The 72089-nt window shown below is 47.0% G+C and overlaps 2 protein-coding genes across 2 annotated transcripts; one reads left to right on the top strand and one right to left on the bottom strand.

Annotated features, from left to right (window-relative positions):
- Nucleotides 1-14535: 14535 nt before the first annotated feature.
- On the bottom strand, nt 14536-55296 carry POLI (DNA polymerase iota). Its single transcript, XM_083155202.1, has 10 exons — nt 54970-55296; nt 51079-51204; nt 49080-49244; nt 47962-48114; nt 45353-45589; nt 43480-43658; nt 40928-41019; nt 21436-21569; nt 16512-16726; nt 14536-15400 (listed from the first exon to the last, which is right to left on the bottom strand). The coding sequence occupies exons 1-10, from the start codon at nt 55079-55081 to the stop codon at nt 14708-14710; spliced, it is 2106 nt and encodes a 701-aa protein (XP_083011328.1). The 5' UTR covers nt 55082-55296; the 3' UTR covers nt 14536-14707.
- Nucleotides 55297-55355: 59 nt separating this feature from the next.
- On the top strand, nt 55356-71524 carry CACTIN (cactin, spliceosome C complex subunit). The gene is made up of 10 exons (XM_083155201.1): nt 55356-56423; nt 58434-58875; nt 60680-60775; nt 64180-64325; nt 64886-65048; nt 65134-65248; nt 66792-66984; nt 67073-67195; nt 67912-68195; nt 70784-71524. The coding sequence occupies exons 1-10, from the start codon at nt 55585-55587 to the stop codon at nt 71272-71274; spliced, it is 2892 nt and encodes a 963-aa protein (XP_083011327.1). The 5' UTR covers nt 55356-55584; the 3' UTR covers nt 71275-71524.
- Nucleotides 71525-72089: the final 565 nt, after the last annotated feature.

The raw sequence follows: 72089 nt of genomic DNA, 5'->3' as shown, positions 1-72089 counted from the left end.
TGTGGAACCGGCCACCACAGGGGGTGATCAGCCCATAATGTAATCAGCCGATTATTGTTCCTGCTGTTTACATGAGGGGGATAGCTGAAGGACAATCACCACAGGGGGTGATCAAATTCCCCTACTATCAACAGGAGGGTTGTCCACAGGGGGTGACCACCACATAATGTAATCAGACTGTGTTTTATATCTTGGGTTGACTCTGCTATGCATATCTTGGCCACTTCCAGACTTTCTGGAACCGACCCCAGCAGGGGGCAGAAGCAGATGGGCAGCAGCAGTACCTGGGAGGGGGGATAAACCTGACTTGAATCCACCAATAGGGATTGAGTGCAAGCCCACTGATGGTATGGAGAAGCGTGGGAATTGGAAGTTTTTAAAATGACTCGCACACAAGCCAGGAGGAGAATTGATGGACTGTCCTGGACTAAGAGGTTATGCTCTGTCTAGGTATCGTGTGGACTTATATGCTATCACAGCTGTGCGGCTAAGTGATAGTTTGCCCTGTGGAACTGATCTGGGACTGTGACTATACAAGGACTGTCTGTTTGGGCCTGCTACCTGAATATCTTTCTACTCTGCAATTTACCTTTGCCACTGTTTATTGTCTATTTGTGCGTGCTGTGGAAAATAAACCGTGCTTCTGGTTTCATCTGCTCGGTGTCTGAGTGATTGAGGAACTCGTACCCTCACATTTGGCGGCAGCGACAGTGGGATCATTCAGACACCAACCTTCGAGCACAGAAAGCACAGAGAACAGAGGATCAGACCATATGTAAGGAAACGGAAAATGCAATAAGGTGATGTTCAGCAAGTGAGCAGGTGTCATTCCTGTGGAAAGGGAAAATGTTTCTGATGGAAAATCGATCATGTGCCGATGTATCGATTTCCTTATATATGCATTACCTTATTTGACCTCAGTGTGAAGACCCCTTAGAGCTCCGTGAGAGTGTAACCTTATATGATATGAGCAGTAACGAGGACCACAGATACAAGGTTTAACTCTAATTTAATAATGACAAAAGCAACATTTTTATACATAACATACGGCGCTGGTTCAATTACATGATTGGTCAATATTTGGTGCAGAGGTAGGGAAATAACAGCATCTAGGTGGGGTGGCTTATACGTCGCCTTATAGGGGAGTGTGTAGCATTCGTTAGTTATGAGAAATCACAGAATGTCCAGTTTCTGAGGGAAGTTACAAAGTACGTGATAGCAAGCGAGTACTGGAAACAAGCCAGAACATAACTTCTTGAGATAAGCAGGAACAGAAACTATAAGACAGAGAAACAAGATGGCTGATTAACCCTTCAATCCCCTCTTAGAATCAATGTCCTTTTTAGACAATTTGATTCTTGTAGATGGCATCTTGTTTGGTACGGTGAACTTTGACATATTCACCATAATCTTCTGGTGAGGGAGGGCTTTTGGCGAGATCAGTGTACATAGCAGGTGTTACATTATCCAGGTACTTGGAACCAATCTTCTTGCATATGGGAAAGACACAATATCCTACTATCATAAGTACAATAATTACAATGAGGATAAATATGCCTATTTGTGTTAGTGCGTGTTTCCAATCGTTTAACCATCCAAACCAGCTACTCCAGGGGTCCGTGACACCTGAGTTCTTCTTGAGTTCGATGGATAAATCTTCTAGATGTTTAATAGCTAGGGTAGTTTTCCCATTAGGACCTGTGTTGTCTGGGATATAAGTACAGCATCCATCAACCTTACCTATGTACACACAGGTTCCTCCTTTCTCGGCAAGCATCATATCTAAAGCCATACGATTCTGAAAAGTCATTTGAGAAGTGGCTTCTAACTGTTCAGCAATACCTTTCAAAGCATCTCTAGTATCATTAACAAAGCGCTGCTGATTATAATATATATAATTTATCCAGTTCACGTTCTTATTGATTGTCACTTGGGGAATTAGAGATTCAAAGCCAGCAGCGACTTCATCTCGAGCCTTAAATTCATCTGGAACTCCCCGAGGGACACCAATAGTATCAATATATATGTGTGGATCGAAACTTTCCTTGGGGGCATCTCTCTTAGCTCTAGAGTGTGTGTTTGTGTTGCCTGTGGGAGGAGGTTGAGGAAGGTTGGCTGGGAGGATGTGAATGGGCATGATAATCTTTGCCAGGGCACATTCTCCTTTCCAAGGGCTATTTAATTTTGTCCTCAATTTCATATCTCCACAGATAAAATAGATATCGCCTAATGATTTCTTCATGGTGGGTATGCTGATATTTCTTCGTTCAGCACAATACCCGTCAGGAAATAATTTCAATTGTACAACATTTTGATCAGTACTATTAGAGAAATAACAAGTGTAATTACCGGGGTAAATAGTTATGGTACTACCAGGGTTGGTATTCTTTGTTATAATGGGGTATTCCTTTTTCCATTGTTCACATTTGGCCTCTTCCACTATGGTATCAGTGTATAAACTAAAAAAGCACTTATCCTGATCGGGAGGTATGCGTATGGGTACAGTACCTAAATGGGGTCTGGACTTTCCACATACATAGCAATCAGTTTGATTAACCTTGCGGGCATTATACTTCATCCATTCTAACCAATAGTTTACGTCAGATGATCCAGTCTCTATGGATATAGTGTCTTCGTAAGTGGGGTTGTTAATGGCTAACATTTCATTAAAAGTAGTGACATGTGGTTTAAAGAATGATGGTGGTGTTTTAGGTTTTACAGTGGCTTTGAGGGCGGTGTATTCTGGGTTATCATACATGTCTTTTAAATGGAATCTTCCCCTTGGGCCCCCGCTTTCTCCTGATTGATATTTACCCATGACATATAGTCCGGCATCGCCGGGGGCTGGGTTTTCTAGGTTAATGATAAATTGGCTATTGCAAGTGCCCTTTTTTCGTAGGGACATACGGGTTAGTAAGGATCGACCATGGGACCATTTCTGGAGGCCAACATCGGGGCGATACCCCCAGTCTTGGCTGCTCTCAAAGACAGTGGTATCTGCTCTAGTGTTCCACCCAACAGCCCCCCATGAGTCGCAGGAATCTCCCCAGTGAGTGCTGGTGACACAGATATACACGTGACTTACTGCGTGTGGTGCGTGGTGGACATTACACAGCCATGGCAGCGGTGGTTTTCCCCGATTCCTGCCTTGATTGTTTGAGCAAGGTACAATATCACAATAAGAAAATATAAAAGTAGCGACAGTCGTGCTAGAAGAATTATACCAGAAGGTAAAGCGTCCATCATTTTGGGTTATATCAACTTCAGCAAAACAATTATAAAGAACAAGCCCGAGTAAAGTCACTAGGGCTAAGGTGGGGGGAGTCATATCCTGTAGCGTCGTCCTCGGCTTCAGAATGTTGTACCCCTGATTCCTCGTCACCTCCAGCCGGCAGGTCTTCTCCAGGTTGGAGGTCAGAGTCACTGACTCCCGTTAGTACCTCGTCCTGTTGGAGGTCAGGGCTGTCTGCCCCCGTTATCACCTCTCTCGTCCCGTCTGTGTAATTCTCTGGATCAGCGTCGGGATCAGTGTCGATCTGCGGTGGGAGTGGAATTTTCTTCACTCTGGATGCATGGATCCACGTTGGTCCTTCGTCTGTGAGGACAGCCGTCCTGGTGACTGCGACCACTTCCGTCTCTGGTCCGTAGGTGAAGTCTCCAGGGTGCTTGTTTCTCGGCAGTACCTTCACCACGACCTTGTCTCCAACCCTGAATGGGTGAGTGGGTAACTGTGGATGAGAAGGATTCTTAAAGATAACATTTTGCTCTAACTCATTAAGTTTCTCTATTAGGGATCTAATGTACTCTTCTCTTATTACGTCTAGATCTCCCTCAGTTGTAACCAGTGGTTTCTTTGCCCAGGGTGTGGGAAAAGGCCTACCCATTAGTATTTCGAAGGGGGAGTATCCTAGAGTCTTTTGTGGCGTCATTCTTATTTCAGCCAATACAATGGGGAGGATTTGTTTCCATTTAGCGAATGTACCTCCCGTGGCTTTACGTAATTTGTCTTTGACGGTGCGGTTCATGCGTTCCACGATACCGGAACTTTGAGGGTGATATGGAATGTGAAACCTCCATTCTATTTGTAAAGCTTTGACCAATTCTGCAGTAATTTTGGCCGTAAAGGCTGAGCCTTTATCACTATTGATTTGGAGCGGGCATCCCCATCGCGGAATGATTTCACGCGTGAGTATGCGGGCTACGGTTTTTGCGTCTTCTGACTTTGTGGGGTATGCCTCGGGCCATCGTGAGAACATGTCGACAATGACGAGGGCATATTCCTGTTTGCCTGCATTGTTAATGTGTGTAAAGTCTATTTGCAGGTGAGTGAATGGAGTGGTTGGGTATTCTAAGTGTTGGTGTCTTGCTTTGTCGGGGTTATTTGGGTTGTTTCTGAGACATATTATACACCTACTGATGTATTGTTTAATAAGTTCTTTCACATTTGTGATGTAGAAATCGTTTGAGAGGAGTAGGGTGGTTGTGACTATACTATGGTGTCCCACTCCGTGGTAATGTGCTATGAACAGTGAAGCACTGGTTTGGGGAATGCATGGTTTCCCCTCTTTGCAGATTAATCCAGTCCGTGGATTCTTCTGCAAAATTGGATATGTCCAGTCTGAAAGATCAGAGTTAGAGGCAGCCGCCTGTAATTCTGTGAGTAAATAGGTATCATCTAGTGATGGTGGTGAGATGATAGCAAGAATGAGGTTGTAAGTTTGTGTAGTGGCAGCTCGTTTAGCAGCGGCGTCAGCTAAGGCGTTGCCTCTGCTGATGTCGTCTTTTCCTCCAGTGTGAGCTTTACAATGGAGAATGGCGAGTTGTGATGGCAAGGTAATTGCGTGCAACAGGTCGGTGATGAGTTGGGCATGGGATATGCCTTTTCCATCAGCACCTGTGAATCCTCGGCGTTGCCAGATCATACCATGGTCATGGACAACACCGTAGGCGTATTTGGAGTCCGTGTAGATTGTTACAGGTTTGCCTGAATATAGGTGACATGCTCTGGTGAGTGCAATGAGCTCTGCAGCCTGTGCTGATTGTAAGGGAACTGCCTTTGCCTCAAGAGTGATATCAGGAAGCTTAACCACCGCATAGCCTGCTTGGTATGTGTTGTCATTTGGTCGACTGCAAGAACCGTCGACAAAGATCGTGTCAGCGTTCGGGACAGGTATAGTGTACATGTCTGTTCTGGGCGAAGTTTCTGAGTCAATAGTCAATGCACAATCGTGTTGAGGAGGTGCCTCGTCGTCAGGGCCTCTTAATCCTAAAAGGGCATTGAGTACGGGGACCGGACCTTCAGAGTTTGTTGCATACTTAATGGTGAGAGAAGGGTTACTAAGTAGGAGTACTTCATAACCACTGAGTCTTTGAGCTGACATATGTTGTGTGTGTAGGCCATTGAGAATGGAAAGGACGTTATGTGTGGTATGTAACACAGTAGGGTGTCCTAGTGTTAGTATGGTAGACATCTCAACAACCATTGCACAGGCAGCCAGGGCTCGAAGACAAGCTGGCATTCCTTGCACAGTGACAGGCATTACTTTTGAAAAAAATGCGACAGGGCGCATTTTGCCTCCGTGAAGTTGGGTGAGCACACCCGCCATAGTCGTACATGTGTCCCTTGCAAATAAATGGAATGTTAACAGATAATCCGGGAGGCCGAGCGCGGGACTCTTTACCAACATTTCTCTTAACTTCGCAAATGCAGAAAACATTACATCCGACCATTCTATAACCTTGGGTTTGTCCTTGAGTGTACATTGTCTCAAGATGTTATCATAGTAGGAACAATCAGAAATCCACTGTCTGCAGTAATTTACCATACCCAAGAAAGACAGCATATCCTTCTGGGTAGTTGGGGTGACCAGGCCCAATACAGACTGTATGCGTTGTGGACTGATTTTCCTTTCTCCCTTGGAGAGTACAAAACCCAGATAATTGACATTCATTTTGCACCATTGCAGTTTTGCTCTTGACACCTTGTGTCCACATTCTGATAACCAGTTTAACAATGAAATTCCATCTAACCGGCTGGCCTCCTCGGTGGTACTACAGAGAAGCAGATCATCTGCATACTGTAGCAGGACAGAACCATGGGGGGGGTGCCAGGGAGCCAATGTGGCTTGGAGGACTATGCTATAGACCACTGGAGAGTCAATATAGCCTTGGGGTAAACGACACCAGGTTAATTGTTTACCCTCAAATGAAAAAGCAAATAGTAATTGGGTCTCTGTGTCTATAGGAATGCTAAAAAATGCGTTTTTCAAATCGATGACACTAAAGTGGGTTGCGTTTGCAGGGATTGCTGAGATGAGTGAGTTTACATCTGGTACTATAGGTGCAATAGGGACAATGAGGTCATTTACTTTTCTCAAGTCCTGTACGAATCTGACAGCACCGTCAGCCTTAGCAACGGGGTTGATGGGTGTCGAGTAAGGTGAGATGACGTATCGGAGTATGCCTTGTTCAAGGAATTCTTGTATCATGGGTCTAAGACCTTCTATCTTCTCAGATGAAAGTGGGTACTGTCTACAGAACACTGGCTGTGTGTCTGGTTTGAGTTTGGCTTTGTAGGGTGTGCATGGTACGAAACCAGTGTCATAAGGGCCAGTGGCCCAAATTCTATCATCAATTTGATCAAGTGAGTTGTCCAGAGTATTTTGAGTATTTTGTAGTGACACAAAGTGTGGGGAGGTGACTTGGAGCCCACTCCCTTGTGGAGAGGGTGAGATGGAGATGTGGAATTTACTAAACAAGTCACGGCCTAGTAAGTTAACAGGACATTCTGGGATGATCCTGAATTGGTGTATCCCTAAGTGTTTTCCCTTGTCAGAACGTATGATAACTGGGTCAGTCAGGTAAGTGTCTGTGGGTATCCCGTTGATTCCCATTGAAGGAGTAGTCTTTTGCAGTTCACCATCATAGTTAAGAGAACACAAAACACTGGTGGTGGCCCCGCTGTCCACTAGAAAAGACAGTTTTTTATCATCTACATACAATGTGATGAGGGGTGAATCTTCCCAATGAGTAGTGAACTGTGCAAAAGATGGGACACCCTCCTCCGGGCCCCGTCAATGGGTAGGGTCAGACCAGTCCATTCTGAATCGCACATGGTCTTGAACTGGTGTAGAACCTGGTCGGGACAGTCCTTGTTGGGGCCTTTGTGTGTAAGGTTGTTGTGGTTTCTGGGAAGGGAATGGACAGTTCCTAGCCCAGTGTGTGTTTTGGCCACAGTTAAAACAAGTTGTCTGTTTAGGGACTGTGCCAGTGTTATTATAATCCCTGTTATATGGTGGTGTACGGAACGGTTGACCTTGAGGGGGCCTGTGAGGTCTCCTGTGGTTGTTCTGTGGGAGTCCCCTATTTGATCCATTGGGTGGGCCCCTATTGTTGTTCTGGAAGTTGTGAGTAGAAGTGACAGGAGTCTTCTTCATGTCAAAACATCCTGCTGATTCTTTTTCATACAAGTGATCACTAAATTGAGTGATGTTGTCAGAGGTCCAGGTAGAGACACTCTGTTTGACAGTGGTGATAATAGATGGGTGTAAGTTATTAATGAATGTGGAGATGAGGAGTGTATCCATTCCAGGGTCTAAACCAGCCTCCTCAGACCAACATTTCTTGAATCTTTTCCAAAATTCAGTGACCGTCTCAGTTGCCTTGTGTTTACAGGCCACTGCGACGGGCAGGGAAGACTTGGTTTTAAATACTTTTGTCATTTCTGTACTTATTTCTTCCCACATGGTTTTTACGCTGTCTGTATTGTTTAAAGGATAATCCTTAGTGGACATTTTAGCTGGACAGTCGACGATGGTTTTTACGTTTTTCCAATCCCATTTGGAGTTGTGGTCAGTGACGTTGTCAATAATTAATATGATGTCATCATGTGTATAGTTACGGCCTGTACAAGCCTTTTTGAGGTATGCTACAGTGCCAGTGGGACTGACATGAGGTTTGGGACAATGTTTAATTATCTTATTTAATTCCTCAAGGTCCATAGCCTTGATGAGGAGTTGGTCTCCTATGGTCATGAAGGGGGCAAAAAAGCCGGAGGCAGAGGCTCCGGAGGCAGAATCATCGTCTCCGGAGGTTCTGTTATCAGTTCCTTCCATTTTGGTGATTTTTCTACTGGCCCTACTAATACTACTTAGTGACTGTGGATTTATAATGGAATCATCAGCTGATTTTCTGGTCTTTTGTTGTTGTTTATGTTTAAGCATCTCTGTGGCATCTTTTATTAATTCCTGCAATTCCTCCTCAGTAGGTTCTGTTTTAGGGGTTTCGTCGTCAGTGTCAGATTCTTCTCCTAGTTGTTGGTTTACAGGGGGTATGACGTTATTAACAGGGGGTACTTGTCCTGGAGGTATTGTACCAGACCCCGGTACACCAGGATTGGGGGGTGGTGCACTGGGGTATAGAACCTGGTGACTAATGGCCATCAGGTCAGTATCTGTCAATGAGGGATAGACTGGGCTATAAGGGGGTGGTGATAATATTTTAACAACCTTCTTAATTCTCTTTTCCTCTTTGTCATGTAAAGATTTAGATATGAGTTTTATTTGTCTTTGTTTCTTGGTGATTGTGGTGTCATGCCAGAAGGGGGCAATGGTGAGCCATTGTTCACCTCCTGCAGACATGTATTTCATGTCCCAAGACGGATCAGCATCATACCATGGCCAGGCTTGTTTGTCTCCAAGACACAATCCCTTAACCATTTCCATGTAATAGGGGTAGTTGCCGCCATCTCTGGGAAATGCATCTTCGCTCCCACAATTTTCAGTCCATCCCGCTAGATTATCTATCCATGGGTTGATTAAAAAATAATTAGTGGGTGAGTTACGGGCTACGTAATCTTTACATGTCTCGTTAGGTAGGGGAGGTGGATATGTTACAGTCTTTTTACTTTGTTTTGAACCCATGTTTATTGTGAGTTTGTTTCTGATGTTTCTGTGAAAATAGTTTCCACTTCTTTATCTGTTGTTGGTGACTATAATCTTCACTGAAGTCTAAGAAATATAGTATTTGACTACTTTCGGGTAGTTGGTGAATCTGCTCTATTAATTTGGGACAGATAACTGGATAATTGAAGAGATTAATTGGTATATCCGTCACAAAGAAAGGGTATGGTTGATCAATGTATTTTTGTATAACGTCCGTGCGCAGATGGCAACCTAATACAAGGACCGCCTCTACAACAGTACCGTTAGAAAAGGACGTGAGTGTAGATTTGAACCTTATAAGTTCACTATTGGCAGATACTAATTTCGGCCAATAATCGTCTCTTTCAGGGTTGTGGTACCAAAGCACTATACTACACTGACAATCTTCACAAGTTCCTATTTGTGGGTGTCTAGGATGTGACATATGTGACTATGATATGAGAGCGTGAAAAATTCAAAGTGTGCAGACCAGGGGCGTCGTCACAGAAAGGCAGGTACAACCTGTTGCAGCAGGCTGTGAGGGTTGGTCTTTGTCTGCTCACTTTTCAGAATTATGTATTCACTTTAGACATCTCATATAGTTTTAAATGTATAATGATTTTGTTAGTAGGGACCACAGACTGTCTACGTGACAGTGGATAGAGTCTAGTGGTTCTGATTATGAGAACTGTATATGAAGCCTCACGTTGCGTTACTCCAAGAAGGAGAGCATAAAGTCCGCAAGTCTGTTGGCATACAGTAATCAAATGGGACAAATGGTGAGATTAGTGTGCGTGAACTTACCAGCCGCACGGTTTACAAAGAAATACAGATATCACAAGTGTGTATACTTACCAATCACACAAGGATATTGAAATAAGAAAAACTTATACTTCAAACTAAACATAGTAAGGAAATTTGGCCAATGAAATAGTGGGTGTTCAAAATGAGGTTCTATTTGGATAAAGACCCGTGGTCTCTTCGTACTCCAAGTACGGTATCTGATCCTAGATCAGTGTGTACACAAAACAAAGATAGAAGATTTTAACTTCTATGAACTGACATCCGATATCCCCCGGGGATAGAGTCATAGGTTCAGGATCGAGTTTGTCCGTAACCTCACAGCGGTCTCAGAGTAGACTTTTGGAGTCTGCTGACAACCGTGTAGGAATGAACTTCGAATCCCGCGGCCGAGCCCCCATCTGATGGAAAATCGATCATGTGCCGATGTATCGATTTCCTTATATATGCATTACCTTATTTGACCTCAGTGTGAAGACCCCTTAGAGCTCCGTGAGAGTGTAACCTTATATGATATGAGCAGTAACGAGGACCACAGATACAAGGTTTAACTCTAATTTAATAATGACAAAAGCAACATTTTTATACATAACATACGGCGCTGGTTCAATTACATGATTGGTCAATATTTGGTGCAGAGGTAGGGAAATAACAGCATCTAGGTGGGGTGGCTTATACGTCGCCTTATAGGGGAGTGTGTAGCATTCGTTAGTTATGAGAAATCACAGAATGTCCAGTTTCTGAGGGAAGTTACAAAGTACGTGATAGCAAGCGAGTACTGGAAACAAGCCAGAACATAACTTCTTGAGATAAGCAGGAACAGAAACTATAAGACAGAGAAACAAGATGGCTGATTAACCCTTCAGTTTCCAAGGAAAGAAAATCGATGCCTCAAGACCCCTGTAGCAGAGGAGCTCAGGGATGGAGGTTCTTCAGTGTATCGGCAGGCTGGGAAGCCGGATCTGTTATTTATTGTCAGGAAAATGCAGTATATCTGGAAGTACTGGGAAGACGCTCAGCAGATGGTCAGTGGGTGGAGAGTATCCAGCATACAGGACAAAGTGTGTTACCTGGGGGATGCATTCCTGCACTGTAAAGGTGAGGCCACTTCTTGGAATCTGCTAGGAGAGCCAGAGTTTGTAGAATTTACAGAGGAAGTGATTGCTACAGTTACCCAGATGCTACAAAGAGGACAATATTCTGAGGCTGAAGGACAAGTCCAGAATAAATTGATGCCCCAGATAGAACCAGAGGAAAGGTCTAGAAGGGGGCTACTGCAATCTGGGCAGACAACCGAGGGGTCTGCCACAGAATTAATTGTTACCGCAAGAGAAGGGTCGTTGTCAGGGGGGCCCCTAACTGCCCTTGAAGAAATGAGTATGGAGGAGCTGATAGCAGAAGGTCAGCTGCGAGGTATACCCATCCAATCCTGCACTCGCGGGGAAATCCTTCAGCAGATCCTTCACGATCAGGGAGATCCTACAAATGCATTTGCTGATTATCGAGCCTGGATCCTCCATTTCGGTGCACAGTTGAGTGTGTGGGAACAATTGCAGTGTCTGGAGGAGTGCTTCGTGGTGGCAGAGGAAGAGGCGATTGATCGGGGGCTCCTGGATACCCCAGCATGGCAAGATCAGTGTCGCAGGGGGCGTGATGAAAGGCACCGTTTGCAATTGCTTCTCCCCCATCCTAGGGAGGAAGCTGCTCAGTGTTCTCTGCAGGGGGAGGTTATCCCCAACGTGAAGTAAGTGAGGCCTCTGAGCCAGGCACCCCGGGAGGAGCTGCACTACTGCTTCCCTTTTGCTGAGGTGGGAGATGCAGAGCTATTATCCTGCTGCCAGGGGATCTATGAGGACTGCGTCCAAGAAGAGATCGCCGTGGTTAGAGGAGTATCCGACAACATCCAGGCCACCAGCCCACCAGTCACAGATGACGTCGTGTTTCGGGCTGCCCAGCATACTCAGCTGGGGAAGGAGGCTATCGCGGAGAAGGAGGTGTGCGCAGAAGTAGCTGCAGGTGAGCATCTGGCTTTTAAGGGGACAGAGCTGACACAGCCTGTCCTGCAGCCACCAGCGGAATTGTTTGTGATGGAGGGTCCCTCCTCAGCCCTGGACATTGAGACCAAATGCTGGACTGAAATGTGCCATGCCCCTAGTTTGGGTTTGGGGGAGGAAGGACATGACGGGGTGGTGGAAGTGCCAGGGCCAGAGCCCCTATATTGGCCTGCTGTTTGGCCCCTGTTCCTTGGGCAAGAGGGGGAGGTGGAAAGTGGTCCCTGCCCCTTTGTGCCCGAGGCAAAAGTATTAGTAGGTTACAATGTTGCAGAGGGGGGGTACCCAGAATCCGAAGAAGAGGAATTGCTACAGCCCTTGTTAGTTCCAATGTATGACTTAGACTGTAATCATGCCCTTGCTGGTTCTGCAAACCAGCCGCCTTTTACAAGATGGGTTTGGTATGATGTCACCCTGTGGGACTCAGGTGGTATATCCAAACCCCAGATTCTCGGCTCTGCATCCCGCTATTCCAGGTTGTTATTGGTTCCTGAACAGCTGGGTACCGGGACTACAATAGTAGGGGAAGGAATGTGAGGTCATCAGATTCACTGTAAATCTGTAATTACTATATTTTATTAGGTGTAGTAATTAATGTACTATTTTAGTCCGTCGGTACCCTCTTGTTCTCCATATATGTCTATATACTCCCTATATGTGTGTGTAGTTCCAGATCATATATTATTAGGCTGTATAATCCCACCTCAAATGTAATGTCTGTATTTCCCAGGACTTTATTCATGTAAGCATTGTACCATTGGCAATCTCCCCAGGGGGGTTTACAATTCTTTGTAAACCTCTGGGCTCTAGCAGACTTTGTGGAACCGGCCACCACAGGGGGTGATCAGCCCATAATGTAATCAGCCGATTATTGTTCCTGCTGTTTACATGAGGGGGATAGCTGAAGGACAATCACCACAGGGGGTGATCAAATTCCCCTACTATCAACAGGAGGGTTGTCCACAGGGGGTGACCACCACATAATGTAATCAGACTGTGTTTTATATCTTGGGTTGACTCTGCTATGCATATCTTGGCCACTTCCAGACTTTCTGGAACCGACCCCAGCAGGGGGCAGAAGCAGATGGGCAGCAGCAGTACCTGGGAGGGGGGATAAACCTGACTTGAATCCACCAATAGGGATTGAGTGCAAGCCCACTGATGGTATGGAGAAGCGTGGGAATTGGAAGTTTTTAAAATGACTCGCACACAAGCCAGGAGGAGAATTGATGGACTGTCCTGGACTAAGAGGTTATGCTCTGTCTAGGTATCGTGTGGACTTATATGCTATCACAGCTGTGCGGCTAAGTGATAGTTTGCCCTGTGGAACTGATCTGGGACTGTGACTATACAAGGACTGTCTGTTTGGGCCTGCTACCTGAATATCTTTCTACTCTGCAATTTACCTTTGCCACTGTTTATTGTCTATTTGTGCGTGCTGTGGAAAATAAACCGTGCTTCTGGTTTCATCTGCTCGGTGTCTGAGTGATTGAGGAACTCGTACCCTCACAACTGCTGTTTCATACACTTCCCCCAGCCGGGGAACGTACAGGGAAGTGCTTGACTCTCTCCACATTGGATAACACTGCTGCCGAATCCAGTCCGCTCTGGCGGTTCCAGGGTCCGGACCATTCCGGTTTTCACCTAGTCCCGCTAGTTATCACCAGACTAGGGTGTAAACTTGCCATGTATTTCAGTGAGATTGCTCTTCCTCGTTATGCTGCCTGTAAAGGTTTCCAAACTTTGAGGGGTAAATTTACTAAGATGTGTGTTCTATTGAAGATGGGATGTGGCCCATAGCAACAACCATGATGTTCAGACCGAGACTAATGTAGTGTACACACAGCTCCATTTTATCTATCTTACTATTCTATTTTGCTTATATAAGCAAAACTGAATTGAACTCAAACTGAATGCATTCGATACCGATGGGCTGCTTCGTGGCTTCGAAATCGAATAGAAAAATAGACTGTACAGGCAAGACTAGGGTGGCCAATCCCGGGATCGGGATCCGCGGGATCCCGGGATTTGGCCCCCAAAACACCGGGATTTCAATCCCGGGATTGGAGTTTCCAATCCCGGGATTTCGGGATTAGACTGCGCATGCGCAGTCTAATGCCGGGCAGCGTCTGAGCGGGTGCTCAGCAGCTGCCCGGCTTCTCCCGTCCCGGGCAGCGTGGCTCTGCGCAGCGTGACGACGTCAGAGGTCACGCTGCGCAGGCCGCACAGGCTGTCTGCCTCCATACTGTTCCAGCCTGCCCAGCCGCCCTGTCCCCGGACCAGCCTGCCCAGCCGTCCTGTCACCGGACCAGCCCGTCCACCCAGCAGCGGACCTGCCGGCACACCACCATGCCACCAGTGGACCAGCCCGGTCTCCATCACCCCGGCTCGCCCACCCACCCGGCCGACCCACGCATCTGTAAGTAAATATGCGGGGCGGCCGAGGTGGGTTTTTAATAGTAGGGAAGCCAATCCCGGGATCCCGGGGATCGGGCATTTTTCAATCCCGAATTCCGGGATTGAAAAAATGCCCCGGGATTGGCTTCCCTAGGCAAGACTATATAGTACAGATCTGTACTATTTACTCAAAATCGAATGTGTACACGGCGCCGTTAGATTCAATCCCGATTTGATCAGGATGTGTCGACCCAGACATTGTCCACCTGCCATCCAGCTACCCACACAATGGGACCAATTTGCGTTTTTACCTATTACCTATGTTACCTATTTTCTGACCATTTATCACTCAGAACAGAACCGACCAATTTTACAAATGTGATTGTCTTTATAGTACAAATGTTTACAGAACTTTAATATTAGCGCTATGGCATTTTGAAAGTACATTGTTTTAAAACAGATTTAACCATTTACTTTCTATTACCAAGCATAAACATTACGTTTGGGGTCTATACAAGCTAGAACAGGGTACTGCATCTACCCCGGTTTGAAATACTTCAGCAAACTGTTCGGCTGTTGGGGTGCAGCATGTGACCTTTGGCCTTTGGTGTTTTTTGGTTTCTCGTGAGACTTCTTGACTGAGAGTTTGGGAGTGAGTTTTTGGTTTTTCCACTCAGTCATAAGTTCTTTCTGCAGCTCCACCGGCAGCTGCGAGTATACACTCAGATCGATGCTTTTAGGAAATGGAGGTACGGCTTTGAAGTCACCAGAATCGTCACAGTCCATGGCCGCCCCTACGTCCCTGTCGGCGGACTGGTCCTGTACAGATAGGTCAGCGGTGCAGGGCCTGTTTGGTAAATAAGAGGGAGAGCTGACAGCTGACCTGGGGTGTACATCACTAGCACTGCCTGGGCTGTTACACACGTAGTCTGTCTCTTTAGACAGAGAGTGAGCCCCAGAACAGTCAGGACCTCCTGTATTTGCCTTAGTAAAGAAATGCCGTATTCCCCCCTTAGAGGCTGCTGTCTGGCTGCTTTTGTGCCTCCTTCCAGTATGCGGGCTGCTGAGGATTTCTCTCCTGATGTCCTCAGGAAGCTGACTGAACACATCCATGTCTATGTCCCCAAGTAATAATGGTGATGCAGGAGGATCCGACTCCGCAGCAGACGAAGAGCTAGCCAGGAATGCAGTAAACGGAGGATTATTCTGTTTTACTTGCACGCTGGGCACCTTAGGAAGCAAACAAAATAAAACATGGATTGCATTTCACCGGTTCACCTAAAGGTAAATTATATGTAATTTTCTTTATTCAGTAATATAGATGGAGGAACAGCATTCTCTGACAGGCAAGAAATGTTTGTGGTCAGTAACTACTGTAGGTGGTGATGGTGTTATGTTTGGCCACTGAAACACATTACAAATCCCGGCAGCTGCGACATTTGCTTATTTTCACACAGCTGCTGCGTACTGTATAGTAGCTGCAATGGAATTTGCGTATATATCTGAATCAGGTACTGATGCAGGTTTTGTTAGCAAAGCAAAAAAGCATGCAAGTGGAAAAAAAACATGCTGCACTGCAGGTGGGGCAGATCTAATAGGCAGAGAGATTTAGATTTGGGTGGGGAGTGTTCAAACTGAAATCTAAATTGTAGTGTGGCGTCCTACAATAAGCAACCCCCAGAGAGGGAAAAAGAATAGGTGGCGAGGGCTGCAAGGGGCTTCGTTGCGCGCCCCCTGTCGGAGTCCTCTGAGTGGGACATCAATACCACAAACAATGGGACTGCCTGTAGTGTCTCTTAATGACAGGAAGGTCTTCCAACAGGAGTCATTGTCAGTCAATCACAGACTGTATCTCGCTTCACTGACATTGAGCTGGGTGGCGGATTTTTCCTGGGGGCTGCAGTCTTGCAACCCAAAGGTAAAATCTGCCACTGGTTGTTAAAAGTAAATTTGGTAAATTTAAAATTCTGAATTGAATACAGCTGAGTGGACCATATAGATCATGTACAGGAAAATTATTCATTTACAATTTCTTATGTAGTTCAGAATATTGTGTTGCGCTACGATTGGAAATAGTGATAAAACAAACTGGTTAGTAACAAACCGACATAGAGGTGGGAGGGCCCCTGCTTACAAAATCCATATGTGAACAGAAATAATTTTCCCCTGTGCAGACTTGTAACAGTGATTATGTATTAGGAATATATCTATATATATATATATATATATATATATATCTATATCTATATATATATATATATATATATATATATATATATATATATATAACCTGGAAGTAGAGAAAGTCTTCTACTACTACACATTTTAGCGGCCAACCTACCTGGCTTCTCGTGCTGTCCTGACTTGCTGACTCCTTCTTCTGACTCAGGTAAAACCCAATAGAGTTTCGGGAGGAGGAGTTTGAGGACTTCGATGCTTTGAGGTTGGAGAAGCAAACATTCAGGAGAGTTAGGTGGAAAGGTAACTTGACGTCAATCATCTTCTCGAAGAGTTTCATGAGCAAGTCCATCAGAGGAGACAACACAGTGGAACATTCTACAGTTGAAGATTTAAGAAAAAAATAAATCCGCTGAATGGCACATGTAGAACACTCTGCTACACTTACAGGAAGGGGCAAACAAAGGTTAAAAACTGTTAAAAGTGGCGCTGATGCTGTTCCCAAATAAAAAAGTCTGTGTTTTTAAACACCAAATAGTCACACGAATAAGAGTCACTGGATTATCACCAGACAGGTTTCCACAATTGGTATATTCCTCAATAGATCAATTCTCCAATAGCGAGGTCCTCCCAAGTTATATGAAATGACACAGAGGCAAAAGATAGTGCATAACTTTTGAGACATACAATTTTTAATAAGGATGTGCACTTACAATTTTGCAGAGTTAAAAGGCATATAGATAAAAAGCTCAGGGCAAGGCTGGGGTGCGGAGAAGATGGTCCAAGTCACAGAATTCCACCAGGTCCGGAAGCTGGGGTAAGCTGGAGACTTGTGTATCAACACACACAGCGTCCGTGAGAATAAATTAGGCAAGACACGCCAAATGCATTTCGGACACTAGGTCCTTCCTCAGTAGCGTGTCATCTACCTGGACTTTACTTCCTTATATACGGTGTGCAATCAGGGACAAATTGCAGGCCGTTTTTTAGTTTAGAAAATGGCCGTGCGTTTCACCTATTCATTGCGATGCGTTCCATACGTCACATGGCCACCGGAAGAGTACTTCCGCGTATCTATGTGTTTTACAAATGGCCGTGCGTTCCACCATATGTCCCGATGCGTTCCAAGAAGCGCTTTGGGACGCAGAGGAAATAAAACATATTTAAATGGTGAATTCTGCATGTACTATACAGGTGGAACAGCTAGACATAATTCATACAATAATAAAAGCAAATGTCAATTCTGTTTGGATAGAGACAGAGAATTTCGTAAAATAGGTCAATTAAAATTTTACAGAAGGGTTTAAAATTCGCACCCTCTTTCAAACCCAACAGTTTTGATCTCTTTTTAGATATACAAAAATTTATTCGAAAACTGACTATCAAAAGGTTTTTTGAATCGAGAGATACTGTTGATACCTTCGTCCAGTGTTGCAACACCTTTTAAACCTGTTTCTACTTTTTATCCAACACACTGCAGGGGGAGTTTTTTAGATTGTTTTAACAAAGTGGTTATGGATTAAATTAATACAATTTTAAATAAAGGTGACTCCAAGTATGGTAAAAAATGCAATTTGACGAAAAAAGAATTTGAATCCTTGGAAGTCCTTAAAAATGACAAATCGGTAATCATAAAACCTGCCGACAAGGGCGGTGGTGTGGTTGTGATGAAAAAAGAGTTGTATATGGAAGAGATAAATAGACAACTCACTAAAGACAACACATACAAAAACTGAAAAGTGATCCTACGATGCGAATCAGTAAAGCTTTGTTAGAACTGACCAACCAAGCCCTAACAAACAATGTCATCACCAAAAAAGAATTTGATTTTTTAAACATATCAGAACCATCCGTACCATCCCTATACATACTCCCTAAAGTTCACAAAGATGCTGTAAACCCCCCAGGGAGGCCTATTGTATCGGGCTGCAATAGTCTAACCAGTAATCTTTCCGCCTTTGTGGATTATTTTTTACAGCCACTAGTGTCAAACACAAAGGCATACTTAAAAGATACAGGTAATTTACTCCGCAATCTTGATCAATATGAATGGCGTGAAGGAGACATTCTGTGTAGTGCCGACGTAAGTACCCTTTACACAATAATACAAAAAGAACAAGGCCTACAAGCCGTCTCCTTCTTTTTAAATCTGTCCCCGTTAAATACTAACTTAAAAAATTTCATCCTGGAGGGGATTGATTTTATACTGTCTAATAATTACTTTTATCATGATAGGAGCTTTTACCTGCAGTGTGTTGGGACTGCTATGGGTACCAGATTCGCACCCAGTTATGCCAACCTGTTCATGTCCTATTGGGAACATCTTAGGATATGGCAGGGGGGCATTCTGGGGGCGGGTCTGGTGCTCTGGCAACGTTTTATTGATGACGTGTTCTTTGTGTGGAGAGATGGTCAGGAGAGCCTTTTAACTTTTTGTAATGCTCTTAATTGTAATGAATTTTCCATTAATCTGACTTTTATTACCAGTCCCGTGGAAATTTCGTTTTTAGACCTTACTATCTATATTGAAAATGGGAAGGTCAATACAAAAACTTTCAGAAAACCCACGGACTCCAACGGGTATATAGAAACAACCAGCCAACACCACGCTAATTGGTTGAAAGGTATTCCCTTTGGCCAGTTTACCCATATAAAACGTAATTGTTCTAATATAGAGGTATGCCATGAACAGATAGAAGAAGTTTCTGGGAGACTGGTGGCGAAAGGATATTCCTCCGATATCTTGAAATTAGCGAAAAATAAAATAGATAGTGTGGAAAGAGGTGACCTGTTAAAAGAGAAACCACCTAAAGATGCCACAGATGATAGATTTCAATGGGCCTTCGTCTCCCAATTTAATCAACTACATTCAAAAATCGAGAAGGTTTTTAAGAAAAATTGGCACATGATAAAGCAAGACCCTATTTTGGGCAATATAATTCCAGACAAGCCTATTTTTATTTATAGAAGAGCACCTTCACTTAAAAACCATTTGGTAAAAAGCACAATTGATGTGAGCCCAAGACACAGCATTAGAACAAAGGGTTTTCATCGCTGTGGCGATTGCCTCATGTGTAAATCTGTAAAGAGCATCCATCGCAAAATGACTGAGTTTGAGGTTAAGAATAAAAAATATAAAATTAACGAGTTCATAACTTGTCATTCTAAAAACATTATTTATTTGTTAGAGTGCTCATGTCACCTTTTTTATGTAGGAAGAACAAGCCGCCAATTGAAGGTCAGACTTGCTGAACATGTATACAATATCCGTAAGGGATTACTAACTCACACTCTCTCGGAACATTTCAAAAAAGAACACAAATCTGATGAGTGTTGTCTTATTAATTTTTGGGGAATTCAACTAATTACCCCACGATGGCGCACAAGAGATCTAGATAAGAGATTAGCACAGACAGAAATGAAATGGATCTACCGCTTAAATACCCTCGTACCCGAGGGGTTAAACGGAGAATTTGAACTTAAACATTTTCTGTCCTAAAAAGATTTATTTCATGCTGCTATATACTCTTTTTGCACATAAAACTTATTTACTGCTGCTATATTTATTGTGAATCTCCAAGTGCTGCTATATATATATTTTTTGCTATATAAGATGTTTTTATACTGTTATACATGTTTTTGATGTTTTTTATGTACACACACTATTAGTGTGTTTTTATTTGTACTCCCTGACCATCTTTTCCAGTTTTTTAAGGGGTTTTATGAAATGACCTTTTTAATTTGGTTTTATTAATTGACCTATTTTACGAAATTCTCTGTCTCTATCCAAACGGAATTGACATTTGCTTTTATTATTGTATGAATTATGTCTAGCTGTTCCACCTGTATAGTACATGCAGAATTCACCATTTAAATATGTTTTATTTCCTCTGCGTCCCAAAGCGCTTCTTGGAACGCATCGGGACATATGGTGGAACGCACGGCCATTTGTAAAACACATAGATACGCGGAAGTACTCTTCCGGTGGCCATGTGACGTATGGAACGCATCGCAATGAATAGGTGAAACGCACGGCCATTTTCTAAACTAAAAAACGGCCTGCAATTTGTCCCTGATTGCACACCGTATATAAGGAAGTAAAGTCCAGGTAGATGACACGCTACTGAGGAAGGACCTAGTGTCCGAAATGCATTTGGCGTGTCTTGCCTAATTTATTCTCACGGACGCTGTGTGTGTTGATACACAAGTCTCCAGCTTCCGGACCTGGTGGAATTCTGTGACTTGGACCATCTTCTCCGCACCCCAGCCTTGCCCTGAGCTTTTTATCTATATGCCTTTTAACTCTGCAAAATTGTAAGTGCACATCCTTATTAAAAATTGTATGTCTCAAAAGTTATGCACTATCTTTTGCCTCTGTGTCATTTCATATAACTTGGGAGGACCTCGCTATTGGAGAATTGATCTATTGAGGAATATACCAATTGTGGAAACCTGTCTGGTGATAATCCAGTGACTCTTATTCGTGTGACTATTTGGTGTTTAAAAACACAGACTTTTTTATTTGGGAACAGCATCAGCGCCACTTTTAACAGTTTTTAACCTTTGTTTGCCCATTTGTTCATATCTGGTGGTTGTTGAATGACACCTTAAAACTGTTTTATTGGCTGCTTTTGTGTTGTGCGCACCTAATCACTCAGTACTTTTTTGCCACACTTACAGGAAGGGAAAGCTCCGTGTTTTGTCTCCTGGACCTCATAAATCGACTCTATACCCAGCAAGATAACTACCAACTGTTCTGGATTTCTAGGAAGTAGAGCCGGATTTGTAGATGGTTGTGGAAAAGTTGGAACTGAACAAGTCCCGATTCCCTTGCTTAGTTGGCAACATTTTAATAACACCTTCCTACTGGAGTGATAATGCAGCAGCCAATCAGCTCCTAACTGTCAAGTTACAGGCTGGGTTTGCAAAATAACAGTTGGGAGCTGATTGGCTTCACCAGGCTTAATACATCTCCCCCATGGCCCACTAAGTGCACTGTATATTTCCCAAGTGTAATTGCTGCAATGTTTAAAATAGCTCATTACATTGTACATGGACAGAACACGTTTTATGCAGCAAACCCTTACCGCTGCCCAAGTTCTGGACCACGTGCATCGGAATAGGACACTGGCGGCTTTCCCTGTTGAAATATTTATTGGTTGGCGAGAACTGGCGAAGGGTTAATCGCAGCGTGTGAGGGCTCCTCCCATCGGCGGTCAGTCTGCAGGGGGAAAGACGTCAAAGTCACACAAGTCTCAAATGGCGAAACTATTACACAGAGTTTATTACACACCGAAACTTAAAAAACTAATTGGAAAGGCCACAAACGATAATTGTTATAAATGTAAAGATCCCAATTAGTGTTCATTTTAGCACCCGCTATCTTTGAAAATCCATGCAGTTCCTCTTCCCTGCCTGGGGTGTCGCTGTCTGCTGTAGTGCTTCTATCACAGGTCTGGTTTGCATATCAGTGCTGATATACAGACCACACTGTGCTAGAAACACTACAGCAGACAGCGACACCCCAGGCAGGGAAGAGGAACTGCATGGATTTTCTAAGATAGCGGGTGCTAGAATGAACACTATCAATGCAGACCTAATACACTGCATGTGGTCATGCACAATGGTACAGACCCTGTGGATAGAAGTACAAGAATACATTAGATTTTACATATAGATTTTACAATCTCGAAAAATATGGGTATTCTGGGGTATATACACTCACCACAAGAGCAAAAAAGACTCACGCCAGATATCAGGAAACTACTTATTAAGTTGGCAGCAACCACTAAAAAAAAAAGGGGATTTTGGTCCTACCTGTAAAATCCTTTTTTCTGAATCCATGGTGGACACTGGGACAGTGGGGTGTGGGTGGAGCTTCAGCTACAGGCACCAAGAAGATTGACAATGTTTTTGTGCAGCCCAGGCTCCTCCTCCTCCACGCCCCCTACAGGCTTCAGTTTGTTCAACAGCTTATCCGCAAGGAACAGGAAGAGGAAGAGAAAAGAAAAAAGGAAACCTAGCTACCATGGAAGTGTAAGGTTCCAGAGAGTGACGTATATACCCACTCATTGCAGATTAGTGCGTTAGGGTGGGCGCCCAGTGTCCACCATGGATTCAGAAAAAAGGATTTTACAGGTAGGACCAAAATCCCCTTTTTTCTATCATACCAATGGTGGTCACTGGGACAGTGGGACGTCCCAAAGCTATCCCTTTACGGGAGGGGACGCACCTGAGCTGCACTGAGGACACGGCGCCCAAAAGCAGAGTCTGCTGAGGCGAACGTGTCGAATTGGTAAAATTTGATAAAAGTATGTGGTGAAGACCAAGTGGCTGCGCGACACAACTGTTCTGCAGAGGCTCCCTGGTGAGCTGCCCAACTAGCCCCAACCGAACGGGTGGAGTGGGCCCTGATGGAAGAAGGGACTGGCTTATTTGAGGATAAATAAGCCTGCTTGATTGTTAACCGCAGCCAGCGAGCCAACGTTTGCTTTGTTGCAGGCCAACCTCGCTTGTTAGCATCATATAAGACAAACAACGTCTCAGTCTTACGAATGCTTTGTGTTCTGGAAACATAGACTTTCAGAGATCTCACAACATCTAGAGAAAAAAATTCCAAAGAGTCTTCCAACGGAGAAAACGCAGGTACAACAATGTCCTGATTAATATGGAACTTGGACACAACTTTTGGTAGGAACTCCCTACGGGTCCGCAAAACTGCCCTGTCCGGATGGAACACTAAATAAGGAGAAGCATGTGACAGGGCTGATAGGTCTGAAACTCGCCTGGCCGAGGCTATTGCTAACAGAAAAACAACCTTCCATGTTAGCCATCTGAGATCTATCGACTCAAGCGGTTCAAACGGGGGATGTTGTAGAGCCGATAAAACCACGGTTAGATCCCATGGTTGGATTGGGGGGGTAAAGGGGGGCTGAATGTGGAGGACCCCCTGCAGGAATGTACGGACTGCCATCCGTGTGGCCAGTTTCCTTTGGAACAGTATTGAAAGGGCCGACACCTGAACCTTTAAAGAAGATAGTTTGAGGCCTAAATCGAGGCCTGTTTGTAAAAAGGCCAGGATTCTGGCTAAACTAAACTCCCGCGGGGGGAGGTTTCTTTCAGCGCACCAGCCGAAAAAAGCATTCCATACTCTATAATAGACTCTGGAGGAGGCTGGTTTTCTTGCCGCGATCATGGTCTTAATGACCGGTAAGGAGAACCCTTTTGCTCTTAGAACTTCCGTCTCAAGAGCCACGCCGTCAAGGAGAGGCTGTGCAGGTTGGGGTGAAGGCATGGTCCTTGTGACAGCAAGTCTGGACGGGCTGGTAGAATCCAAGGAGGTTGAATGGACATATCCTGAAGGTCTGTGTACCAGGCCCTTTGAGGCCAATTGGGAGCCAGAAGAATTGCTGTGGCTTGCTCCTGCTTGAGGCGCCTGATGATTCTTGGAAGAAGGGCTACTGGAGGGAATATGTAAATTAGGGAGAATGGCCATGGGGCTGAGAGCGCATCCACTAGGCAAGCTTGTGGATCTCTGGTGCGAGCCCCGTAACACTGGAGCTTTTTGTTTGATCTCGAGGCCATGAGATCTATTTGTGGGAGTCCCCACCTGGCAACCAGCTCCTGGAAGACTTCTTCGTGGAGAGCCCATTCTCCTGACTGGATGTCTTGCCGACTTAAAAAGTCGGCCTCCCAATTCTGGACCCCGGGAATGTGGACCGCTGATAAGGCCATCAGATGGCGTTCTGCCCAACTGAGGATCGAGGATACCTCCTTCATTGCCGCCGAACTCCTGGTCCCTCCCTGGTGATTGACATATGCCACCGCTGTGGCATTGTCTGACTGAATCTTCACTGGTCTGGAGTGAACCAGTGGTCCTGCACTCTGTAGAGCCTTGAGGATCACCCTTAGCTCTAGTATGTTTATAGGGAGTTTTGCTTCTTCCCCTGACCACCGTCCCTGGAAGGAGTGTTCTGACAGGACCGCCCCCCAACCTCTGAGGCTGGCGTCCGTTGTCAGGATCATCCATTGGGGGAAGACAAACTGGCGCCCCTTTTGTAGGTTGTGTGGAATAATCCACCAATTTAGGGATAGGCGGGTCTGCCTGGATAGAACAAAGGTCTGTGTTTTCAGGTTTGCTCTGGAGCGGTTCCAGTGGCCTAGCATCTCCCTCTGGAGCTGACGGGAGTGGAACTGGGCAAATTCTGCCATGTCGAAGCATGACACCAGCTTTCCTAGGACCTTCATGCATTGATGCACTGAGACCCTGCGCTGTTTCAGAAAGAGCTGTAGAAGAACTCTTAGAGCCACTCTTTTGTCCTCCGGAAGGAAGACCTTTTGGGCCCTGGTGTCTATCAAGGCTCCCAGGTGCACCATCCTTTGAGATGGGGTTGTGGTGCACTTCCTCCAGTTTATGAGCCACCCGTGCCTCTGAAGGAGGGACACTGTGAGCTTGAGATACCTTTGGAGTGTCTCTTGGGACTGGGCTAAGATCAGGAGGTCGTCCAGATATGGCAACAGACGTACCCCCTGGGTCCTGAGTGCTGCTGCCATTACAGCCATGATCTTTGTAAAGATTCTCGGGGCTGTTGATAATCCGAAAGCCAGTGCAACAAACTGGTAGTGGCAGTCCCTGATCGCGAAACGGAGGAAGCGCTGGCTGTCTGCCCTTATTGGCACATGCAGGTAAGCATCCTGGATGTCCAGGGATGCTAGGAAGTCCCCTGGCTCCAGGGCCTGAAGGATGGACCTGAGAGACTCCATCCTGAACCTGGGCACTTTGAGATACTCGTTTAGTCCCTTTAGATTGAGGATGGGTCTGTAAGATCCGTCCGGCTTCCCTACCAGGAACAGGCTTGAGTAGAAACCTGTCCCTCGCTGAGAAGGCGGGACCTGTATTATCACCCCTGCTGTTAGCAGGGAGCTTACAGAGCCGGACAATGCCCTTGCTTTCTCCGGGTCTAAGGGGGTGCCTGTTGTGAAGAACCGAGCTGGAGGGCGACCCTGAAAGGAGAGGGAGTATCCCTGAGCAATTATGGTGTTCACCCACCTGTCGGTGGATGTGGCTTGCCATATCTCGGCAAATGACAACAGGCGACCGCCCACCGGTAAGCCCTGGTGAGCCGCCTCCCCCTCATGCTGCGGGCTTGTCTGTCTGCTTAGGGGCCTGACGGCGTCCTGCCCGGGACTGCTTTGGCTTGGAGGCCGAAGTGCTTTGCAGAGGGCTGAGCTCTCGAAGAAGGCTGACCCCTGGGCCTCCCCTGGGGTCGGAAGGACCGAAAGGACTGGGATCTTGGCTTTGTTGGTGCCGAGGGCAAAAAAGCCGTTTTGGACGTGGCTATTGTGTGTCACGATCCGAGCTGTCAGACAGACTTTCTTACCGGCTAAGTGCCTCCGCAGGTTCAGCTTGCGGTCCAGACGTCATCTCTGCCGGCCTCCTGTCTCCCAGTGACAGTCCCCAGTGCACGGCAATCCACCTGTCCGCCGCCATTGCTCCCAGTATCCAGCATGGTGTGCACAAACACACTTTCCCGCCATAGCAGACATGGGGGCTGCCATGTTCTTTCCAGTCACATGTCTGTGCTGTCCAATCCTGTTGGTTCTGATCTCCCTGTCATACTTCCTCGGCCAATCCTGGCCACCCAGTGGGGATAAGTATGCTGGGAGCTCTCAGAACCATTACTAGTGCTTCAGTTGTCTCCAGTGTATGGTCAGCTGTCCTTGTCTCCGTGCAAGTGTATTTCTCTGCTGGTGTTGTTTTCCATGCTGCAGTGTGTTCCAGATTGTTCCATCTCCTGTGAAGTCCAGGTTATTCCACCGCCTGTGATCCTGCCTCTCAGCCCAGCGACCAAGCCTAGCTCCGGGACTCTGGTCCTTCCGATGCTCCAGCATCATCCACCATCGATGTTTCATCGCTAGTCCGATATTCCGGATCTCCTGCTTCCGTCCGTCATTCCGGACCCACAGTCATCTCCCGTCCGTCATTCCGGACCCACAGTCTCCTTCCATATCCGATACCCGAATCCGATGTTCCCACATCATCATCGATAGTCCGATATTCCGGATCTCCAAGCCAAGCTTCCGTCCGTCATTCCGGACCCACAGTCAAGCTCAAGTCTTCCGTCCGTCATTCCGGACCCACAGTCTTCACATCCGATGTTCCACCATCGATCCCACATCACATCACATCTGTAAAGTATTGCAATCTGCATGAACTCTGTTATTTCTCCTGCATACTTTACTGTCTGTTTATATTACAACCATCTGCAAATAAACTCCGGTTGTATTTTACCTCTGACTGCTTATTGGCTCTGGGTGCACTGTCGCGCCCTCCATGCGCAAGGGTCCTCTCCAACCTCACCGGTCCAGGTCCCCACCAGAGGTCTCAGTCTCGTCGACTGAGCCCCCCTGGTGTGACAGTAAGCACTAGCCAAATGGATCCAGCCGCAAACCAAGCATCTCCACCCAGCCCTGTACAGCAACTGGCTGTTCGCTTGGATCAGCAAGAGGCTGCGCAGAGCCAAGTGATTCATTGTCTGCAAGATCTGTCTTCCCGGCTGGATAAGCTACAGACCACTCTCAGTGGCCCTGAGCCTGTCAGAGAACTTCCAAGTCCAGTTCATCCTCCTGTAATGGCTGCTGCACCTCGCCTTCATCTCTCTGTCCCCACCAAGTATGATGGGAACCCCAAGACCTGTCGAGGTTTTCTCAATCAGTGTGAGATTCACTTCGAGCTGCAACCCAGCAACTTCCCTACTGAAAGGGTCAAGATCGCCTACATCATCTCCCTCCTGTGTGGAGCAGCGTTAGAATGGGCGTCTCCCTTATGGGAAAGATCTGATGCCATCCTGTCCAACTACAAGGACTTCGTGTCAACATTCCGGCGTATATTCGATGAGCCTGGGCGATCAGCATCTGCCTCCACTGAACTCCTCCGTCTCAGACAGGGATCCCGCTCCGTCGGGCAATATCTGGTCCAGTTCCAGATTCTGGCGTCTGAACTCTCCTGGTGTGATGGGGCCTTATACGCAGCTTTCTGGCATGGCCTATCCGATCATATTAAGGATGAACTCGCTACCAGAGACTTACCCTCAGGTCTAAATGACCTTATATCATTGTGTATCAAAGTAGACCTACGCTTCCGAGAAAGGGCTGTAGAACGTCACAAGAGCGCTCCAGTTAAAGTGCCAACTCCTCCGCCTTCTTTACCCACTGCTCCTGCGGTCCATTCCAAAGAAGAACCAATGGAGATAAACCGTTTCCGTTTGTCTCCAGGAGAACGTCGACGTCGACGGTTGGCACAGCTCTGCCTGTATTGTGCCGATCCTGCACATCAAATTTCTGCATGCCCAAAGCGTCAGGAAAACTCCTCCTCCTAGCCCGTCAAGGAGAGGGTAGGCTAGGAGTAATTAAGTCCTCTCCATCAGCAACTGATTGTGTCCTTCCAGTTTCCCTACAAGTTGGTCAGCATTTCAAGACTGTCTCCGCACTTCTTGATTCCGGTGCCGCTGGCAACTTCGTTACTGCAGAACTGGTCCGCAAGTGGGGGTTACCCACTGAAAGTCTTTCCAAGACTGTCTTCCTTACTGCTGTGGATGGCAGTAGGATTCCTGATGCGACAGTCTCCCGCAGAACTTTGCCACTTACAGAAAAAGTGGGAGTCCTGCACACTGAACTTTTGTCCTTCCTGGTTTTACCCCGAGCCACTCATGCTCTGGTTCTGGGTTTACCCTGGCTCCGTCTTCACAATCTTCGTCTTGATTGGAAGACATCGGAAATCCTTTCCTGGGATCCTTCCTGCTCCGGTACCTGTCTCCAAAAGGTACTCCCAGCTCGTCATTCTTCAGCCGATGCAGCAGACCTTCCGCCTCTTCCCTACCAAGAGTACTCAGATGTATTCAGCAAGTCTGGCGCTGATGTCCTACCTCCTCACAGACCGTGGGATTGCCCTATCGACCTTATCCCAGGCAAAGAACCACCCAGAGGTAGAACTTATCCTCTCTCTCTTCCAGAGACTCAAGCCATGACCAATTACATCAAGGAAAATCTGGCAAAGGGATTCATCCGTCCTTCGACTTCTCCTGCTGGCGCAGGGTTCTTCTTCGTAAAGAAGAAGGATGGAGGCCTACGTCCCTGCATTGATTATCGCGGCCTCAATGACATTACAGTAAAGAACCGATATCCGCTGCCCCTCATCACCGAGCTGTTTGACCGTGTCAGCGGTGCAACCATCTTCACGAAACTCGACCTGAGGGGTGCATATAATCTCATCCGCATACGAGAGGGCGACGAGTGGAAGACGGCGTTTAATACCAGAGACGGCCACTATGAGTACCTCTTCATTCCCTTCGGGCTCAGCAATGCCCCAGCCGTGTTCCAGCACTATGTCAATGAGATTTTTCGGGACATTCTGTATCGTCATGTAGTTGTATATCTCGATGACATTTTAATCTACGCCAATAACATCACAGAACATCGTTATTGGGTCAAAGAGGTTCTGTCCCGGCTGCGAGCAAATCATCTCTACTGTAAACTGGAGAAGTGTGTCTTCGAGGTGAAGTCTATACCCTTCCTAGGGTACATTGTCTCCGGTTCTGGTCTTCAAATGGATCCAGGAAAACTGCAGGCCATCCAAGATTGGCCAATTCCCTCTTCGCTGAAAGGTATTCAACGTTTCCTGGGTTTTGCCAATTATTACAGAAAATTCATTCGTAATTTCTCGTCTATTGTGGCTCCCATCACTGCCTTAACGAAAAAGGGGTCTAATCCAGCGAAGTGGCCGGCAGAAGCCATCGAAGCCTTCCATCTGTTGAAACAGAGGTTCACTTCCGCTCCTGTTTTAAGACAACCTGATACCACCTTGCCCTTTATTCTCGAGGTTGATGCCTCCTCCGTGGGTGTTGGGGCAGTCCTCTCGCAGAAAGCGCCCGATGGTCGTCTTCATCCCTGTGGGTTCTACTCCCGTAAGTTCCTGCCTGCAGAGCGTAACTATGCCATCGGTGACCAAGAGCTCCTCGCCATCAAGTTGGCATTAGAAGAATGGAGATATCTTCTAGAGGGCGCTGTTCATGAGATCACAATTATCACAGACCATAAGAATCTTCTGTATCTCAAGTCTGCTCAATGTTTAAATCCCCGTCAAGCCAGATGGACACTTTTCTTTTCCAGGTTCCGTTTCAAGCTGTCGTTCTGTCCAGGGACACAAAACCAAAAAGCTGATGCCCTTTCCCGCTCATGGGAGCAAGAAAGTGAGTCTAAGTCCACACATCAACATTTTATTATTGATCCAGTGGCCTTCTCCGCAACGAGAGTTTCAAATCTCACGCCCTCTACAGGGAAAAGATATGTAAAGCCAGCTCTAAGAAAGAAGTTGCTCTGTTGGGCGCATTCTTCAAAATTCGCTGGCCATGCAGGCATTCAGAAAACTTACGAGTTTATCACCAGGTCCTACTGGTGGCTGTCCCTCAAACAGGATGTACAGGACTTTGTTTCCTCTTGTGCTAAATGTGCTCAGCACAAGACCAGTCGTCAGTCTCCTCCTGGGCAATTGATGCCACTGTCAGTGCCACATCGTCCTTGGACGCATATCTCTATGGACTTTGTAACTGATCTTCCAGAGTCTGACAAGTTCACCACCATCTGGGTGATTGTTGACCGGTTCACCAAGATGGCTCACTTCGTTCCCCTCAGCGGTCTTCCGTCAGCTTCCAAGCTGTCCCAGCTCTTCATCAAAGAGATATTCAAGCTTCATGGGCTGCCTTTTGAAATCATCTCCGATAGAGGAGTCCAATTCGTAGCCAAGTTCTGGCGAAGCCTGTGCTCCCTGCTTCAAATCAAGTTAAAGTTTTCCACAGCCTACCACCCTCAAACCAATGGCCAAACGGAGAGGGTGAATCAGGACCTTGAAGCATTTCTCCGCACATATGTCTCTTCTTCCCAAGATGACTGGGCTCAACTCCTTCCATGGGCAGAGTTCTGCCATAATAACCAATATCATTCTTCATCAAATGTCACTCCATTCCTTGCCAATTATGGGTTTCATCCTCGAGTTCCTGACTTCACTCTGCAACCTGTGTCCTCTGTTCCAGCGGTCGACACGACCATCCGGCAGTTCGTCAAATCCTGGAAGCTCATTCGTTCTTCACTTCTGAAGGCTTCAAGCAGGTACAAAAAATTTGCCGACAGGAAACGCAGAGCTGTGCCAGCCCTCCGTCCAGGAGATCGTGTCTGGTTGTCAACCAAGAATCTTCGATTGAGAGTGCCATCGATGAAGTTCGCTCCCCGATATATTGGTCCTTTCCCAGTTGAGCGAGTCGTCAATCCAGTAGCTTACAAGCTCAAGTTGCCGCCCTATTTGAAAGTGCCAGCTACATTCCACATTTCGCTGCTCAAGCCGCTGGTTCTGAATCGCTTTCATTCCAAGCTCCCCAAGGCTCCTAAGGTTTGCACCCAGCGTGGAACAGAATATGAGGTCAGTAAAATCTTGGACTCTCGCATCCGATATGGTCGTCTGCAATATCTGATCGATTGGAAGGGCTACGGCCCCGAAGAGCGATCATGGACCAATGCCATCGATGTCCATGCTCCCAGACTCATCCGGGCGTTCCACTCCAAGTTTCCCCGCAAGCCTAAAAGGTGTCCTGGGGCCACCCTTAAAGGGGGAAGTGCTGTCACGATCCGAGCTGTCAGACAGACTTTCTTACCGGCTAAGTGCCTCCGCAGGTTCAGCTTGCGGTCCAGACGTCATCTCTGCCGGCCTCCTGTCTCCCAGTGACAGTCCCCAGTGCACGGCAATCCACCTGTCCGCCGCCATTGCTCCCAGTATCCAGCATGGTGTGCACAAACACACTTTCCCGCCATAGCAGACATGGGGGCTGCCATGTTCTTTCCAGTCACATGTCTGTGCTGTCCAATCCTGTTGGTTCTGATCTCCCTGTCATACTTCCTCGGCCAATCCTGGCCACCCAGTGGGGATAAGTATGCTGGGAGCTCTCAGAACCATTACTAGTGCTTCAGTTGTCTCCAGTGTATGGTCAGCTGTCCTTGTCTCCGTGCAAGTGTATTTCTCTGCTGGTGTTGTTTTCCATGCTGCAGTGTGTTCCAGATTGTTCCATCTCCTGTGAAGTCCAGGTTATTCCACCGCCTGTGATCCTGCCTCTCAGCCCAGCGACCAAGCCTAGCTCCGGGACTCTGGTCCTTCCGATGCTCCAGCATCATCCACCATCGATGTTTCATCGCTAGTCCGATATTCCGGATCTCCTGCTTCCGTCCGTCATTCCGGACCCACAGTCATCTCCCGTCCGTCATTCCGGACCCACAGTCTCCTTCCATATCCGATACCCGAATCCGATGTTCCCACATCATCATCGATAGTCCGATATTCCGGATCTCCAAGCCAAGCTTCCGTCCGTCATTCCGGACCCACAGTCAAGCTCAAGTCTTCCGTCCGTCATTCCGGACCCACAGTCTTCACATCCGATGTTCCACCATCGATCCCACATCACATCACATCTGTAAAGTATTGCAATCTGCATGAACTCTGTTATTTCTCCTGCATACTTTACTGTCTGTTTATATTACAACCATCTGCAAATAAACTCCGGTTGTATTTTACCTCTGACTGCTTATTGGCTCTGGGTGCACTGTCGCGCCCTCCATGCGCAAGGGTCCTCTCCAACCTCACCGGTCCAGGTCCCCACCAGAGGTCTCAGTCTCGTCGACTGAGCCCCCCTGGTGTGACAGTAAGCACTAGCCAAATGGATCCAGCCGCAAACCAAGCATCTCCACCCAGCCCTGTACAGCAACTGGCTGTTCGCTTGGATCAGCAAGAGGCTGCGCAGAGCCAAGTGATTCATTGTCTGCAAGATCTGTCTTCCCGGCTGGATAAGCTACAGACCACTCTCAGTGGCCCTGAGCCTGTCAGAGAACTTCCAAGTCCAGTTCATCCTCCTGTAATAACTGCTGCACCTCGCCTTCATCTCTCTGTCCCCACCAAGTATGATGGGAACCCCAAGACCTGTCGAGGTTTTCTCAATCAGTGTGAGATTCACTTCGAGCTGCAACCCAGCAACTTCCCTACTGAAAGGGTCAAGATCGCCTACATCATCTCCCTCCTGTGTGGAGCAGCGTTAGAATGGGCGTCTCCCTTATGGGAAAGATCTGATGCCATCCTGTCCAACTACAAGGACTTCGTGTCAACATTCCGGCGTATATTCGATGAGCCTGGGCGATCAGCATCTGCCTCCACTGAACTCCTCCGTCTCAGACAGGGATCCCGCTCCGTCGGGCAATATCTGGTCCAGTTCCAGATTCTGGCGTCTGAACTCTCCTGGTGTGATGGGGCCTTATACGCAGCTTTCTGGCATGGCCTATCCGATCATATTAAGGATGAACTCGCTACCAGAGACTTACCCTCAGGTCTAAATGACCTTATATCATTGTGTATCAAAGTAGACCTACGCTTCCGAGAAAGGGCTGTAGAACGTCACAAGAGCGCTCCAGTTAAAGTGCCAACTCCTCCGCCTTCTTTACCCACTGCTCCTGCGGTCCATTCCAAAGAAGAACCAATGGAGATAAACCGTTTCCGTTTGTCTCCAGGAGAACGTCGACGTCGACGGTTGGCACAGCTCTGCCTGTATTGTGCCGATCCTGCACATCAAATTTCTGCATGCCCAAAGCGTCAGGAAAACTCCTCCTCCTAGCCCGTCAAGGAGAGGGTAGGCTAGGAGTAATTAAGTCCTCTCCATCAGCAACTGATTGTGTCCTTCCAGTTTCCCTACAAGTTGGTCAGCATTTCAAGACTGTCTCCGCACTTCTTGATTCCGGTGCCGCTGGCAACTTCGTTACTGCAGAACTGGTCCGCAAGTGGGGGTTACCCACTGAAAGTCTTTCCAAGACTGTCTTCCTTACTGCTGTGGATGGCAGTAGGATTCCTGATGCGACAGTCTCCCGCAGAACTTTGCCACTTACAGAAAAAGTGGGAGTCCTGCACACTGAACTTTTGTCCTTCCTGGTTTTACCCCGAGCCACTCATGCTCTGGTTCTGGGTTTACCCTGGCTCCGTCTTCACAATCTTCGTCTTGATTGGAAGACATCGGAAATCCTTTCCTGGGATCCTTCCTGCTCCGGTACCTGTCTCCAAAAGGTACTCCCAGCTCGTCATTCTTCAGCCGATGCAGCAGACCTTCCGCCTCTTCCCTACCAAGAGTACTCAGATGTATTCAGCAAGTCTGGCGCTGATGTCCTACCTCCTCACAGACCGTGGGATTGCCCTATCGACCTTATCCCAGGCAAAGAACCACCCAGAGGTAGAACTTATCCTCTCTCTCTTCCAGAGACTCAAGCCATGACCAATTACATCAAGGAAAATCTGGCAAAGGGATTCATCCGTCCTTCGACTTCTCCTGCTGGCGCAGGGTTCTTCTTCGTAAAGAAGAAGGATGGAGGCCTACGTCCCTGCATTGATTATCGCGGCCTCAATGACATTACAGTAAAGAACCGATATCCGCTGCCCCTCATCACCGAGCTGTTTGACCGTGTCAGCGGTGCAACCATCTTCACGAAACTCGACCTGAGGGGTGCATATAATCTCATCCGCATACGAGAGGGCGACGAGTGGAAGACGGCGTTTAATACCAGAGACGGCCACTATGAGTACCTCTTCATTCCCTTCGGGCTCAGCAATGCCCCAGCCGTGTTCCAGCACTATGTCAATGAGATTTTTCGGGACATTCTGTATCGTCATGTAGTTGTATATCTCGATGACATTTTAATCTACGCCAATAACATCACAGAACATCGTTATTGGGTCAAAGAGGTTCTGTCCCGGCTGCGAGCAAATCATCTCTACTGTAAACTGGAGAAGTGTGTCTTCGAGGTGAAGTCTATACCCTTCCTAGGGTACATTGTCTCCGGTTCTGGTCTTCAAATGGATCCAGGAAAACTGCAGGCCATCCAAGATTGGCCAATTCCCTCTTCGCTGAAAGGTATTCAACGTTTCCTGGGTTTTGCCAATTATTACAGAAAATTCATTCGTAATTTCTCGTCTATTGTGGCTCCCATCACTGCCTTAACGAAAAAGGGGTCTAATCCAGCGAAGTGGCCGGCAGAAGCCATCGAAGCCTTCCATCTGTTGAAACAGAGGTTCACTTCCGCTCCTGTTTTAAGACAACCTGATACCACCTTGCCCTTTATTCTCGAGGTTGATGCCTCCTCCGTGGGTGTTGGGGCAGTCCTCTCGCAGAAAGCGCCCGATGGTCGTCTTCATCCCTGTGGGTTCTACTCCCGTAAGTTCCTGCCTGCAGAGCGTAACTATGCCATCGGTGACCAAGAGCTCCTCGCCATCAAGTTGGCATTAGAAGAATGGAGATATCTTCTAGAGGGCGCTGTTCATGAGATCACAATTATCACAGACCATAAGAATCTTCTGTATCTCAAGTCTGCTCAATGTTTAAATCCCCGTCAAGCCAGATGGACACTTTTCTTTTCCAGGTTCCGTTTCAAGCTGTCGTTCTGTCCAGGGACACAAAACCAAAAAGCTGATGCCCTTTCCCGCTCATGGGAGCAAGAAAGTGAGTCTAAGTCCACACATCAACATTTTATTATTGATCCAGTGGCCTTCTCCGCAACGAGAGTTTCAAATCTCACGCCCTCTACAGGGAAAAGATATGTAAAGCCAGCTCTAAGAAAGAAGTTGCTCTGTTGGGCGCATTCTTCAAAATTCGCTGGCCATGCAGGCATTCAGAAAACTTACGAGTTTATCACCAGGTCCTACTGGTGGCTGTCCCTCAAACAGGATGTACAGGACTTTGTTTCCTCTTGTGCTAAATGTGCTCAGCACAAGACCAGTCGTCAGTCTCCTCCTGGGCAATTGATGCCACTGTCAGTGCCACATCGTCCTTGGACGCATATCTCTATGGACTTTGTAACTGATCTTCCAGAGTCTGACAAGTTCACCACCATCTGGGTGATTGTTGACCGGTTCACCAAGATGGCTCACTTCGTTCCCCTCAGCGGTCTTCCGTCAGCTTCCAAGCTGTCCCAGCTCTTCATCAAAGAGATATTCAAGCTTCATGGGCTGCCTCTTGAAATCATCTCCGATAGAGGAGTCCAATTCGTAGCCAAGTTCTGGCGAAGCCTGTGCTCCCTGCTTCAAATCAAGTTAAAGTTTTCCACAGCCTACCACCCTCAAACCAATGGCCAAACGGAGAGGGTGAATCAGGACCTTGAAGCATTTCTCCGCACATATGTCTCTTCTTCCCAAGATGACTGGGCTCAACTCCTTCCATGGGCAGAGTTCTGCCATAATAACCAATATCATTCTTCATCAAATGTCACTCCATTCCTTGCCAATTATGGGTTTCATCCTCGAGTTCCTGACTTCACTCTGCAACCTGTGTCCTCTGTTCCAGCGGTCGACACGACCATCCGGCAGTTCGTCAAATCCTGGAAGCTCATTCGTTCTTCACTTCTGAAGGCTTCAAGCAGGTACAAAAAATTTGCCGACAGGAAACGCAGAGCTGTGCCAGCCCTCCGTCCAGGAGATCGTGTCTGGTTGTCAACCAAGAATCTTCGATTGAGAGTGCCATCGATGAAGTTCGCTCCCCGATATATTGGTCCTTTCCCAGTTGAGCGAGTCGTCAATCCAGTAGCTTACAAGCTCAAGTTGCCGCCCTATTTGAAAGTGCCAGCTACATTCCACATTTCGCTGCTCAAGCCGCTGGTTCTGAATCGCTTTCATTCCAAGCTCCCCAAGGCTCCTAAGGTTTGCACCCAGCGTGGAACAGAATATGAGGTCAGTAAAATCTTGGACTCTCGCATCCGATATGGTCGTCTGCAATATCTGATCGATTGGAAGGGCTACGGCCCCGAAGAGCGATCATGGACCAATGCCATCGATGTCCATGCTCCCAGACTCATCCAGGCGTTCCACTCCAAGTTTCCCCGCAAGCCTAAAAGGTGTCCTGGGGCCACCCTTAAAGGGGGGGGTGCTGTCACGATCCGAGCTGTCAGACAGACTTTCTTACCGGCTAAGTGCCTCCGCAGGTTCAGCTTGCGGTCCAGACGTCATCTCTGCCGGCCTCCTGTCTCCCAGTGACAGTCCCCAGTGCACGGCAATCCACCTGTCCGCCGCCATTGCTCCCAGTATCCAGCATGGTGTGCACAAACACACTTTCCCGCCATAGCAGACATGGGGGCTGCCATGTTCTTTCCAGTCACATGTCTGTGCTGTCCAATCCTGTTGGTTCTGATCTCCCTGTCATACTTCCTCGGCCAATCCTGGCCACCCAGTGGGGATAAGTATGCTGGGAGCTCTCAGAACCATTACTAGTGCTTCAGTTGTCTCCAGTGTATGGTCAGCTGTCCTTGTCTCCGTGCAAGTGTATTTCTCTGCTGGTGTTGTTTTCCATGCTGCAGTGTGTTCCAGATTGTTCCATCTCCTGTGAAGTCCAGGTTATTCCACCGCCTGTGATCCTGCCTCTCAGCCCAGCGACCAAGCCTAGCTCCGGGACTCTGGTCCTTCCGATGCTCCAGCATCATCCACCATCGATGTTTCATCGATAGTCCGATATTCCGGATCTCCTGCTTCCGTCCGTCATTCCGGACCCACAGTCATCTCCCGTCCGTCATTCCGGACCCACAGTCTCCTTCCATATCCGATACCCGAATCCGATGTTCCCACATCATCATCGATAGTCCGATATTCCGGATCTCCAAGCCAAGCTTCCGTCCGTCATTCCGGACCCACAGTCAAGCTCAAGTCTTCCGTCCGTCATTCCGGACCCACAGTCTTCACATCCGATGTTCCACCATCGATCCCACATCACATCACATCTGTAAAGTATTGCAATCTGCATGAACTCTGTTATTTCTCCTGCATACTTTACTGTCTGTTTATATTACAACCATCTGCAAATAAACTCCGGTTGTATTTTACCTCTGACTGCTTATTGGCTCTGGGTGCACTGTCGCGCCCTCCATGCGCAAGGGTCCTCTCCAACCTCACCGGTCCAGGTCCCCACCAGAGGTCTCAGTCTCGTCGACTGAGCCCCCCTGGTGTGACATTGTGGTTACAATTTTGTCCAACTCGGGGCCAAAAAGGACCTCGCCTGTAAAAGGCAAAGCTTCTAGGGCCCTTTTTGACTCAGAATCAGCGTTCCATGTACGCAGCCAGAGAGCGCGCCGAGCTGCTACTGATGAGGCTGAAATTTTAGAAGACAACGCAGCTGCATCTACTGCTGCCTCCTCTAAATATGTGGCGCCTTCTCTGATTAGGTCCACTGTGGACAGCAATTCAGAGCGCCGGGTACCTGAGGTAATTTGATCCTGCAGGCTGTCTGCCCATGCGCCTATAGCCTTTGCAACCCATGCCTGGCTGAGACTCCTGCATTGGTGAATACTGCCTTGAGGCAGTGTTCAATCTTCCTATCAGTGGGATCTTTAAGAGAAGCCACTGTAGGTATGGGGAGAGTGGTTGCCTTTACCAGGCGAGCCACATGTGCATCTACCTGCGGAGGAGTCTCCCACTTCTGCCGGTCTGCCTGCGCAAACGGGAAGAAAGAAATAAGGCGTTTGGAAACCATGAACTTTTTGTTCGGGTGTTGCCATGCTTCTGACAAAACTTCCTCTAAATCTGAATTTGAAGGGAAGATGGCTAATTCCTTCTTCTTCTTTTTGAAGTGAAGGGCGTCAGGCGCTGAGGCTTGTGAGGCCTCTATGTTAAGGGACATCCTAACCGCTTTAACTAAAGAATCCACCCTGGTCTGGGTCATTCTTTCCTCCTTATCAGGATCCTCTATGTCGACATCATCATCTGTGTCGACCATGTCCTGGTCACCTATATCATCACCAGAATCTGAGTTATGGGCTACCACTGGAGCCTGAGCTCTGCGCTTAGGTGGGGCCCTCAAACCTGACTGTAAGGATGCCGACACCTGAACTAAATCCTGAATGGTGGAGGAGAAACCCTGCACCCAGGCAGGTTCAGGCATCACAGCGGGTTGTGGGGGTTGAGCTGACTCCCTGGATGCAGCTAACTGTGAAGCTAACTCTTTCATTGCAGATGAAAGAGTGGAAGCCCAACTGGGCTCCACTGCCTGTGGGACTGAGGGGCCCCCAAGAGGGTCTTGCAGAACAGCGCTCACACATTAATGCAATGAAAAAACACAGTGTATACTATCACCCTCTGACACAGAAAAAGGTATTCAGATGGGGGACAGAAAACAAGACACAATACTCTCTGACCAGCGCTAATATAGTGTGGTACAGAGGGCTGCTGAAAAACCTGGTCCTGTAGCGTGTAGAGGAGCAGGAAAACCTGGTGCGCTTCTCCCTCAGTAAGGTCCTGTAATGGCGCTTACTGTACGCTGCGTGGGCGTGGAGAAGCTGAGCTCAGGCGGGAAACAGTGACTGTGCCCGCTCTGAGAGTGGAGGCGGGGAGCTGTGGATCAGACCCGCCTCCCCTGGAACCAACAGTGCCCTGCGCCAAAATGGCGCTCCACAGCGCGGCACCCTGGTGGTCTAGTGGCCGCGCAGAAACAACTGGGTGCCACTGCCAGGGTCACCGGGCTGCACCATGCCCTGGTGACATAGCTGCTAGCGGTGTGCGCCGCGAACGGCTGTCCCTCAGAGGGACCCGCTTACCTGTGGGTGGGCGCAGCTTCCTCCGTGTCGTGAGGAAAAACGGCAGGTCTGGCTATGAAAGTCAGCAAGCCGTTTCCAGCCACAGGGGAGCAGCGCTGCTGACGCAAGCTGTCTCCTAATCTTTGTAGTAAAAAATAAGTTAAAAATGTAATGAAAAGTCTGACAGGGCACGGAGCCCTGTCCCTTGATACCTGTGCCTTGAGGCACCAAGAAAAAACTGAAGCCTGTAGGGGGCGTGGAGGAGGAGAAGCCTGGGCTGCACAAAAACATTGTCAATCTTCTTGGTGCCTGTAGCTGAAGCTCCACCCACACCCCACTGTCCCAGTGACCACCATTGGTATGATAGAAAAACTATATTATCACAGTGGATAGATTCTACTCCACATCCTATGTCTCTGGTTGTTCCTAGAATAATGTATCTATATTTAATGGACTGGACTGAGGCAGCAACCCAGAAAGAAAAACTGACCAAGATATTTTTTGAGGTGTGGTTGCCATACATACAAACATTGTCATCACCCCTAATAATAGCACTCAGGAATACTTTTTCCAAATGCATCTTGGTATTTACAAGAGTCCCTAAATAACTAACCCCCTTTTTGAAAAGGAAAAATAGGTTAAAATGTGGGTTAATTATAAAGTATGGGGAATAGAAAAGTATAAATAAAAAGTCAACCTCGAAAGACTATATTTAGAATGAAAGTGTATGTGGTGAAGAAATAAAAGTGCATTTGTGATTTTAAATGTGATGTAATTAAATGTCAATAACACAATTTGAATAGAAATAGCTCAGATGGATAATTCAAAAGGCAACAACAACAACAGCAGAACAAGAAGTCCTCAAATTTTAGAATTAGGAGCATATTAAAGTTGGTTTAAAAAATAAAAGCCAGGCAGCATTTTCAGCGCTAGGGAAACTATTGAACACACACGCATATTAGAAACATGGAATTTGACGGCAGATAAGAACCATTTGGCCCATCTAGTCTGCCCCTTTATCCTTCAGGTAATCTCAACCCTTTTTGATCCTTATTTCTTTGTAAGGCTATCAATATGCCTATCCCAAGCATGTTTAAATTTTTCTACTGTCTTAGCCTCTACCACCTCTGATGGGAGGCTATTCCACTTATCCACTACCCTTTCTGTGAAGTAATTATTTCTAACATTTCCCCTGAACCTACCTCCCTCCAGTTTCAGTGCATGTCCTCATGTTCTATTACTTCTTTTCCTTTGAAGAAAATCTCCCTCCTGTACTATGTTAAAACCCTTGATATATTTGAAGATTTCTATCATGTCCCCCCTTTCCCTTCTCTGCTTCAAACTATACATGTTAAGTTCTTTTAGTCTTTCCAGGTAAGTTTTGTGATGTAGGCCATGCACCATTTTAGTTGCCCTTCTTTGTACACTCTCTAATGTATTTATATCCTTCTGGAGATACGGTCTCCAGAACTGGACACAGTATTCCAGATGAGGCCGTACCAGTGACCTATAAAGTGGCATTATTACTTCTTTTTCCTGCTACTGATTCCTCTCCCTATGCAACCAAGCATCTGACTAGCCTTCCTCATTGCTTTGCTACATTGCTTTCCTGCCTTTAAGTCACTTGAAATAGTGACTCCTAGATCCCTTTCCTCCTCAGTAGTTTCCATTATAGTACCCTTGATACTATATTGAGCATTTGGGTTTTTGAGTCCCAAGTGCATGATTTTGCATTTTTTAGCATTAAACTGTAGTTGCCATTCTCTTGACCAATTCTCAAGTTTACTTAGATCATCAGTCATTTGATTTACCCCTCCTGGTGTGTCTACTCTGTTGCAAATCTTTGTGTCATCTGCAAAAAGGCATACTTTCCCTTCAACACCATTAATATACCTGCGTCTTAAAATAATATAAATGATAAAATATAATCTGGTTTAGCCACCACACTCATCCGCTGACCTGTTCAGGAGATTACCAAGCAGCTCTTCCAGTTTTGTTCTTACTTCGGACACTGTGGAATACTTTTTAAAGGAATCTTCTTCACTAAGCGACTGTTATAAAACAAGAGCAGAAAAGAAAATAAACTACTTAATGATCAATGAGTGGATTTACAATTTTTTTTTTTTTTAAAGCAGCAGAGGAAGCTGCAATAAGATTGCAAGCTCGTCTGACCAATAACCAGATCATTAAAGAAGAAAAAAAAACAATGACTGTTTTTCAGTGGGCCCAGCTGGAACACCAGAGCAAATGAATGCAGTCCAGGCATGGGCAAACTGTGGACCTCCAGCTGTTGTGAAACTACACTTCCCAGCATGCCTTGCCATAGTTTTAGCATTCCCTAATAACTGTGGCAAGGCATGATGGGACTTGTAGTTCTACAAACAGCTATTATAATGTCATGTATTTATAGCTGCAGTGTATCTATTTTTAGTGTTCATTGTAGCATCCTGCCCCTTCCAAAACCTATGCAGCTCCGCTTCCCTGCCTGGGGTGCTGCTCTTTGCTGTGATGCTTCTAGCACAGTCTGGTCTGTATGTCAGCACTGAGATACAAACCAGACTGTGCTAGCAGCAGTACAGCAGAGAGTGCACTTCCTATGCAGAGATAACATAAGAGCACGCTGCCCACACAGCATCTAACAAACCTGTTCCAGAAAACTGCGTACCCTGCCAGTCACAAATAACCATGCCCAATAATGAGTGGCAGGCTGCCATGTATACACACCCATTCCTGGCATACACCACTTCTGTTACCGGGAGAGTAGGCAGCTAATCACCCACTAGTAGTAGCATAAAACCAACAGTCTGTAGATGATTTATAAGAGACAACGTGTAAAAGTAATAAGCAATTTAAAATATTAAAAGCTGATGTCCAGACAGCAACAAGCATATGGACAAAAGTAGGCTAAAGGGCTAGGCTGAGTACGATAAAGATGGAGCCAGCCTCTGCCAGCGCAACATATCCATAGCGCTGGTGGGGGGTGGAGCAAGCGGATGTGGGACGCTCGAACGTCCCATCACCAAAAGTCAGGGAGCGGTTGCTTCCTTGTCAGTCTCCGCTTCAGGGAGACAGACAGGGAGTGGGGGGAGAGCAGGCAAGGCAGGAGACAGCTGCAGAGGCTTTCGACAGAATAGGGGGTGGGAGCGTCTCGTGCACCATTCTATCGGACTCTGGCGGAGTGTCGGGGGACGGCGCATAGCATCGACAAGACCTACAGGACACAGCTGGAGGGTTTATACCAACCAAGTGCAGTCTGCAGTCCCTGAGTCCACTACAGCAGGTTGTAGTGTCAGGAGATAGGGGGCTGCTTCAATGACTGACAGAATGGGGGGGGGGTTGATGAGCAGAAATGTACTATGTAGATGGATTGGGCCTCGCATACATAAGGACATGGTCAGTGATGTCGGAGTAACACAAATGACCGCTTTATAACAGGGCCTGGAACACCCAGCTGAACACTGGCTTGTGCAGTATCAGAACATTCGTGTTTGGCAGCTTAGTGGTCATTTAAACAGTTTGAATGCTACAATCTCAACTGATCGACTGGATACCCCCAAATAGAACCAGCGTCAGAAACTTGTTGGACAATTACTGGAGATTTTATTTTCTTTGCAAACCACAAATAAAAACAATCAGAAATCTATTATTTCCCTTGTGCAGGAGACAGAGGCGCCATCTTTGTGTCTGTCAGATAAAGACCGCTCTCCTGTCATAGGAAAAATCCCAGCCATTATGGAGGTGCAAACTCTGACAGGAATTAGGCTACTTCTCAGACCCATACATGATGAGACTACAATACCTGACAGGAAATAGCTAGAGCTATTCAATCAACAATTTCCTGTCCATCTTCACTTTACCGTGCCAAACGCATAAGCTAAGGGAGGGTGGGAGTAGTAGTTGCCTGCAAGCAATTTCCAGTGCCCAGTGGTGCAGACTCAGTTAGCTGCACCATGTCAAGTAAAGCTTTGTATTCATGGTTGACGGCTCTGCTGTTGGGGGGGGGGGGAGCAAACACAAAGGTTGCTTTCCTGCTAAGTATTACCACAAGGCCATACTGCTAATTGTTAATGTGTGCCAGTGTTAGTGGTCTGTCAATTGTGGCCGCTGACAGAGGTGGCGCTTCAGCATAGTCCAAATTTCAAATAGGGGAGCAAAACCAACTGCCAGTATTTCTGTTTGGAATGACAGTTGATGGCAGTGGGTGTGTCTCCCCTCTTTGAATTTTGAAATGTGCTGCAGCCCCCTCCTTTGAAGCCTCCTCTGGGTATATGTACTGAGGATCACCACCATAAACCTAGCTTGAGGTTCATTCACTTTGACTCAACAAACAAACCAAACTCTCACATCCAACAGACATCATTAACTCTTCACAGATCACCTGTTTAAAAGCTGCTGGTTTTCTCTATAGTAAATGATCGGAAATGAGCAAAAACCAGACAACATCCCACATACTGTATTTTTATCCTCAGTGACAAATGACAGGGGCTGGCATGTGCCCACGTCCGTGATACCTGTGGCGGGCCAGATGGCGTTACGGGGGAATCGTCCTCTCCTCTGCTGAGCTTCTGGATACGGTTTGCGACAGAGGCTCCCAGAACCTTTTCCAGCACAGCGATTGGACAGGACTGAAGGGCCTGTATACTGGTCAATGCCAAACCCTCAAGGTGCTGGGCGGTCTTGTAGCCAATACCTACATGTAGCAAAGACAGTTTCATAACAATAATACTTTATTACATGACCTGCAAGTGAATACAGCGTTCATAGTTATTCTGTGGTTCTAATGTGTGACAATGCTCCTGGTAGGCATGATAGTTGAGTTGCGCCAATCTCTGTGCACAGATAAGTGGCGAGTTTTTTCATCCAGCGCATGCGCAGAAACAGTTTTGTCTATGCATGTCCTATAAATTGATCAGGACAGGGTGTTTGAACCAGGACTGGTGCACAGAACCCCAACTTATGGGTGTGTATCTTAAGCTCTGTGTGCTTCAAAATCTGATGGATCTCTTGCACGTGGGGCTGGTGTAACTGCCATTATCAATGAAGATGGTTGCAGCAATCCGGCATAAAATCCCCCCCGTGGACACTGACAAAGTTGAGGGTGCTCAGCACATTCTGACTAAACTGTAGTCCTTCATACATTGAATTGTGGGGCTCAGCCCAAGCTCCCTGTCACACCTTACAAAGCAATCCATGATCTGTGGTAATGCGCCTTCCCATTGGGATTAGGCTTCCTTGCGACAACATAGATGATGGCGAATCACAGAACTGACACATCCGGCTGTCACCTGTTTTGATTCTTTTTGGAAGCATCAGAGGGGTCCAGAAGATCCACGAGGTTTCCTGGACTGTACACGGTCATCCACATAGATTTTCAATGATGTAACAACATCCAACGAGCGATCGCTTTTCCCGACTATGCCACATTCAGTGTTTAAAAAAAAACTGGCCCCCGAGGTAGAACAGACCACAAACCATTCCACGGACATCCCAAGATGACGTCTGGGGCACTGTAGAAAGCTTAGCCACTGTATGTGGCCCGACAGACCCGGATATCAGCAAATCTTCCATTCCGTATAACAGAAATCAGACACCACCAAACAATGGCGCAATCTCGGGAGACTAATCTGTTGTGTGGTTGGGCAATAAGGAACCAAGGGGCTGATTCGGAGTCGGACGCAGAAATGGATGTGTTTTGTGCTGCTTTTGTGTCTGTAGAGCCAGTTGCAAAGTCCTTCCCTGGTTTACATGAATGTGTCTGAGACTAACAGCGTAGGCGCTGTGTCTTTAGATGTGAACTTGCCGTGTCTTTGCCATGTCTTTAGAGGTGACCATTGGTCCCACCATTGTACCTTGCAACAGCCTTATGGCAGAACCCTTCTATGTACTAGGTTCAGTGTCTCTGTACACAACCACTTTCAGCAACATGCTCATGACACTTCTACATCTTTATAGGTCGCCCCATGACCTCCCAGTCAACATCCAGGGATGCTGCGCATCTAATTTACTCTGAGACTTCATTGCTCCGTTCAACTCCGGCCATAGGAGTCACTTGCTACAGGTCACTTCAGGGTGACTTCTAGTGTCCTTATAATTTGCAGCAAAGGGAATTTGGAAAATAATATTGCGCAAGACTCAAATGCTGTACCAGGAAATAAATCATGTCACCAGATGTTGTAGGAAATCTAGAATATATAAAATAGCCTAATAATGTGTATACTGCACTATAAGTCACAAGAGTACTACTAATATAGACCAATACCATGACATAGGGGAGAGAACATCGTTAGGGAAACTTTGATCACAAATAAAAAAAATGATATTGATTCCCCAAACACTGTTCTTCTCACCACGGAATACCTACAGGATTTAGAACACTGGTCTCACCTGGAATTCTGTTCACGTGGCTCAGACTGTTGATCAGGCGGCTGCAGCTCTCAGGGAAGAGGACAGTTTGTTGGTTAGGTTTAAAAGTCCCAGAAACCAGTTTGGAGAGCAGTTTATTCGACGCGATCCCAGCGCAGCCGGTAAGGCCCAGTCTGCTGTACACTGCTGCCCGAATGTCAGCTGCAACGTGAGACCCAGCAACCAATCGCCTGTGAGTCCAGTCACTAAAATGAACAACTGTGAATATAGAAGGTAGCTAGTGTTAGGGATCCCGACACCCGACACACATACTGGACACACACACACACACCTCTGCTCTGTGTGATAAAGATTGTTCCACCTTATAGGGAAAATGTACCCACTCCTTGTTCCCCCTTACATGGACTTTAGGAGCTGGACATCTGAAGTTACCCCTTTCGGATACAATCAAAGACCCTGCTAATGCAGAAGTGGAATCCTCCTGGTGTTGGTACCCAAAATTATTTAGGTTGGGTACACAATAGGTGATCTATCATCCGATTAAGTTGTGCAATATAGCAATTAGTGTGTTATGCCAGAGCGATATTTCGTTCTGTGAGCCCTGATCCAGGATCATTTAGTTTGTACACAGCTTTAGGTAAAGTAAGCAAGCAGTATGGGGCAAGGAGCAAGTAGCTTTAGGTAAAGTAAGCAAGCAGTATGGGGCAAGGAGCAAGCAGCTTTAGGTAAAGTAAGCAAGCAGTATGGGGCAAGGAGCAAGCAGCTTTAGGTAAAGTAAGCAAGCAGTATGGGGACAGTTTTTAATTCTACTTTATAACAGGTAGTGGTTTTATGATGGAATCTTTACAGTCTACTATTAAGGGACATACACATACACAGTGACGGGGGAGGCTGTGCTGAGCGGCATGCTTAAGAACACATCGCTGCACACCCGCAATGTGTGCTGAGCAATCAGTCCAGGCCAATGTTCTCTAGTGAGAGAACACTGGCGATGACTAGAATTTGTCGCGCGTACACACAGAGCGATCCGTGCTTAAATTCTAAGCGATCTAGTCAGATGGCTTAAAAATAGCCCTCACGTCACCCCGTGTTTATGCCCATTTATTACTTTGTGGTCTATTGGGGGTATGCAATCTGCTGCCGCTAGTTCCGACGTGGGAAATAGCAGCAGCTCCCTATTCAATGCTGTCATTAGCGACAGCATTGATGTGGGATCACGGCAGAATGGGCCCGACTTCAGATGCTGTCGGGCCCGTTCTGCTGATAACGGCCGTGGATTGTCGTTATCCGGGCTGCAGATCAACAATCGACGGCCGTTTTCACGGCCACACCCCCTTTGCGCCCATCAGCAGGCGGGACATTGAATCCCGTCTCTGTCGTTTTGCGGTCGATCTGACCGCAAACAGGCCCGGATCACGGCTGAAAACTACCAATGTCATTTTCTGCTATTTTATTTATTCACCTACTTTGCTGCTCTAGATGTCGACCTTTTGACTGTCGACCTAATGACCCTGTCGACCTAACCCCATGTCAACCTTCAGTCATATCGACCTTCATGAATGTCGACCAAGTGGCTGTCTATCCAATGGTTCTTGTAGTTTAAAAAAAAAATAAAAATGAATTATTGCCCCTAGCTCTTGTAAAGTGAATCGATGCTTAATTACAAAACACATTTATTAATTACTGTATTATTTTTTGAGTACCTCAATGTTGCCTTTATTTGTATATTATGCTAAATTCCTACCTTACTATATTATGGGGTCAATTGAATTGGTGGCGGCCATAAGTGTGGCGGTGTTGTTGGAGGTCTTTCGGCGCCATTACAATGGCAGCTCACCCCCCTCGCTCCTAACTAAATTGACCCCTTCTATAAAAACATTTGACCACTTCCAACCCCCTATCTCCCCCAATAGAACACATTTAATGAATAAAATCGGAAAGGTTCTGCTGCACCACTCAGGGGTGGATTGACCATGCGGGAAACCGGGCCATTTCCCGGTGGGCCGGCCTAAAACTCATTAAAAGGGGCTGGTCGTGCTCCCAGGCTCCCGTACCCCCTCCGCCCGGCAGCTGAAGAACAGCAGCAGGTAAGCCGCCCAGCATACCGCCGTGCCCCCCCCCCCCCCCCGGCATACCGCCTCCGCCACCCGCCCTCCCCCCCCTCGCTCTTCCGGGCTAGTTTCGTCACCCAATCCGCCCCTGCGTCTATTACAAGCACGTGCCTCCTGCTGCAGTAGTGATCGGACCTGCATCCTAGGATACCCACCATCATATGGTGCTATGCAAACCAGAAATCATAAGGCCAGAAAAGCTCTGCTCTTCCGACCTCCCAAACGGCGGCGGCGTGGCCCTGGTTTTTTTGTTTTTTAACTAGTGGAGGCCGTTGTCGGCCCCTGAATGGCAGCAGAGGATCAGTGATTGGCACCCTGCTTCCGTCGTTACAAAATGAGTTCTGCATATGCGCAAAGTACCTATAATGAGTGCTTTGTGCATGATAGATAATAATCACATAGAGGGGGCTGTAAAACATTCTACTGGCTACATACATTGTAGTTTTCCTAGTGACAGATGATTTGTTCCAGCAGAGATGCTCTATAGTACTGACGACACTAAAGTTACTACGTTCTCACGTTGATCATTGTACACATGACCGGACACCTCCACAGTGTTGTCAGCCTGCTGGTCCAGCTCTTCCAATTTCTTATCCACCAATTCTGTGACATCAACAAAGTTCTCATCAAATCCCAGTCGCTCCACCTTCGGACTGAACTCTTCGAGTAATTCTAAAATAAAAGAAAGTTACCAGCAGGAGCAGCCAACTGGCACCTCACAGAGGACAGAGCCGGTATATTATTTAGAAAATGCGTCACTCAAAAGGAACTTGAAAATAAACCAGGGTTGCTGACTTTTACAGTCTCCTCTCCGGGAGAACCCCGGAGAGGAGACTGTCAGCATCACTTCTGGGGGCGGGGCCTGATGGACACATCATCAGTCCCTGCCCCCAGTAATGCAAATCCCGCAATATGCGGGTCTCCGATGAGGGGGCGGGCTAAACACGCACAATTTGCATATTTAGCCCCATCCCTCCCGGTGAAAAGCCGCGAATCGCGGCAATTGAAAGCTTCTGCCACCAGGTACATGAGGCGGGAAAGGGGACCGCCGGAATCTGGGAGGGTTGCCCACCTTTCCGGGGGGCCGGGAGGGGGACCCGATTTTCGGGATCCTCCCGGGGTTGGCAACCCTGAAATAAACTTATTTTATGGAAAGATCATTTTTGTTCCGGATTAGATCATACTAGTTAAAAGCTTGTCAAAATGACGGTGTCTGCACTGTATCCCCAAACTCTGTCTTTGCAGCTCCCTCTCTCCATATCCAGGAAGGTTGAAACAGATCAGTGTCCCTGCAAATATTGCTTGCACTTTCTGTTAGGCCGGAGTAATTTGGTCTGTTGAGTGGCCTCTAGTGGCCACTGGAGGTACTTCACCATAGGAGAGGTTCAGGAACAGCGTTTCTGCTGAACAATAACCCTGCTTAAAGATTCCCTCCTCTATTTCTCACATCATTTGTCTAGTGTAACTCAGATACACATTACAAGGCATAAAATATCCCCAGGCCCCTGATTCTGTATTTAATGATGAGGTATGTAGTTCTCATCAGCTGTGGACGCTGACTGATGATCACATGACCTGCTTAGGCCGCGGCCTAAGTCCTCTGGTCAGAATGAATGGGATACGTTTAAAGCGGGTACCTGTAACTTTGTAGGAGGCCTCTCTGTAGTGTGTCAGGTCCTCCCCGCTGACCAGCACAAGCTGAGGGCACTTCTCCTTTGCTTTGCTAATAGTCATGCACTTGTCAACGCCAAACTTCCTGGCTTCATAATTACAGGTAATCACCAAATATTTCTGCTGGACACCTATAGGATAACGCAAGAGAGTTTATGAAGTAATATTGTCAATTGACACATTAATCCCAGAAAGCAGCATTAGCCCTAATGATCCCCCGTGGCTATCCAATTAGCCCTGATCTCAGGACATGATCCGAAAATTTGTTGTCACAAATGCAGCAGCGAGCACACAAAGGTCTGTGATCTTACCACGGGTTATATGGTGTTTATTTACTAAGAATAGACTTCTATTGAAGATGGGATGTTTCTATGGGCAACCAATCAGAATCAACTTCTTATTTATATTATTTTTAGCACCTTGTAGAAGATACTATAATAGACTGACTCTTATTGGTTGCCTACAGCAACAGTCCCATCTTCAATAGAACTTCCATCTTAGTAAATAAACTCTTATGTGGTTTTTGTATGAAAGCTAACTTTTCGGCACTAAAAAACAGGCTCTGGATTTTTAGGAGCCTGAAAAATTACACCCTCCCCCACGAACTAGCCAAACCATGCTAGAAAATTAAACTTTGACAGAAATGTCATCGCCCGATGGACACTCCGTCAGCTGCAGGGTGGAAATAAATCAGATGGGACTGCTTTAACGACCTGATATACTGCACTGGGTAAAAGTGGTATTTCTGGTGTTGATCATGGACTTGAGAAATACACAGGGGACATTTTTCGGATACAAGTTCTGGATGGACCAATTTTTACAATTTTTTCTTGCAAAGAATATAGATCTCCGGTTACTAAGATCTATATGAACTGACAGTGCTTGATGGAGAAGACGAGTCCGGAGCCAGATAAACAGCCCTAAGCCACACTATATTAACAGGCAACATAGTCCACAGATAAGACTATTGTCCTCTGAAAAACAAGGCGTAGGAGGGTCTACTGCTGTCAAGAGAGACACCACCATCGACCAAAGCAAAAAGGTGATCATACTGAAAGATGGAGATTCAAATATAAATTTGCCGGTAACTAGGATCCACTTGCCCATGTACACACTTATACACTAGGGTTCATATCTGTCAAGAGCTAATTAGCCTAGCAGTGTATGTTTGGCGTGTGGGAGTACCCAGAGGGAACTCAAGCAGGCATAGGGAGAGTATACAAACTACACAGAGTTTGGGCCATATGGAAAATCAAACCCATGACCTCAGTTTTCTGCAGTGGGTACATAAGATTAAAAGGGGGCAGATAGCAACCACACTATGGCAATCAGATGTTTCTTTGCTGTCAAGACATGATATTCTGTTTAAACACCAGGAGAACATCCTTCGCTCCCTCTGACCCACTTCTTTACAGGAAGTCTATATAAATTTGCTGTATAGGGCCTACGTCTCGCAGGATCAGAGAAGCTACTTTGTCCCAGAGCATACAGGGAGATGCCCAAAATGGGGCTGCGACCAGCGGGCGGCCATCTTCAAACTGGTCAAAGCCGAGGCTGTCAACTTAGAGCGACCAGCGGGCGGCCATCTTCAAACTGGTCAAAGCCGTGGCTGTCAACTTAGAGCGACCAGCGGGCGGCCATCTTCAAACTGGTCAAAGCCGTGGCCATATTTACTGTGGGTAGCACAGCCAGAGGGGAAAGCGGCCAAATCTGGACCGGCCCACCAGGAAATGGCCCGGATTCCCAGCGGGCCAATACACCCCTGGTTCTCACTATAACTTTTGAGAAATGCTGTACAATTAATGGAAAATGCAATACACTTTTCCACACCGCAGGGTAAAGATGCAACTGTCCCTCAATTTGTAGACACAAAGTAGGACACAAAATATATTGAAACCCCCCCTCCCCCCTTCCTTTGCCGCCATGAACAAATATTACAGAAAATCAGAAGAACATTAAATTTACCAAGAGGTTTATCCTTCAGGCTTGGGTTCCGGATCATTTCCACTTGTGCATAGAAGCAGTCCATATCCAGGTGTACAATAACCCTGCGTTGTTCCGGCATTTCCGATTTTGCAACATTTCTGGAAACTAGGAAATAAAAATATTATAATCATTTATTATTTAATTTATTAACAGTAAAATCTGTTCCCCCGACATTGACCGGGTTCGTCTTCAGAGGCATCCCTGGTCTCAAGGATGCATTGCACAGTTGCGTGGTTGATGTCATGATGTACCCAGCACATTGCATCCGTGGGACCGGGGAGCCATCTAAAGACAAACCTGATTGCTGCCAGGGGACCAGGTGAGAAACGGAGCAAGGGGGAACCCGAAATATTTAGAAATCCTGTGATTTTCGGCTTTCGGATAATTAATACTCAATATATATATATATATAACATAAAAGTAGGAGACAATAAACTGATTAAAAAAAATGGAAACTGTCAAAACAGTCCTGAAGTTCTACTAACTAAGTTCTACTAACATCTCATGTTTTCTGGACCACCTATGGATCTGTAGAATGTGGGGGGTATTCAATCTTGGATTCCGACTGTTGGAACATTCCAGATCAACAGGCAGAATTCAGAGTTCTGCCCGGTGAGTGTCAAAAAAGGGGGCGTCACCGAAAACGGCTGTGTATTGTAGAGAAGGGGCCATGAATTTGCGGCTGTTTCCGACAAAACAGATCGGACTTGTTTTGAAGTTGGATCTGTTTTGTCGAAATCCGCCTTTAATGCTGTCGGAAATTATATCATTATATAGGTGGCGGGAGCTAATTGCCCTGTTGAAAATAGCGCCCGGGATTGAATACCCCTCTGTATTGGTTTAGTTGAGTACACACTAGAAGATAAATCTGCCCATTAGTTGACCTGTAGCTATATCTCTCCTTGGATCGGGCAGTGTGTTATTGACGCACTCTGCCCTAGCTCTTGTGACTAAGATCATTTACATGCGCCCACCCCCTGGCTCCTGGTATTCTCGGTTGGCAGATTGTTCGCACACACAACTCAATGAGCCAATATATCTGTAGATGTATTGGGCATCAGCTAAACTGGCCAATAGTTTATCGATATATCAGCCATTCAATCGATTGGCCGATATATCGGCCAGTGTGTACCCACCATTAGGAATGAATGCATGTTTGAAAATATGAGTAAAGCTCAGTACACACGGAGCAATGTGATCGCTGAGCAATATTGGCTTAATATTGCTCAGTGTCCAGTTTTCACCAGCAATCAGAGAAACTGATGAAAAGGAGAAACTACCAGGGGAATCTGAAGGGGGGAAGCTGATCACTGGGAGGATGCTAGTAGCAAAAGCTCGAGAACTGGTTTATAAACCGAGACTCTTGTTTCCTTCCTTTTGAGTTCTACACCTATTTTCATTTTTAATTCACATTGAGGATAAGCCATACACCACTTGTTTTGTGAAGAATCTTAATTTCATTCATAATTTTAGCTGTTATAATGGGATTCTGGCACAGGTCATGAAAAGCAGACACTTCTGGAGGAATGAGTGAGGATGGGTATCAAACTAAACACACCAGTGGGGAGGGGTATCTTGACCAACCGCAGAGATGGAAAAACTAAGCGTTTGGACCAATTTCCAAGTTTATTTTGCAGCATGCAATGTAGGAGCAATTACTGCCGACCCAGTGAAGGGAATGCAGAACATTTAAGGAGTCATTTACACTACAGGGTATCCAGCAGAGCACGGTTATCTGTGGCGTTAAACTCATCTGTGTTCTACTGCAGAGTATCCAGATGTTTTAGTTATGCTTCCCTGCTGAAGTGTCTGGGTGTTCTTTCTATGCTTCAGTACCGTTTCTCCCCTACCACATCTCCTTACATAGATACCCCCTCCCCCCCCCCACCCCCACAATGTAGTTACACAGGGATTTATTCCCAGTTATTCATATGGCGCACACATATTCCGGGTATCGGTTGTTAGGTCTACTACAACTAGGTTGGCAAGCATTGGGTACACACCACTAGGTCGACAGGCAGCAAGGTCAACATGGGTCAAGGCCGACATAAGAATTAGGTCAGCATGGGGTTTTTCACTGGTTTATGACCCGAATGTCAACACAGTTGACATGGACACAGTTTGAAGTGCATCGCTCGGCACACTATTTTAGGTACTTGTTTCCTATCTGGGCGCCCACGATTTTAATCGCGGGCATCGGGGGTAAAATCGGGGCCATCGCGGCCAATAAAAAAATCGGCCGCGATGTGCCAGACGCGATGCCCGCGATTTTCCCATAGAGAACAATGTTAAATGCCTCAATTTACCCGCGATGACCGCGATTTACCATAGGAAACAATGTTAAATGGATCAATTTCCCCAAATTATCATAGGGAACAATGGGAAATGGGACCAAAACACCCCTGAACATAAAAATGTCCCCCCAAAAGTAGCTGACGCCACCCCGCCATCAACGTGAACCCGAAGCGTGGCGAGCGCAGCGAGCCCGCGAGGGGCGGCGGTACGCGTCCTCCGACCTTTTCATGCCCTACTATCCACGTCGGCGTGGAGTTGAGAATAGAATAGTGTGGCGAGCGCAGCGAGCCACCGAGCCCGAAGCATGGCGAGCGCAGCGAGCCCCGCGAGGGGACGCGGATACCTTCACAGGTAAACGCGTCCCTTCGCGGGCTTCCCAGGTGTCCGCGTCGCCATGGACACCTGGGAAGCCCGCGAGGGGACGCGTATAACTGTGAAGGTATCCGCGTGCGCTCGCCACGCTTCGGGCTCGGTGGCTCGCTGCGCTCGCCACACTATTCTATTCTCAACTCCACGCCGACGTGGATAGTAGGGCATGAAAAGGTCGGAGGACGCGTACCGCCGCCCCTCGCGGGCTCGCTGCGCTCGCCACACTTCGGGTTCACGTTGATGGCGGGGTGGCGTCAACTACTTTTGGGGGGACATTTTTATGTTCAGGGGTGTTTTGGCCCCATTTCCCATTGTTCCCTATGATAATTTGGGGAAATTGATCCATTTAACATTGTTTCCTATGGTAAATCGCGGTCATCGCGGGTAAATTGAGGCATTTAACATTGTTCTCTATGGGAAAATCGCGGGCATCGCGTCGGTCGCATCGCATGTCATTATAATGACATGCGATGTACCCGCGATGGGCGCCCAGATAGGAAACAAGTACCCTATTTTATTCTCCCACCACGCCCTAGTGGATGGTTGGGCATGAAATACTGCCTGTCGGCACGTCAGCTCAAAAAACAGTGAAAAGCCCCATGTTGACCTTTTGACTGTCAACCTTGCCCATGTCAACCTAGTCCCATGTCGACCTTATTGCTGTAGACCTAATGACCGTATCCACATATTCAGCAGCGCTTTATAGAGAATATTTTAACATTCACCTGCCCCAGTGGAGTTTACATTCTATAATACCTACCACTCATATTTTGGGATTGTTTTGCAGGGATACCTCCTGTTTTGCAGGGATACCTCCCCTTCTTCAGGTGATACCATCAGGATCTCTACAGTGAACCCTGGCACCCCAACAGGGGTCTCAGGGGACCCCAACATGTGGGCTAAGGGAACCTCGGTGCCCCAAAAGGTGGTCTCAAGGGTCCCATGCACCACATCAGCTTTCAGTGGGGAGACTGGAGATCATGCTGTAATGCAGGGGTTCTCAAACTCGGTCCTCAGGACCCCCACACAGGTCACATTTTCCAGGTCACCCGGCAGGTGCACATATTACTCATTGACACATTTTAAAAGATCCACAGGTGGATTCTGTAAGCAGACCTGGAAAACGTGCACTGTGTGAGAGGACCGAGTTTGAGAACCTGCACTGTAATGTAATGATACAGTAATAGATGGAGGGGGGTAAGTTACATGATGCAGGCGTGGGCTGGCGGCCGACAGTCTTATCAACCTCAGAGGCCTCCTCCCGGAACAGCCAGTCCGTCTCCTCGTCCTCAGACCCGTCCTCCCGCGGGGAGTCCATGGCTGGCAGGAAGGCGCCCCTGGCCCCTCACTCGTCTACATACATGACAGGACTCAGGAGCAGTACCGCAGCCACCACCGGCAGGGGGCGCTAACACGTGGGGCACGGGCAGGAGGACCCCGAGACCGAGCCCTGTATGAGGGAGGGACTGGACGTGGTGTAGGCGGGACTCATCGCTGAATACTCTGGGGGGCGGTGTATAGACGAGGGGGCGGGCTCCTTAGTGTTTACTACAAGTGGCTGTGTCAGGGGGCGTGGTGTAGGCGGCGCTCCTCAGTCAGCCTATGGGCACGGGACGGTGGAAGGACCCCTATAGTTGCCCCCGCATGTGCCTGTTACAGTGAGTAGCACTTATTGCCCCCGTGTGACCTCCGTGAGCAGCTTCCCGTAGGGGACAATGCCAACTCGGTGTTACACAGGCTGTGAGAATAGTGAGGCGATCTCCGTGTATCCGGCATAGTGGCGGACGCCGCAGGCAGCAGGACCCTTGTGAGGACGCAGACATGCCGCCGGGTTCCCCTTCTCCGGTAGGGACTGGTCGTTCCGGGAGATGGTGGCGGAGGAGCCGGAGTTCGGAGCGGTCCAGTAGCTCGGATTCTGGAGAGAAGAGGTCCCGTGACCGGAACTGGAAACGTTTCCACAGCAAAGAAAGGGAACCATGCGGGAACCGTTCCGACAGTCCAGATCAGAGGAGGCACCGGGCCCGTTCCGGCAGTAAGGAAAGCCCCGGTCAGAGGAGGCACCGGAAATGCTCCGGTAGTCCTGACAGCCCAGGCCAGAGGAAGCATCGGGCTCGTTCTAGCAGTAAGGAAAGCCCAGGTCATAGGAGGCACCGGGCCCGTTCCGGCAGTAAGGAAAGCCCAGGTCAGAGGAGGCACCGGGCTCGTTCCGGCAGTAAGGAAAGCCCAGGTCAGAGGAGGCACCGGGCTCGTTCCGGCAGTAAGGAAATCCCAGGTCAGAGGAGGCACCGGGCCCGTTCCGGCAGTAAGGAGAACACCGACCAAAGGAGGCATCGGGCGCGTTCCAACAGTAAGAAGAGCCCTTTGCAGAGGAGGCACCGGAACCGTTCCAATAGCCAGGAGAATACTGATAAAAGGAGGCACCGGGCCCGTTCCAGCAGTCCGGAAGGCCCTGAGGAAAGGAGGCACCAGAAACGTTCCAGCAGTTCGGAGAGCCTCGGGCAGAAGAAACGCCAGGTCCCTTCCAATGTAAAGGACAACAATGACAGGAGGCATCGTGCCCGTTCCAGCAGTCAGGAGAATACTGACAGGAGAAGGCACCGGGCCCGTTCCAACAGTCCAAAGGATTCAGGAAGAAAAAAGAAAGGGCACAGAAAATCCAGGTGAGGGCTACACTGAGTTTGGTAGATCTGTATCTTAAGCTGGGTACACACTGGACGATATTGCAAGCCGGCCGGCAGGGGTGTGCATCCCAATATTCCTGTCTACGACATCATCCAGACATAACGCATCAGCCTGACAATACATCAGATGCCTGATATATCGGTGCAGGTGACCCGCCGATTGCTTGTACTTTTGCTGCATGGACTAGCAACACTGGTATCACAGCTCGGTGGGCAAATTGAAATGAACACCCAGCTGTGATCTGAGGACTGACATATCGAGTAGTCCATTGGTAAATATATATGCTTAGTGTTCATTCTGGCACCCTGCAACTTTCAAAACCCGTGCATCGCTATCTACAGCGGCGCCGGGCTTTCCCGGTCACACCAGAGGCAGGCTTTAAAAGTCATGCAGCGCCCCGCTAAAACAGCCTAGCGGGAACACTAGGCCACTCAGTGTATGTGTGTGTATAGATAGATAGATGAGTGTGCTCAATAGTGTCCACCACCTATTAAACAATTCAACGTTAGACCAGATCAGAGGCAGCAGTATGCAGTCATTGTGTGTCTAGCAGCAGCAGGGTGTGAGTTTTTAAGATCTCCCTTTAAAATAAACTGATTAGAGGACCCACTTCTAAATTACGGTCATTGTCCTATATCTGTTGGAAAAATTTTAAATCTTTTCTGCGCTTTATTCGAACTTCGTTTTTCCTGCTGGAAATATATATATTTTTTCTCATATGCATTAAGGTCATCATTAAATGGAGATACCATTTAAAGTTCAACCTTAAAACCTGTATTCTATGGTTTAGAACAGGCATGTCCAACCTGCGGCCCTCCAGCTGTTGTGAAACTACAAGTCCCATCATGCCTTGCCAAAGTTTTGCTATTAGGGAATGCCAATACTGTGGCAAGGCATGCTGGGATGTGTAGTTTCACAACAGCTGAAGGGCCGCAGGTTGGACATGCCTGGTTAAGAATGTTTTTCCCCTGATGAAGTCGTTTATGATGAAACGCGTCGAGTATCATTCCATCTTGGAAGAACAGATATACGCAGCCTAGTGAGCATGTCTGAAATGGGCCCAGTGTGTATTAGTGTGACAGAAAACCGGAGGAACAGGAGAAAATACATAGTCATCTGGGAAAACCTACAAACTGCACACAGGTGGACCTTGACCTTTGTGCTGTTGCCACCTCTACCAGTATTCTTATTTAATTATTCCTCCTTAGTAATGATTACATAATTGGGTGTGCTGCTTACTGTGCCCGCTGAGCATACAGTACAGGAGTACTATTGTTCTAGTACGCCGCAACAATATACATAATTATTATATTCCTTTCTTATTCATTGGTTGTACAGTGGTAGTAAATCTCAACTGTCCACTTTTAAGAGTGTAAAACGCCACTAATTCTGAATATAGATTATTTATTAACCGTTTCTTATATAGCGCATACATATTCCGCAGCGCTTTACAGGGAATATTTGAACATTCACATCAGTCCCTGCCCCAGTGGAGCTTACACTCTATGGGGCAGATGTATTAATCCTTAACAAGAGATAAATGCAAGGGTGATAAAGAGAGATAAACGTCCAGCCAATCAGATCCTTACTGACTTTTTTCAAATACAGCCTGTAACATGGCAGTTAGGATGTTACATGTTATATTCCCTACCACATGTACACACACAGACATTCTAAGGTTAATTTTGTTGGGATCCAATTAACCTACCAGTATATTTTTGGAATGTGGGAGGAAACCGGAACCAAGCAAGTACGTGGAGAATATACAAACTCTGCACAGTTGGGGCCATGGTGGGAATCGAACCCAAGACCTCAGTGCTGTGAGGCAGTAATGCTTACCACTACACCATCATTCATTTCCATAAAATAAGTGTATATAAAAGCAAATGACAGACTGTTTGGTGTGATGGAAGCAGCAATGTGCAATGACTACACTGAATGAGTGAACAATTTGCCTTCATTTTATCTTTTTTGTTTTTTATTTGAAGATCAAACTCGGGTGAGAGAAGAAAGTCTCGGAAAGGTAGAGACGAGAGGCGACAAAAAACTGCCCGGTCCTCATCCGAATCAGAGAAAGAAGTCGTTGTCAAAGCGAGAACTCGTGAGAGGAGAAAGTCGGGATCCAGGTGTTCTGTGTCGTCCGTCTCCTCGTTATCACCAGCCAGGTCGCAGAGCTCAGAAGATGGGTCTAACGATGGCCTCAGTCTGCAGGAACTCCTACAGCAGAAGGAAGAAAAGAAGAAACAAATGGAGATGATGAAGGCTATGGAGACACCAGAGGAGAAGAGGGCCAGGCGCTTGGCCAAGAAAGAGGCCAAGGAAAGGAAGAAGAGGGAGAAAATGGGCTGGGGAGAAGAGTACATGGGTTATACCAATACGGACAACCCGTTCGGAGACAACAACCTGCTGGGCACATTCATCTGGGGCAAGGTTAGATTGAAAGAATCTGTCTAATTAGCTGAAGGCCTCAAATAAGCAAAGCTGGTTGCAGCATTGAAGTATTGACTGCAATACAGACCACATTGGTGGAAATGGATTTAGTGCAATATGCCTTTTAAATACATAGGGGTATATTCAATGCACTGACGCCGAGCTATAACGGAGAGCAGTGCCGATAGCTCGCCATCAGTATTCAACTGCCCCCTTCACTCGCCGTTTCCACCTCGTCTGCTCCCTGCGGCGAGGTGGAAATGGCGAAGCTTGTCACGAAATGCTGAATATGGCGAGCGGCCGCCGAGGGCATTGAATTCAGCCCATAGAGTAATAATGTAGCCATACATCGCTAATTTTCCTGTGTGCCTTTGTGAAGAGTGAGGGAAGATAGTGTTGTTACTCTTATATATTTCTATAGGAGTGTTCATTCTATTACCCCTCACCTCTCTTTCCTGCCAGCGGTGTCGCTCTCTGCTCTGGTGCTTCTAGAATACTCTGGTCTATAGGTAGCACCCACGCCCACCTGTCCTATATATTGGTTTTAATTATGTTCCTGACATTTCTTAGACTGCATGCAGAGCAAGGTGAGACCTGCACAAATGTATAATGGATTATCAGATGGGGGGGGGGGGGTGCTTTTCTGGGTTGTGGGCCCCCCTGGACTGGTGTGGCTGTTCGGCCTCAGGAGGAACACAAATTAACACTTCTTTTCATATTCACTTTCATCCCTATTGTGTGTTTTATTTCATTTCTCACCTTCACCTCTCACTACTTTATCTCTCATTTTTTTTTACCTCTCACTTACTTACCCCTGCTATCTTTAGCAGCCTCTCTCACTAACCTATCCTCACTTTGTTTCACTATATATTTCTTTCAGTCTTGTGTTGCCCTGGGGTCACTCGGCTGCACCGTTTTGGGGTGCCCTGTGCCCTAGATTTGTACCCCCCAAAATGTTAGGGACTTGCCCGACTAATGAGGTCACCTGGACGCGGTGGGCAAGCCATTACTTATGGCCATAAATAAGCGAAGAACCTCGCTAAAAATGCAAAATTTTATTGCAATAATTTAAATTGGGAGTTTGATTTGTGCACCTTTGACTTTGTATGCAGTTCTACTGAAAGGTCTCCGCAGGGCGCACCTCTCAATTGATGTGCACCCCAGGACCCCACCCCTCTATATCCAGTCTAGTAAGAATTGAGACTGCAGGAGATAGTTGCATGGATGAGACTTTTGGGGAAATCCTGGTAGAGGAAGGATAAGTCTTGTAATGTAGCTAATTTACATCAGGGGAGATGGGGAGAGGCTGATATTAACTGTGAGGCATGGGGAGAAAGGGATGGGATGAGCGATGGAAAGATCTATTGTTGATCATTAGGGCAAAACCATCCGCACAGCGAGCACATTAATTCACAAGCCGGGATTTCACTCTTGCGTGTCCGTGGCTTGTCTAAACGCTGGCCGCTGCACATTTGCTGCTGTGCAATCAGGTTGAAATCTGGCCCTTAGGGTGAAAGTGACGGATCCGGGATTGCGATCCGGGTCTGACCAGGCTAATCGATGTGAGAGGAGTAAAACTGACAGTGATTGTGCTGAGAAACGTGTGATAAGAATGTGGGCATTGTATATTGTCATAAAATATTGTCTAGCTGTTGTATGCAGCAATTTTGTCCTTTTTCTTTACCTGTTAGACCGATGTTTCCCTCCCCCCCCCCCCCCTATATGTAGCACCCAGTCTGACTGTGGTCATTGGCACTTGTTCATTGAAGAAGTGACGATCTAACGAGTGTTGTACTTTATACAGGCATTGGAGAAGAAAGGGATCGGCCATCTCACGGAGAAGGATCTGAAAGATCGGAACAAACTGATCCAAGAAGATAATCGCTTGGAACTTCAGAAGGTGAGCTCAGTGTGTGGACGATGTGTCATAGAAACAGAATTTGACGGCAGATAAGAATCACTTGGCCCATCTAGTATGCCCCTTTTTTAAACATGTTACCTCAAACCATATTTGATCCTTATTTTTTTGTAAATTGTCCTACTGTGTTATCCTCTACCACCTCTGATGGGAGGCTATTCCACTTATCCACTACTCTTTCTGTGAAGTAATTCCTCACATTTCCCCTGAATCTTCCTCCCTCTAGTGTCAGTGCATGTCCTCGTGTTCTGTTGCTCCTCTTCCTGTGAAGAATGGCTCCCACCTGTACCTTGTTATAACCCTTGATATATTTGAAAGTTTCTATCATGTCCCCCCTTTCCCTTCTCTGCTCTAAAGTATACATATTAAGATCTTTTATTCTTTCCTGGTACGTTTTGTGATGTAGGCCATGCACCATTTCCGTTGCCCTTCTTTGTACCATCTCTAATGTATTTCTATCCTTCTGGAGATATGGCCTCCAGAACTGAACACAGTACTCTAGATGAGGTCGTACCAATGACCTATACAGTGGCATTATTACTTCTTTCTTTCTACTGCTGATACCTCTCCCTATGCAACCAAGCATCTGACTTGCCTTCATTGCTTTGTTACATTGCCTACCTGCTTTTAAGTCCCCTGAAATAGTGACACCTAGATCCCTCTCTTCCTCTGTAGTTTCCATTATAGTGCCATTTATACTATATTTAGTCTTTGGATTTCTGAGACCCAAGTGCATGATTTTGCTTTTTTTGGCATTAAACTGTAGTTGCCATGCTCTTGACCATTCCTCTAATCTACCTAGATCATCAATAATTGGTTTTACCCCTCTTGGTGTGTCCTACCCTGTTGCATACCTTTGTGTCATCTGCAAAAAGGTACATTTTACCCTCAATTCCATTTGCAATAGACCTGTCATGTTTCTGCCATGCAGAACTTTGATCCTATTTCCTCAGACGTGTGTAAGTTCCAAATAACTGTACTCTGTTGTTGGAATAAGGTCTCACATTTAGGATAATTACACCTGGTTAGGGTCCTCCCCATTGGACGACCACACACACCCTGTAGTGTAGAAATCTCTCGCACAGCGCCTACTGATCCTTTCGGATCAGCTTTCAAGCAGTCCTGGCTACATGGTCTTTGTTTAAAACTGTGTTGATTTACTATAAGTGCAGAATAGTTTTTTTTTTTTTTTTTTTTTTTTTCAATATCTTTTTATTGGTTTCGAAAATAGTTCAAACATACAACCAACGTAAGCATTATGGAATACTCAATGAAAAGTACATATCAGCTGTACCACTTATGTAACAATAAAAGAACATATTGTGTCTACTTTATCGGTTTCAGGTGATCTTTTTCTGAAGCATATCTTGTCTTTGATTCACACAATGCAAACTCGAAACAAACTACAATACATGTAAATAGCCCATAGGAATAGTATGGGGGAAAAAAACAGAAAAAATTAAGGAAAGGAATATTCAGAGAAAAGAAAGGGGGGAGGAATTAGAGAAGTAAAGGGGATTGTGGTTGGTAATATAGCCATCTATATTTAATTATTCGCCTGGTAAGTCTGTGTAGATTTAAACTCCATCCATGGGAGCCAAATCGCCGCAAACTCCTGGGTGCGTTCTGGAGGTACTCTCAGGTCTTCCATAGTCATATATAAATCCACTCGTGCGAACCATTCTTTAATTGTGGGGGGGGGGGGGGGTAGATCTCCAGTGTACCGGTATAACGGCTTTCGCCGCACCATTCAGAAACTTTAGTAGTGATTTTTTGTAGGACCTCAGCGCACCAGGGTATAGGTTTAACAGCCAAAAGGAGGGGTTATCAGGTACGTCCGATTTCACTATAATCTTAGTAGTTGACATAACTTGGTCCCAAAAAGGGCGGAGCGCCCCACACAACCACCAAATATGCAGGGGTGAGCCAACTCCATCATTACATCTCCAGCAGGCATTCGTTACCCCAGGGAACATTCTTGCAAGGGTTTTTGGGCATCTATACCACCGTGAAAGAACCTTAAATTGGGTTTCAATTACAGAGTAGCTGAAAGAACTGACAAAGGTGGCCTGGAACATTTTCGACCAAGTCTCATCGTCTAATTCCAATCCCAGGTCTCTATTCCAGGCCCGGGCATAGGTTGGCAATGCATTATATTTATTTTCTATTAGGAGAGTGTAGCCTCTCGAGAGCAGGTGTAAAGGGCGCGTTGTTTCCCTGCACATACCCTCAAAAGGTGTCAAGGCTCGGCCAGCTGCCTCACGTACATCCCTCCCTTGCACAAAGTGTTTAAGTTGGAGATATCTCCAAATCTCTGATGGAGGTGCAGAATAGTTTTTAATTTTGCTCTTGGTAAATAAAGTTGGTATAACAAGTCTCCTTTGGAACAGTACTACAGTCTGATAAGATGTTTCTCTACTGTGGAGAGTAAAGTAGCACACTGTTTCCGTATATAATAAATATAAACCGCCCCATGACCTCACACACGTGTGTATTTCTTTTCATTATTATTATTATTATTATCCATTTCTTATATAGTGCAGGAAGTTCCGTTTTGCTTTGAAAGTTGTCAGTAGCTGATGTATCTACCAGTAGGAATGCAGATGCCGGCTGTGCGCATTTACTTTGGCCAGTGCCTGTTACACTGGCATCTATTCTGTCAACGTATACATAAGATTGCATGCTTTTGCGTTCTAGAGCAGTGGTTCTCTGCTGTCTTGCACCTGGTTACCCCGTGGCAGCCCGTTTTTCCATATCTGTACCCCCAACCTTACAACAGAAGAGCATTAGTAGCGTGTATACTTTCTATTTGATAAATTGATTAGGTGCTACTGTATATAAAATCAATAAGGTGCTTTAACCCATCCAGTGGTGACTTTTTTTTTTTATTTTTAAGGAGCGCTCCCCACTGGGTGAGTTTTTCTGGGGAGCGCTCCCTAAAATAAAAAAAACACCACTGTGTCCCTGGGTTCGGACGGCGCAGCTGAACTGTGTAATAGAGCCGCTGCCTGGCCCGCTATGTGCGGCATGACGTTTCAAGATCACGTCGCACACAGCAGGGGGAGGGAGGCAGGGCCCGGGCAGCAGGAGCCAGGCAGCCGCTGAAGCTGAGTGCGGCGCTGATCTCAGCAAGAGGGAGCGCAGGCAGTGGCACTCCCGAGAATGGAGTAAATACCCGAAAATTCGCAGGCGTACCACTGAAGGGGTTAACTAACAAAAATAGAGAAATAAAATTAACTAGACCTATATTGGGGTTCTTTTGCCTTATCTTGTGTTCTATGAGGCTAGAGATTGCCAGGACACCGTTTTTTCCTTATCAGTCTAATTATCTGGATGTCCCGCCCCAGGCTGACGTTAAAGACGCTTTTTTATTTTGTCTTTTAAAGGTGAAGCAGCTTCGTCTAGAGCGTGAGCGAGAGAAAGCCATGAGAGAGCAGGAGCTGGAGATGCTGCAGCGAGAGAAGGAGGCGGAGCACTTTAAGACGTGGGAGGAGCAAGAAGACAACTTCCATCTTCATCAGGCAAAACTTAGGTTTGTCCTGCTATTTGTGTCTGGAGAAATATGACGGGATATTCTGTAGTGTTAGGTGACCGTATGACGGATCGACTGTGCCGCAAATAGCACCTGGCGATCGCCTATAGCAGGCATGTCCAAACTATGGCCCTCCAACTGTGGTGAAACTACATGTCCCAGCATGCCTTGCCACAGTTTTGCTATTAGGGGATGCTAAAAACTATGGCAAGGCATGCTGGGATGTGTAGTTTCACAACAGCTGGAGGGCCATAGTTTGGACATGCCTGACCTATAGGGTTTAATGACCTATGCGTACTCGCGTGTCAGTCGTCGGCGCACTAGTCACGGCATGGATGAATGCAGCTACGTCTGAATGATTTAGTGCAACGATACATCGGACATCCCCTGTTGTCATTATGTACCGCCTTCACTCTGTACATTTTGATTAGTTTTATATGATTAAAAAGTCTTCAGTAAGTAACCGTCCTTTGCACTTATCCATGTCTCTCTGACTGAGGCTGGCCAATCAGGGAAGGAGGCGGATTAAATTAATTTACATATTTCATTTCGATCTATAGATCCAAAATCCGGATAAGGGATGGCCGTGCTAAGCCCATCGACCTGCTGGCAAAGTACATCAGTGCAGAAGATGACGATCTGGCTGTGGAAATGCACGAACCCTACACCTTTTTAACTGGGCTCACTGTGTCTGATCTGGATGATTTGCTGGAAGACATCCAGGTGGGTGGTTTTCTCTAGGGAAGGTCTCTTTCCTCCATAACCCGCACGGCCTGTGCATCATCATTTTCGTTCCGTTTCTTTTCAGATTTACATGGAGCTGGAGCAGGGGAAGAACGTTGATTTCTGGAGAGACATGACGACCATCACAGAGGATGAGATTTCTAAGCTGCGCAAGCTGGAAACGTCCGGGAAGGGACCAGGTGCGTTACAGGAGATCTCTTATGCATACGATAGATTGTAGATAACTCGGCTTTACATTACACTGCTTATTGGGCCCATAACTGTACAGTGTACGGCCGTGCCAGAACCGCAAGTATTCTTCTGCCAGGAATGAGAACTTTCAGCGTGCCCATCTGATGCCATTGTTGTTACTCTGCTATGGCAGTGTCGGGTAATTGGTCTGTCTGATTTACCCACATAGAATATGATCTGTAGATGTCATCCTATAATTCAATCTTTACATTTTAGGTCTGTCTAGTGCAGGGGTCCTCAAACTATTTTGCTCTGGGACCCCATTAGACTAAACAAATTACGGCCCTCCAGCTGTTGTGAAATTACAAGTCCCATGATGTCTTGCCACCGTTTTGCTATTAGGGAATGCTAAAACTATTGCAAGGCATGCTGGGATGTGTAGTTTCACAACAGCTGGAGGGCCATGGGTTGAACATGCCTGGTCATTGTGATATATAACACTTTGGGATTACCGTTCATGGATCAGAAAGTGCTGCTGAGAACGTCATTTTCAGCACCAGTTTCCTTCTTTTTTTTTTTTTCTTCTTTCTTTCCTCTGTTTAATTTTTTTGTTTTCAAAGCAGTTCAGAGTGTGTGATCCAGGAGCCCTGGCGGCTGTGTGATCCCAGGAGCCCTGGCGGCTGTGTGATCCCAGGAGCCCTGGCGGCTGTGTGATCCCAGGAGCCCTGGCGGCTGTGTGATCCCAGGAGCCCTGGCGGCTGTGTGATCCCAGGAGCCCTGGCGGCTGTGTGATCCCAGGAGCCCTGGCGGCTGTGTGATCCCAGGAGCCCTGGCGGCTGTGTGATCCCAGGAGCCCTGGCGGCTGTGTGATCCCAGGAGCCCTGGCGGCTGTGTGATCCCAGGAGCCCTGGCGGCTGTGTGATCCCAGGAGCCCTGGCGGCTGTGTGATCCCAGGAGCCATCACCTTTGTGTGTTTTGCATAAACACACAAGGGGGGGGGGGGGTATGTGTCGTTGCGTCGACACTATTAAGGTCAAAACCTGAAAAGGGTCAACATGCCTAAGGTTGGTAGGGTCAAAATCAACACAAACATTAGGTTGACAGTCAAAAAGCTGACATGGGTTTTTCATGGGTTATTTTTGTTTTTGTCCCGAATGTCGACAGTCGACATGGTGGTTACGACCATCGAACGAGTTCTCCAACACTCGCAGATCTGAGACACCTCTGTGGGGGAAGCGGGCGGACAGCTAACATCCACTGGTGTCAGCTGCCCAAACCCCTGCACCCGCGTCACTGGGGGAACGCCCATGAACGCTGGGCGTTCCCATGGGCTCTGCCTGCCAGCCCACACACTGCTAGGTGCTAATGCAAGGGTGAACTTGCGTTTTGCCATGCCCACTCACACCAAGCGTATAACTGCGCATGCACAAACGCTAAAAATCTGTCCCCCGTGCGAATGTGCGGGGGGGGGGGGGGGGGGGACCAATTCAATTAGACTGCACAGGGAGATTACAGAGCATAGGTGTTACTTACTTCCCTCCTGTCTTCTAGGGGAGAGACGAGAAGGGGTGAATGCGTCCGTCACCACAGATGTGCAGGCCGTGTTTAAAGGAAAGACCTACAGCCAGTTACAGGTCATTTCTCAGGGGATTGAGAGCAGGATCAGGGCTGGAGGACCCAACTTGGATATCGGCTACTGGGAGAGCCTGCTTCAGCAGCTGCGTGCTTACATGGCACGGGCCAGGTAAGTGACACGTTGTGTGGCCGCAGCATGTGTGGTCCTGTGGATGAATGCCGGCTGTCACTCATGTATTTCCCCATCACATCGGCAGGCTGAGAGAGCGGCACCAGGATGTCCTGCGCCAGAAGCTGTTCAAGCTGAAGCAGGAGCAGGGGGTAGAGAGCGAGCCCCTGTTCCCGATAATAAAGCAGGAGCCGGATTCCCCCAGTGACAGGTATTAATTACCAGTTATTTATATAGCGCACACATATTCCGCAGCGCTGTACAGAGAATGTTTGGCCACGCAGCCAGACAGTCTAGGGTTAATTTTGTCGGGAGACAATTAACCTACCAGTATATCTTTGGATGTGGGAAGAAATTCACGCAAGCACGGGGAGAACATACAAACTTATTTTCTTTACCGCCTTCACTTTGGACCGTTTTGATTTGTTTTATGTCTGCATCCGTAGCTAACTGTCCTTCACCGTTCACACTTATCATTTGTTTGCCTCGAGTGTACATAAGCAGGTTATATTATGAATGGCATTTCTATGTTTCACCATTGATGGCCTTTGCAACATTTTGACTGATTGTGAGATAGGCCAATCAGGAAGGAGGGTGGCGCTATATGTGTATAGTCTCTCTGACTGAGGTCGGCAAATCAGGGAAGGAGGCGGAGCTATGCAGACCTTACCCTCTGCCTTTGATGGCAAAACCCCCAACTATGAGTGACAAATCACTGATGGATGCTAGGAACCAATGGTAGGTGGCCATTCCTAGTTCTTATGATTACAAGATCTAAAATGAACTTTAATTCTTATCTGTGAATATACAAATGTAACAGTGGAATAAATAAATTGTTTTGGTGTACGGTTAGTCATTAGGTGCCTAAATTGGCAGCATTTATGTCATCGGATATCTGCATCTATTTAGTTGTTTTGTTCATCTCAGGCCGGCTAGAGAAGAGCCTACCTCCGCGGATCCTGGCCCTTCAACGTCTGCCACCGAGCCTGAAGAAGCTGGCAGTGCCCAAGACGGAGAAGCGAAGGATGGGGCTGGCGAGTCGGTGCTGATGGAGGAGGACCTAATACAGCAAAGTCTTAATGACTATGATGCCGGCAGGTACAGCCCCAAGCTGCTAACCAATCAGGAGCTGCCTTTCGATGCTCATGTCGTGGACTTTGAAGAAGACCAGCAGAGGCTTGTACTGTGCCGGCAGCAGCTGCAAGTGACCGGTAAGGGCAGGGGTGGGCATGACATGGTTTTATAACCATTTGCCTTGACCGTGTTGCTAAACATATCCGAGAAATGTCCTATCTAATGAAGTGTATTGGGATAGGATGAGGAGTCCGGTCCGCCATACCCCTAATATAATAATTCTCCGTAAGACGTGGGTGGTAGATGACTGATAGGATCTTATTAGATGAATCTCCTAAATTAGGCCAGTTTGTTTGGGATTATAAAATCAACTAATGACCTTTCGATATGATGGATAAGAAGAAAGCTTTAACCCCCATCACTCTCTACTGCATTCTGTCCCCTGCCTGCCCCCTTCTCTTTACCGCCGAATGCTGCCCGTCTAATGCCAAATTGTTTTCCTCCTTCCGCTCTTGACTCCAAGGTTTTGCCTGTGCTGCTACTTACCACAGGAACTCTCTCCCTCTCCTAGAAGTCTCTCCACCTCTCTTCAAGGGGGTAAATTTTACTAATGCTTCTAAAAATTAAAGGTGGTGAAGCCCATAGTAACCAATCAAATTTTGCCTAGCATTTCTCTGTTGCATACTAAAAAATGAGAGCGAGAAAATCTTATTGGTTTCTGTGGCAAAGCATCGCCACTTTGTAATTTATAGAAGATTTAGTAAATCTAGACCTGACGCGCTAAACAGGCTCTCAAAACAGGATGCGGTCCCTGGGTCGACAATGTCGACATCGACCACTATTAGTCGACAGTGACTAGTCAACACCTAAGAATGGTTGACATACTGTAGGTGGACATTGACAGAAGATCGACACAAGCTTATGGTTGACATGAGTTTTTAACATTTTGTTAGGGAAAAAAAGGGTGGTTTTTCATACGCAGTGTATGCTGCACACCAATTTGCTTTGCCTTAGTTGTTGGATTATATGGCGGGGAATCCCTTCATGTATAATACAGCTCTTACACAATGCGTTTCGGACCGTGTTCCTTTGTCAAGTGTGCGGCTGGGCTGACATGTTTTTCGTTGGATGAACCAACACGTAAGCTCATGCCAACAGCCTCATATGGTGTGTTATTGGAGCCCTCATTGAACACTTTATATCGCTGCACCTGCGTGGTGATACAGTATGTGTCTATGGTTTTTATAGATGTTTTATGGGTACTTGTTTCCTATCTGGGCGCCCAGGTTTTCTACGTACGGCACCGTAATGAAATCGGATCGCATCGTACACATACACGATATTGAACGATGCGATGCGATGCGATCCGATTCGATTTCCCATAGGAAACAATGTGAAATGGCTCAATTTAGCCAAATTATCATAGGAACAATAGTAAATGGGCCAAAAACACCCCTGAACATTGAAATGTCCCCCCAGAAGTAGTTGACGCCACCCCGCCATCAACGTGAACCCGAAGCGTGGCGAGCGCAGCGAGCCCGCGAGGGGCGGCGGTACGCGTCCTCCGACCTTTTCATGCCCTACTATCCACTAGGGCGTGGAGTGAGAATAGAATAGTGTGGCGAGCGCAGCGAGCCACCGAGCCCAAAGCGTGGCGAGCGCACGCGGATACCTTCACAGTTATACGCGTCCCCTCGCGGGCTTCCCAGGTGTCCATGGCGACGCGGACACCTGGGAAGCCCGCAAAGGGACGCGTTTACCTGTGAAGGTATCCGCGGGGCTCGCCACGCTTCGGGCTCGGTGGCTCGCTGCGCTCGCCACACTATTCTATTCTCACTCCACGCCCTAGTGGATAGTAGGGCATGAAAAGGTCGGAGGACGCGTACCGCCGCCCCTCGCGGGCTCGCTGCGCTCGCCACGCTTCGGGTTCACGTTGATGGCGGGGTGGCGTCAACTACTTTTGGGGGGACATTTCAATGTTCAGGGGTGTTTTTGGCCCATTTACTATTGTTCCTATGATAATTTGGCTAAATTGAGCCATTTAACATTGTTTCCTATGGGAAATCGCATCGCATCGCATCGCATCGTTCAATATCGTGTATGTGTACGATGCGATGCGATCAGATTTCTCTACGGAGAATAGCATGGTGCGCAATTAACTTAGCGGGCGCCCAGATAGGAAACAAGTACCGTTTTATGTGTGTAAGTGTGCAAATCCTGATATTCATGAGGATAATTCAAGTTAACTAATCAATAACCAACCTTTTGGTTATCTATCCATTTATTTGGTACTTATATGTTAGTTGGGCGCCCACTATAGTTAGTACGCTCATACCCCCACTATCCATGTCGGCATGGAGTTGATTTTATATAGTACAGCGAGCCACCGAGCCCGAAGCGTGGCGAGCGTACACGGAAAACGAAGCAAATAGCTTAGTGGGCGCCCAACTAACATATAAGTACCATTTATTTAAATTATTTGGATATAAATCAATCAGAAACGAAGCGCTCAGCTGTCTCACCCCCCCTATATATTCTTCCATCGTTACACACAAGTAATTAGTGTTAACTTGTTGTGGTGCGATATAGAGCTGCATCTTTCTGTGTACTGTGCTATCCCTATTCAAAATCTTTGAATCTTTAAAATCTGCCATTTAGTTCCTACCTGTCCCACGATACCTAGTAATGGTTTATGCTATAACTGTTGGTATTTGGCCATTTCCAGGGGATGCCATCGAGAGCCCAGAAGACATCTTCATCCGGAAGGCCAAAGAAGGAATGGACGCGGATGAAGCTCAGTTCAGCGTGGAGATTCCAGTCACCAGCAAAGCTTACCTGTGGGCAGACAAGTACCGGCCCAGAAAACCTCGCTTCTTCAACCGTGTCCACACCGGCTTTGAGTGGAACAAGTACAACCAGACCCATTACGATTTCGACAATCCTCCTCCAAAAATTGTGCAGGGCTACAAGTTCAACATTTTCTACCCAGACTTGATTAATAAACGGTCCACTCCTGAGTACTTTCTGGAGGCTTGCCAGGACAATAAGGACTTTGCGATCCTGCGGTTCCATGCAGGGCCTCCTTACGAAGACATTGCCTTCAAAATCGTGAATCGGGAGTGGGAGTATTCCCATAGACACGGCTTCCGCTGCCAGTTCTCCAATGGGATTTTCCAGTTGTGGTTCCACTTTAAGAGGTATCGCTACAGAAGGTGATGGATGATTACTTGGACGAGACTAAATTAAATATATTTTTTTTGGGGGGGGGGGGAAGGGGGGGGCGGCATTTGTAAAATAGCTCCAGGGGGTAAAGGGCCTCAATTTGGAGCCAACACTGATCTATTTTAAAACTAAAACCTGTTGCATATGTTTATCCGCTTTACCAACTTCATATTTGGTTTTATCCTTTTTGTTTTTGTTTTTTACAAATAAAGAAGAGAATGGTCAGTCTTGATCTATCTTGATAGATGCAGTGTTTTTGAATCTTAGTAGTGCAAGACTAAGAAAATCTATGTGTGGGGGAATCGCTAAGACTTGGAGAGAGATAAAGTACCAGCCAATCAGCTCTTAACTGCCATGTTACAGACTGGGGTTGAAAATTACAACTGGGAGCGGAATGTATTGTACTTTTAGCGATCCAATTTGGCCCCAGCCCCGAAGGTTGGGTTTGTGCAATGTTACCTTTGATTGAGATTGTGTATGTGCTTCCCTCTGATTCGTCCATGGCTGCCACACCCACCAGCCCTAGTAGTTCCATGTACACCAGCCCCATGCTAGATGGAAGAGATCTGTCGGGCACAGGCTTCCCGTCCCTATACCCACATCTTACAATCACAGAGTATTTGATACGTGTCCACAACACTCCCAGTAGTCAGAGTGGTTGCACGTGATTGATTGCGTTGTCTCCAACCGGATACTCCTTACTTCAGAGAGCCTGATCTGTCTAATTCCAAGTATAGGGCAGCCGCAAGCAAACGTGTGTACGGTCTCTTCTGTGCATGTGCTGTGTGCAAACACTGACTGTTTGGGGG

Source organism: Crinia signifera, chromosome 1 (genome assembly GCF_055691185.1).
Source record: "Crinia signifera chromosome 1, ASM5569118v1, whole genome shotgun sequence".
NCBI lineage: Eukaryota > Metazoa > Chordata > Amphibia > Anura > Myobatrachidae > Crinia > Crinia signifera.
The sequence above is the reverse complement of the archived record's forward strand: the minus strand, read 5'-3'. Positions and strand labels throughout refer to the sequence as shown.

Coding starts and splice junctions, on each gene's coding strand:
- POLI (XM_083155202.1), bottom strand. CDS start 55,081: ATGGACTCCCCGCGGGAGGACGGGTCTGAGGACGAGGAGACGGACTGG. Junction 49,245..51,078: donor CCTGAAGGATAAACCTCTTG/GTAAATTTAATG, acceptor GTTATCCTATAG/GTGTCCAGCAGAAATATTTG. Junction 16,727..21,435: donor GGTCCAGAACTTGGGCAGCG/GTAAGGGTTTGC, acceptor CTTCAACTGTAG/AATGTTCCACTGTGTTGTCT.
- CACTIN (XM_083155201.1), top strand. CDS start 55,585: ATGCCGCCGGGTTCCCCTTCTCCGGTAGGGACTGGTCGTTCCGGGAGA. Junction 66,985..67,072: donor GCTTACATGGCACGGGCCAG/GTAAGTGACACG, acceptor TCACATCGGCAG/GCTGAGAGAGCGGCACCAGG. Junction 67,196..67,911: donor CCGGATTCCCCCAGTGACAG/GTATTAATTACC, acceptor TGTTCATCTCAG/GCCGGCTAGAGAAGAGCCTA.